The sequence below is a fragment of the Liolophura sinensis genome, chromosome 2 (genome assembly GCF_032854445.1).
Source record: "Liolophura sinensis isolate JHLJ2023 chromosome 2, CUHK_Ljap_v2, whole genome shotgun sequence".
NCBI lineage: Eukaryota > Metazoa > Mollusca > Polyplacophora > Chitonida > Chitonidae > Liolophura > Liolophura sinensis.
Window position 1 is genome coordinate 17,651,553 of NC_088296.1, and position 72,089 is coordinate 17,723,641.

General features: G+C 40.9%; 3 protein-coding genes across 5 annotated transcripts in view; 1 reads left to right on the forward strand and 2 right to left on the reverse strand.

The window, feature by feature from the left end:
- The window catches only part of LOC135462542 (organic cation transporter protein-like), a 10,928-nt gene extending 10,663 nt beyond the window's left edge, over window positions 1-265 (reverse strand). Inside the window, exon 1 of the mRNA XM_064739767.1 lies at window positions 47-265. Within this exon, the coding sequence (XP_064595837.1) occupies window positions 47-136 (90 nt within the window). The 5' untranslated portion in view covers window positions 137-265. The remainder of the gene's footprint in view (window positions 1-46) is intronic.
- A 17,640-nt stretch (window positions 266-17,905) lies between these two features.
- On the forward strand, window positions 17,906-19,281 carry LOC135462543 (uncharacterized). Its single transcript, XM_064739769.1, is given in 3 exon segments — window positions 17,906-18,308; window positions 18,600-18,684; window positions 18,687-19,281. Coding segments are annotated over 3 exon segments (348 nt in total). The 5' UTR covers window positions 17,906-18,143; the 3' UTR covers window positions 18,785-19,281.
- Window positions 19,282-21,939: 2,658 nt separating this feature from the next.
- Window positions 21,940-48,299, reverse strand: LOC135462869 (organic cation transporter protein-like). 3 transcript variants are annotated; one of them, XM_064740158.1, is made up of 11 exons: window positions 48,263-48,299; window positions 42,564-42,993; window positions 38,984-39,329; window positions 38,359-38,589; window positions 35,555-35,751; window positions 32,553-33,110; window positions 29,890-30,024; window positions 28,447-28,532; window positions 27,000-27,120; window positions 23,187-23,259; window positions 21,940-22,442 (listed from the first exon to the last, which is right to left on the reverse strand). In XM_064740158.1, exons 2-11 carry the CDS (start codon window positions 42,959-42,961, stop codon window positions 22,269-22,271), a joined length of 2,319 nt encoding a protein of 772 aa, XP_064596228.1. In that variant the 5' UTR covers window positions 42,962-42,993; window positions 48,263-48,299; the 3' UTR covers window positions 21,940-22,268. The 3 variants fall into 3 exon arrangements, with proteins under 3 accessions (XP_064596228.1, XP_064596230.1, XP_064596229.1); XM_064740160.1 differs by lacking the exons at window positions 42,564-42,993; window positions 48,263-48,299 and adding an exon at window positions 41,553-41,585; XM_064740159.1 differs by lacking the exons at window positions 21,940-22,442; window positions 23,187-23,259; window positions 27,000-27,120 and adding an exon at window positions 28,249-28,356.
- Between the last annotated feature and the right edge of the window lie 23,790 nt (window positions 48,300-72,089).

Here is a 72,089-nt window from a genome sequence, read left to right on the forward strand (position 1 = left end):
CGATTATTCATTAATTCATCGAGAGAGTTATGAGAGCAAGACGTACCTGAGTTAGGAATGTAGAAGTGAAAGTGTCTCCATACACCCATCCATATTGACACGGTTGAGTGGAGTTCACTTCTCCAGGGATCGGCATTCGACACTGATCTGTCTTTTGCTGCCGCCAGGGGGCGCTGTCATTCACAGAGCTGAGGTTGGTGACGAATGTCAGGTTTCCTGGAACAAAGCAGCGATGACCAGGATCTGCACCCAGGAAGATTGGACCAAACAATTGCCAAACTCCGCGTACAATAACCAAACTTATGAGGAAGAACACGAGCGCCTGATAACGTCCACTTCTTCCCAACAGGCAGAGAATGTCTTCAGCCTCCATCAGCGACTCTGTACCGTGACTGGGAAGATTGAAAAAGTGAGAATGTGATTTTTGCTTGTTTGAGGTTTATTTATTCGTTTATTTAACAGCTGGGGCCTCCGTGGCTCAGTTGGTTAGCGCTCTAGCGCAACGTAATGACCCAGGAGCCTTTCACCAATGCTGTCGCTGTGAGTTCAAGTCCAGCTCATGCTGGCTTCCTGACCGGCCGTACGTGGGAAGGTCTTCTAGCAACCTGCGGATGGTCGTGGGTTTCCCCCGGGGTCTGCCTTGTTTCCGCCCACCATAATGCTGGCCGCCATCGTATAAGTGAAACATTCTTGAGTACGGCGTAAAAGACCCATCAAATAAATAAATAACTGTTAATTGAGATCATGCTTCAGGCTTTGCCCATAATACATTGATACTTTTATAGGTAGATGGAACATGCAGAGACCTGTATTTCGACTTTCGGACAATTTATCAATATTAAAATTCAAATAAACAAAAACGGACCTCTTCCGCCTTGAGACATGACAAGGACTTTGCTGTATATGGGTTGTTTAAAGCTAGTTAATCATTAGTGTACCATTTAGTGAATGAGAAAGATCGTACCTGGTGAAGATCACTCTGATTTCTGCATATATTCGTATTCATCCGAAAACAGTGATAGGTCAGCCAAAAGGCGAGCACAATTTATAACCATCAAAATACCTATTTACATATTTGTTTTCACACACATGTTATAATTCAAGCAACTCCATGAACAGCCAAACATCCCATGAATGGCAACCCTTGTGTGTAGGGAAACTGAAAAAAGCTTTTTTTTTTAAACACGGAAACAGATAGAGATGGCTTTCTATCAATTAAGTCTTTGTGAGGAACAATAATACAGTGTGGAGAGAAATCCCAAGTAGGGATGACCTTACACGTAGCGTGTACCTGAGCGTCTAGTTCTTCAGTTAGACGCTCGGAGATTACAAGACTTCACGTACAATATACGCCTGAATTTTATGCAATTGCACAATAGTAATTCTTCCAGAGTGATTGTACTTCTTGCAATGCCGTCGTTAATAGAGTCGATACAATCTTTTTGATCCCAACGTATATATATGGCAGGTATACAGTATAAAATTGACCACAGCATAGAAAATACCTTTAGCGTTACATTATGTATAAAGCTAATGACTGTTCCCTATATAGAGCCTCGGTGTAACCAAGCAATGACTGCTCCCTCTTTTCTCCTGCATAATGGCTGACCTTCACAGCGTGAATCATGAATATCATATCTTATCGTCACATGTGGAGGATTTCACATGTTGACAGGTGATAAGAACTCTAAGACAATATTTAAATGATCTGTAAGTAAATAGGTGTCAAGATGACTTAACGTTTTATCTTGAAACTTTGCCAAAGAAAATAATGGCATGAACTGCCCTCTTTGGTGATATTACTATATATATATATATATATATATATATATATATATATATATGATGTATTTAGGTCAACGTTACAACAACAACAACAATGGAAAATGCTGTAGAGCAAGTTGTTCTACCTCACATCTCACTGCCTCATCTTCTTAATGTGCTACTTTCACTATGAGATAACACGAAAAAATGACTCCAGATATGAAAAAAAAAATCTCACTCAAACTTGATCAGCACACCGATTCGCTTCTCCACTTCATGTATAATGTCCTCTCCGGCCTTACGTGGGAAGGTCTGTCAGCAACCTGCGGATGGTCGTGGGTTTCCCCCGGGCTCTGCCCGGTTTTCTCCCACCATAATGCTGGCCGCCGTCGTATAAGTGAAATATTCTTGAGTATGGCGTAAACACCAATCAAATAAATAAATAAATAAATTCATGTACATTGAGATTCTCAAAATCAGTAAACACATATCCTCACCAAAAGACGGGCCCCACAATGGTTTGTAACATGCTAAGTGATAAGCGTCAAATACCATGGTGTAGAGACTATATAGGTCATATGTACACAGCAATGGAGAGAAGGGGGAGAGAGAAGAGAGGGTTTAAAACTAGTATTTCAGACAGCCGTGTACACTGCATAGCAGTGGATCTTGTGTACGCCACATGTGCGTCCCTTCAATATATCAGCCCTCTGCAATATATAGACAATGTGCGTTGAAAGTAGTATTTCAGACAGCCGTGTACACTGTACAGCAGTGGATGTTGTGTACGCCACATGTGCGTCCCTTCAATATATCAACCCTCTGCAATATATAGACAATGTGCGTTGAAAGTAGTATTTCAGACAGCCGTGTACACTGTACAGCAGTGGATGTTGTGTACGCTACATGTGCGTCCCTTCACTATATCAACCCTCCGTAATATATAGACAATGTGCGTTGAAAGTAGTATTTCAGACAGCCGTGTACACTGTACAGCAGTGGATGTTGTGTACGCCACATGTGCGTCCCTTCACTATATCTACCCTCCGTAATATATAGACAATGTGCGTTGAAAGTAATATTTCAGACAGCCGTGTACACTGTACAGCAGTGGATCTTGTGTACGCTACATGTGCGTCCCTTCAATATATCAACCCTCTGCAATATATAGACAATGAACGTTGAAAGTAGTATTTCAGACAGCCGTGTACACTGTACAGCAGTGGATCTTGTGTACGCTACATGTGCGTCCCTTCACTATATCAACCCTCCGTAAAATATAGACAACGTGCGTTGAAAGTAGTATTTCAGACAGCCGTGTACACTGTACAGCAATGGGTCTTGTATGCGCTACATGTGCGTCCCTTCAATATATCAACCCTCCGTAAAATATAGACAATGTGCGTTGAAAGTAGTATTTCAGACAGCCGTGTACACTGTACAGCAGTGGGTCTTGTGTGCGCTACATTTGCGTCCCTTCACTATATCAACCCTCCGTAATATATAGACATTGTGCGTTGAAAGTAGTATTTCAGACAACCGTGTACCCTGTACAGCAGTGGATCTTGTGTACGCTACATGTGCGTCCCTTCACTATATCAACACTCCGTAATATATAATGTGCGTTGAAAGTAGTATTTCAGACAGCCGTGTACACTGTACAGCAATGGGTCTTGTGTGTGCTACATGTGCGTCCCTTCAATATATCAACACTCCGTAAAATATAGACAATGTGCGTTGAAAGTAGTATTTCAGACAGCTGTGTACACTGTACAGCAGTGGATGTTGTGTACGCTACATGTGCTTCCCTCCACTATATCAACTCTCCGTAATATATAGACAATGAGCGTTGAAAGTAGTATTTCAGACAGCCGTGTACACTGTACAGCAGTGGATCTTGTGTACGCTACATGTGCGTCCTTTCACTATATCAACCCTCCGTAATATATAGACAATGAGCGTTGAAAGTAGTATTTCAGACAGCCGTGTACACTGTACAGCAGTGGATCTTGTGTACGCTACATGTGCGTCCCTTCAATATATCAACCCTCCGTAATATATAGGCAATGAGCGTTGAAAGTAGTAGTAGTGGACGTTATCTAGCAACCCATGGATGGTCGTGGGTTTCCTCCGAACTGGTTCCGGTTTCCTCCCACTATAATGCTGGTCGCGTCGTTTAAGTTGAAATATTCTTGAGTACGGCGTAAAACACCAATCAAATAAATAAATAAATAAATAAATAAATACATAAACGATCTGGAGACAACGAGACGAATATCGCGAAATACGCTGGATAATAATCCAGAAGGCTCGATTATGTCGATTAACTATTTTGGCCACGGTCAAAACCACTCAAAAACATCTTGCTAAACCATTACTTGTCATTTGCGCAATCCAAAGTTCGTTGCAATATGGTCTGCATAAGTCACTTGTGGGGATGTTTTTCCTTAACTTGCCACAGGTCAGTGGTTTTCGCCGCGCACTTCGATTTCGTTCATCCAGAAAACTGACCACCACCGTAGATGTTGAAATTTTGGGTATGTCGTTATGCAAAAATTAAATAAAAAAATAAATATTAAAGCGAACAATAAATCCAGTCTTTTAACTATGTATATGTTCCAATTTATATATTTTAAACTTTAAACCGGATCAAATCTGAACATGCTTAAATCGAAGCCCGTTGTTAAAATGTGACCAAGCCAGTTTTAAGCCAGTTCCGGGATTTGCCACTCACACGGTCACATTTAAGCCGGTTTAGAAATTACGTCCCCCTGACCTCCACGTACCCGGGGCATTTAATCCACTTACCCTTCACACGGCACAGATAAACCCGCTTAAGCTCTGAAACTGAATTAAACCACCGTCGCTAGCTGGGGTAAATAAACCGGATTAAATGCTCCCACTTTGCGTTCACACGGGCGACGTCAAACTAGTCCAAACTGACCCAGAACATCTCTATTATATGGAATACGGTCTGATAGAGGGGATGGATTCTGGTTCATTGCATTGGCTATATTTATAACCAGAGGAGCGTTGCTTAACCCATGAACATTTATGTATTACAGTGAGAAAAAAATCTACTGTGCTAGTTTTGTCTGAACGACGTTACAGCCAGTGTAACTGCTGGATAGGGTTAAATAACCCTATAGGGTTATTTATCTTTAATTTATTTGATGGTGATTCACGCTGTACTCAAGAATATTTTATTCGACGGTGACCAGCATTATGGTGGTAGAAAACCACCCGTTTGAAACACGCGACCATAAGCAGGTTGCTGTCACAGACCTCCTACGTTGCGGCCGGAGGGGAAGCCCATCATGAGCGACCACACTGGTTAGAAGCTCCTGGGTCATTGAACAGGCGCTGGCGTGCTAACCACCTCTGCGTGAAGACTCCAAACTACAACTTAATAGTGCACATTTCACTAGCCACTCATTGCTTGCAAGTAAATCTGGCGTAGACATTTAACAGTGCAGCTCTGTGGGACGTGCTTACACACAAACATTGCCCTATATACAAGCATTGACTTACCCTACACTCGTCGGTTCTCAATGTATGCTGTCCTGAACATACTCATATTGTCTGCATGTCGCTCGTAATGCCTGTCAATTTCTGCGTCTGTTCTGAATCTGTTTACAGGTTTCGTCTTGTAAACGTGCACTAGACCGAAACACCTCTGTGTGCATTACTCACACTGCCCACAAGCAATGTTTTAATGTTCCGGGTATCGCCAAGCAATACTCGTAGACAACCGCTATTTCCGTGTATGCCTCTGTGTGGGTTTACGTGAATAGTTCCGAGTATTGCCAAGTGAATCACAGACGATGCCTGTAAGTCATGCACATGAAGAAATCTTGGCACGTCTGCACAGAGAATAATATCTATATAATTTAGTTCTTTCAGAGAGTCGTCTGCATTCAGCTCTCTGTAAAATCAGTCATACTCGCTACCAAAATTGCCTTTAGTCAGTGGCTCGTAACACAAGCTGTACACGTGGATATGTTGGAAGTCTATCTTATTGCAAGAAAATGAAGCTAGAACACTTTCTCTAATTCATAATGTTAAAGTCCATAAGCTTGGCTTCGACGGCAAGAACCCATTGCCTCGGGTCACGTAACATTTGTTCAAAAACCAGTAGCATGCTGGATATTGGAAGGAGTTCAATATGTTATAACAGAGGGCGACATCAGTTACCCAAACTGCTATCGTCTTAAACTGTAAACCCTGTTCCTGACACAGCCATATTTAAAACTGTTTACACGTTTTAATGTGATATAACCTTAGTAAGTGAACGCTATTTTATCTCTTGTAGTATATGATCTCACGGCGGGATGGATTTAGAGATGGATGTTTGGAAATTAAAGCCATGTAGTCTATTAGCAGAGACAGTGGTGTAGACTGTGTTACTGCGTGGAGTTTGTTCTAACCTGTTGCTGGTTCAGCCATTGTAAAACAAATTACTCTCCACGCCCATTGTGCAGCATGCATCTTGCTTTTGAATAATTATGACGTCACCTGAGGCAACGGGCGTCGAAACTAAGCTGATGGAATTTAACGTTATGAACGAGAAAAAGTATTTTAGAACTACATTTTCCTTGTAACGATATGGACGTTGGAGATGTCAATACGTAGATCTTGGATTGTTACGTAACACTGGCTAAAGGTAATTTTAGTAGCAAGTATGACTGATTTTACAGACAGCTGTATATGGGCTGCTCTCTAAAAAAAAATTGACTACAAAGTAACATGCCTCTGATGCAGAATGACAAGTGTTACGGAATACAAGACTACAGCACAGAGAGTAAAACTGGAACACCGACGACTGTGTGATAACTGGCAAAATTGTCACGGTGAACAACGATCTCCTGTACGTCAGTTTACCTCAGCTGAGGTTTTATTTCTAACTGTTTGTGTAAATGTTTCAATGGCACCCCTTTGAAAATGGCTTATGCGGAATAGGTGAGTTTCGAGTTGGAACACTTGTGTCGTCAAAGGTAAAAACAGTCCAACTGTGTCTTGTCACCTTAAAAAGTTGTCAGGCAAAGATTACTCATTTACATTAATTTTCCGATCGCCTGTCTCACCCGGTTCCACAAGCTCAAATGACACCTCTTTCCTTTAGGAACTTCACAAGCTCCCAAACGTCCACCTTCTCAGTTTTCTCTATCGCTCGCCTAGTCTAGATTACTTTGTGTGAAACTTTTTGCAGACGCCCGTGTTATAGTACATGTAATCAAACTAGTTGCCTAACATTTTGACAGGTCACATGATACAGTTGGACTTTTTCTACCTCTATCGATAAAAGAGCTCGAACTCGAATATACCATATTACCTTAAAACGAAGGAATGTTAAATGTAATTTATTAGACATCACAGGTATTGAATTAGGTCGCAAGTCTGGACAACGATGTCATACAACTTTACTATATTATGGACGCACTCTCAACTAAGAACCGAGACGTGCAGTGTGGGTCATTGTTTGCATAAAGGGCTGTGTTTGTATATGTAAACATAGCCCAATGGAGCTAAGGGTATGAAGTCCCGGCCTTCTTCGGCCTGGGTCACACGAGACGTCGGTATGATCTTATGGCATATGTCCAGGCAGAGATCAGACCTTTAGTGGATTGTGTCCAGATTTACACGTAGTCTTCATGTTAGTACTTTGCCTAAGCATTAAAGTTGGATGCATTTTAAAACACATTACCGAAAGGGCTTCAGGGAAGGCACTGTTATACCATTGCCAAGTATCGCACTGTCGTGACGGCTCTGGTTTTACTCTCTATTAATAGCTTGCACTGTACCTTACTATGAGCTGTAAACTCATGCTGGCCTCCTCTCCGGCCGTACGTGGGAAGGTCCGCAACGTGAGGATGATCGTGGGTTCCCCCTGGGCTTTGCCCGGTTTCCTCCCACCATAATTCTGGCCGCCTTAGTATAAGTGAAATATTCTTGAGTACATCGTAAAACACCAATCAAATAAATAAATAAATAAAATAAATAAATAAAATGTAACATTTATTTACTATTTTTTCTTTCTGTCCACGTCACAACAAATGTAATTATATTTCCCAAGGTAGTTCAAATATATACGGTACCTACACGTATTATGCAATGACAACTACGTGTTTACTCTCGGCCTTCCGAATAGCCTATGTCTATATACATGTAATCGTGTACAACATAAATACATGCACGATTGGGACGTCGGCGTTAGGTGTATCGAGTTTTGCTATCTATCAGTTTTCAGTTCGGTTATTTATTTATTTATTTATTTATTTGATTGGTGTTTTACGCCATACTCAAGAATATTTCACTTATGCGACGGCGGCCAGCATTATGGTGGGGAAAATCCGAGCAGAGCCCGGGGGAAACCCACGACCATCCGCAGGTAACTGGCAGACTTTCCCCACTTACAGCCGAAGAGAAGCCAGTATGAGCTGGACTTGAACTCACAGCGACCGTATTGGTGAGAGACTCCTGGGTCATTACGCTGCGCTAGGCGCGCTAACCAACTCAGCCACGGAGGCACCTTCAGTTCAGTTCAGCTACACGTTTTAGCTGCCCGTTCCCCCATACTATCCAAATCTTTCAAGTTCAGCTGTATTCCTCTCGTATCTTTCAGCTGTAAAATGGCGAGAGCAGATACTGCTGTGTTTTGGTGGGCACAAAATCCTTCCTTCTGGTACTTTAATGTGCGCCTTTTCGAGGGCCAAGTTGTCTGGACATTTTCATTTATTTATTTATGTTATTTATTAAATTAATTTATTTGATCGGTGTTTCACGCGGCACATCAATAATATTTCTCTATACGACGGCAGTCAGCATAATGGTGGGAGGAAACCGTAAGGCCGGAGAGGAGGCCAGCTTGAGCTAGAATTGAACTAACAGCGACTGCATTAATAAGGGCTCCTAGGTCGTTGAGACGGACTGGATTGCTAATAGAGACCCCCGATCGAGTTGGTAGTCGCGCACTGAGAAATGCTGTATTAGGCCAAGTTCATCAGTATTTATGTGCTATTTTAAAGTTCTCACATTTTTCCTTCACAGGCTGCAAACGGAGCTGTACAGGATGAGCCCATTCCATGGAAGTTGGGGGGGGAGGGGGGGGGGGGGGTGCTTTTACAGTCGCGTTATACCGTGTTACACTGTTTGTCATACTTATTATTGGATTTGCTTTACCTACCTGGAGACAGTACCGCACGTCCTGAGACTTCCCGTTTCTTTCGCTGCAGTTTTTTCCGGACCGTCCTTTGCTGTGTCTCCAGTCATTTGTCCAACCCATGACGTCATGGGTTTCCTCAAACGCGGGGGAGTTGTGACGTCAGTCTTTTTGTTATTTTCATGGCCTTGTGATTCGGTCGTTTTCATATTGGACCGGCGATGTATAGGAATCTCGGAATGACACGCCAGTTCGGTTTTCGGCGCCGTCTGCTGCCGTGACAGCCCTGAAAGTCGCTTCGTTATCCATTGAAAGATGAGTTATCCATTTTCCCTTTAGCAGCTGTTGGTTCATAATCTCCAGTTATATGAAGCCACTTTTATATCAGGCCTACTAATATACAGGGTAAAATAACAGGCCTTTATGGGTAATGAACATATTTTGTATATTGTTAGACATGACGCTTGTTATGACATTTTTGGTGTGTCACATCCAGACGCCATGACGCTCAAAAAGGAACATTTTGTTTCATGACGTTCCAATCGCAGCTCAGTGGAATGGACGTCATAATACACGTATGGTAAATAGAGATTATCATCACACTGTGCTCATCTGCATCGTTGTACCTGCTCGAGTTCTCTGCGGTTGCATCGCCGTATCGACCGAGCCCAGAGAGCAGATGCGACGATGCAGATCTGCACAGTGTAATGATAATTTATTTATCATATGACACTTTGGGGGGCATAAAATCAGATATTTCTTCAGGACACTTTGCTTAGAGTATAGTTTCTGGCAGTGCACAGGCCGTCACGACGCTCACAAACTATTACGCGCACATGGATTTCGTTCTAAATATGGCATATTTCTCAATAGGTGACCAACACAGAAGACACGAACAGTGGGTAAAAAAAAAGAAAAAAAAAAGAAAAAAAAGAAAACGAAATAAACACAGAAAATAAAATAACACAAAGACTCGAAAAACCCTGGAAATATTACTTATATAACATCAAGTAAGTATAGCTGGGTTATCAAAACACATATGCTATCTGAATGCAAGAACTGTAACGTTTATATAAACATCATCTCAAACCTGACAAGTGGCATTTTGAAATTGAGTATAGCATCTGTAAAGTGCGCTAAAGAAATCAGGTCAGCCACCAATTTTAGAAGTGAAGAAGTGATTTAATTAATGTGGATGACTGAAAGTTCTTTAAATTTGCTGAAGTCTCGGTGAGTTCTTGAAAGAGTTTGTCAACAAAGTTAATGGGCAGCTGATCCGTGGCAGTGTAAGGCAGTGTTGTAGTGCCCCTCATCTATACATTTTTGTTTTTCTTAAATATACACATACGCTGAATGTATTATTATATTTAGTAGTCCGATTCCGCTAACTCTCTGTTGTGTAAGTTACGAATTTGCAACAATTGTCGGCGCACTCGCCGGACGTTGATTTCGGAAGGAACAACGTGGCTTTGCCATCTCTGTTTCCTTACTGGAAATATTACTGTTGCAGGTATGTTTATCATTGTACTATGTGCCAAATATGAGATTTAATGGTTCCCGAACGAAATGTAACGTGATTTTGGTTGTTTCATTGAGTAAACTGTAGTATTTTGACATAACAGAAGTTTCAGGCGATTAGCGATCGTTACCATGGTAGCGCCATTGTAAAAACTTTGTGTTGTCTAGATTTGATAAACTATCGCTTTTTGTTTGCTTATTATATTGAGAGTTGCTTTAAATAATGTTTCTTGATACTGGTAATTAACCACTGTGACATTGAGAGAACTAAATGGATAAGATTTATGTAGCTTTGGACTGTACACAAAATACCAAGTCACAGAGTATGAAAGCCCGTTATGTTCTTATTGTGTCACTACTTTGATTAAAATGTAAGTTTGAACTGTAATAAATATTTTCGGCACTCGCCGGACGTTGATTTCGGAAGGAACAACGTGGCTTTGCCATCTCTGTTTCTTTACTGGAAATATTGCTGTTGCAGGTATTTTCAGAGGATATATGGGATATATATCCATATATGATGTCCTGTACATCTAGTGGGCTTGTGTATGAGCTGCCTCATTCCCTCATATATTATATCCGTGTTACAGCAGAAATTGAGGTGGAACGTGCCATTTGAGAAGGATGCACCCTGGGAAATTCCAACAGTTGTACATGTTCTAGTGGCATCGTTTACATTGTGTGTTAAATTCTGTAAAACGAACAGATCATTCTGTACTTTAGAAAATGATGGGACAGCTGCATCAATTTCTGTGGATGTACTGGGTTGGGGAGGAAGAGTTGCGCTCGCAGCGGAAGGCTGTGTGACTGGTGCATTTGAAATGATGTGGCTCATCTTTTCCAGCATACCATGAGAAAAAAACAGCGTAATTTTCTATACTTGCAACATTTTTGTGGCCAGTGAGTTGCATAATAGTAGTGCGAGCTACGCCAGCATGAAGGAGACGGTTACATGTTGTTTTTGCGGGCACTGTGGTTTGTAAAACAGCCAGGTAATTTCGATCGTTTTGCCATGGTTAATTGATTTTATGGTGTGCTCTCCCATTGGTTGGCATTTGTACCATACATTACAGCAAGCTTTTCTTTTGTAATTGAGGTTGTCGGCTGTTCACATTTTTGGTGGCCTGTGGTCCTTGTAGACTTTGTACGCCTCTACCGGGCAGTCATACAGTTTGACATCGAGAGCTACCAGCGTGGCGGAATGTAATTTGACGCCAAAAATCACGAAGCAGACGACACAAAAAAATGACGAAAATATTTGATTATAACCTCTTTGCCCATGATGTTGGCATGTAGACAGTGTAGAAAAAAATTTATTAGTTTTTCTGGGTCTTATTTTTAGGGAGAATAAATCGCATGTTTGTGTAAGCAGGTCAGCACCGCATGGAAATCCCCGTCAAGGACCGCAGGGCTTCCCCAGGGAAAGGTCACTCGGTGCGAAAGTAGTTCCGCGCGGGCAAAATGTTCAGAGGATGGGGGCTCTGTATCAGGCGGGTAACACGCATAGGTATATGATAAATTAAGCTACACGACAGCTGGAACAGGCAAGCTTTTCGTCACTTTGCCGATCCTTCGTAAGCACGTGAACCAAGCTAAATGTTTGGTGTACGAAAGGTTTATTATAAGCTCATGATCACGTCACAAGAAAAAAAAACAGAGCTTACATGTGAATACCAAATTAGCCTTTGTACATTAGCACATCATCTACACTGTATACAAAAAGCTCAGTTAGATCTGATTTGATGTGTGCATTTGTCGTCACATTCAGTACATAAACTTATAAAAAACACTGCCAGTGACACTTGGCGTTGCATTTATTCGAAGATTAATCGTGCGCAATATATTTTTCTGCTGGACGCCTACATATCTGAGCTCGTTTCTAGTGGTAACTCCCATGGCAATGTCACTCACTATTTACACATGTGTGGCTTAATAAGTCACACATAATTCTTTTGAACACGCAATCTGAGCTGTTTGACCACATACAACCCAAAGATGAGGAATATTTCATTACAAACACAATGGTGAATTCCTAAAACTCCGAACCGCCTGTATTACGACGGTTCACTCATTTCTTCTTTTGTTTATTACGTCACATTTATCAGTGTACGTGCGCTCATAGAACATATGTGAAGTGCACACGCACTGCAACGTCACAGAAGAAAACAATGCGCTGTACAGTCATCTGGACTTTCTGTGTAGCTCGTCCTCGTGTCTCCCATTGCTGAAACAAGACAAACTGTAGGAATGACTGTATATATGCAGATAAGCCAGCGAAATCAGGAAGTGACTGTTACACAGCTGGCCTAATGAACATATTATCCGTGGACACATAGATCATTAACGAATCTAGGCGTTAAAACAGACATTCGTATACCAGCCGTCATTCAAAATGGGCGTTACGGGTCAATAATCTCAAGGCCAATTTTCAACTTTCAACATGAACAACAACAACGTTCAACATGAACCAAAACAGATCTAAGAAAGTATATAAAGTACACGTAGGACATTGGGACGGATTCATGCAGTGAAGCCGTCAACAGTTTTCTATGATGACACAAGGAATGTTCAAGGCAAATGATTAAATCAGTAATCAAATCCCGTGTCAGGCTGGTGTACAAATTGTCGATAATCACAAGCATCACATTTGTTCTGATGTTGCAACTCTGCATATAGCCACAGACCCCCATTAATTTTCCATAAGCGACAATGTTAACGTCTAGCGCTGAAGCTCAGTCCCAAACATTCCGTGGCCAATAAGCTTTTTGTGCATACCCGGCCCAGCTTGGGAGAAACAAGCCATAAAAATCTTGACATAGGTTGACCGTCAAAATCTGGACCTTTCCATGCCGGCAGCTGGGAGGCGTGCCTAGCAACGCCAAGGGGACGTCACTCGCAGCCTCATCACTACCTCACACCTTGTGTCCTCTCACCCAGAATTTCAAACTTTCATCAATAAAGCTCATACCTCCTCAAAGTTTTGACAGTACACCAAAAATGGACGCCTGGGAGTAAAAAAAAGACTCTACACCCTAAAATTTACAGAACTACAATCGTCCCTACCGAAAAACGAAAGTTGTAATGGGGGTCTGTGTCCATATGTTCAACGCGGCCATCTAATTACACAATTATGAAGCTGAATTCACAGAACTACAATCGTCCCTACCGAAAAACGGAGGTTGTAATGGGGGTCTGTGTCCATAGGTTCAACGCGGCCATCTAATTACACACAATTATGAATCTGAATGCCAGAGATCCTGGACACTCTGTCCGTATCTACTTAAGAGAGAATTGCCTACTATGAATAAAACTTAAGAAAATTAGAGTGAAGATGGTTGACGCAACAGCCTTGACAGAATAGGTATTGCTAGTGACCTTAATTGAAATCTTCATATAACAAAGAGGGTCTACCAAATGCTACAAGGCGACATTGTATGAGTGCAATATTCCGGCATTGTATTTACTTACAAGAGAATTCCAGCCTTCATAAAACTTAATAAACTTAGACGGCGAAATGACCTTGACAGACCAGGTTTTGCAGTGACAACTTGTAACGTTGAATGAAATCGTCACGTGACGTTATATGAGTACACTAATGAGATAATCCCTCAAACATATAATGACGGAATGCTTGAAACAAAGTTGACATTGTAGAATAGGCCTACCTCAGCATACCATGTAAATTATAAGGAGGCCCGCGAGATAACCGCTTTGTTGCTCCTTTGGTCTGCGTGAAAACTTAACATGAAAGTTATAGGTCAGACAACCGCAATATTTTAATGTAAAATGGAGTGTTCCTGTCATTTTTGTGTAAATGAAATCAAAACGCTGGAAGGCGATAACACGACTTCTGATTTGTAAAACGTCGCCTTCTGGTAACAGATTTGCGCATGACTAGAAGTTTTACATTAAGTGAACGAGAGCCTGAGCATCACAACAGTTTACAGAAAATGAACCGAAAACCAGAGAGAATCACGACATTTTACAGAAAATGAACCGAAAACCAGAGAGAATCACGGCATTTTACAGGAAATGAACCAAAAACCAGAGAGAATCACGACATTTTACATTAAGTGAACGAAAAGCTTGAGAATCACAACAGTTTACAGAAAATGAACCGAAAACCAGAGAGAATCACGACATTTTACAGGAAATGAACCGAAAACCAGAGAGAATCACATTTTACAGGAAATGAACCAAAAACCAGAGAAAATCACGGCATTTTATAGTAAATGAACCGAAAGCCAGAGAGAATCACGACATTTTACATTAAGTGAACGAAAAGCTTGAGAATCACATTTTACAGGAAATGAACCGAAAACCAGAGAGAATCACAACATTTTACAGGAAATGAACCGAAAACCAGAGAGAATCACGACATTTTACAGGAAATGAACCGAAAACCAGAGAGAATCACGACATTTTACATTAAGTGAACGAAAAGCTTGAGAATCACAACAGTTTACAGAAAATGAACCGAAAACCAGAGAGAATCACAACATTTTACAGGAAATGAACCGAAAACCAGAGAGAATCACGACATTTTACAGGAAATGAACCGAAAACCAGAGAGAATCACGACATTTTACATTAAATGAACCAAAAGCCAGGGAATCACATTTTAGGTTAAATGAACCAAAAACCAGAACGAATCATGTAATTTTAAATGCAAAAAAAAAAAAAAAGAAAAAAAAAAGTAAACTACAATACTGTCATTAAACGAAATTTTACATAATAGGAACCAAAATGCCAGAGGATCACGACATTTTAGCGAGACCGGTAGGGAAACATTTTAACGTAAGACATGTTGGGTCGTGTTGTTGAGTCAAGTATTTCGCCAGGAGACAGATAAGCCACATAACCTACAAAAAGGAAAAAAGCACATAGCAGGCGAAGCGATGGCAGAAGTGGGCTAAGAAAAATTAGGCATTGCGCCGTCTTTCTCGCTTTTTTAGAATTCCAGGTTATAAAATACGTAGAAATATTTTTTCAGTCAGCGCTGGAATGTCACGTCAGGGAGGAGGATGGAAGGGAAGTATTGCCTATGATCGCACAAATAATATCAATGTCGATGCAACTATCATATACACATTTCTTTCATTTGCTCTTTATTTTCAACGTTTTTTCTAAATCCCACAATTTCATACGATCTCAATAATTCTCAGCTGTGGCATCGATGGAAATCACTATAAATGGTGTATGCTGATATCAGTATGTAAAATGATAACTCCTGCATATGTTCATTTATACAATATATATGAATCATAAACCAAAATGCAGCTATGATTGAAATAAAGTATAAATAAAGCTGTGATTTGATGATATGCACGATATACGCCAAAAGAAGTGATCCCCAAAACAGTACGTGGTAAAAATCGCCATTAATCTAGTTATTATGCTTGCCTTCGACCATAACCTAATTCGTCGTATACGCACTTATAAGTGGACAACGGTATGTAGGCTGTTCAAATGTAGTTAAGTATGAGTATGTATGTCGTGGGCATGTATATACTTCCAAGGATTGTATACCTAATATATGTTATTATACGGCGTTTTTGTTTTTGTTTTACGTTATTTATTTATTTATTTTATTGGTGTTTTATCCCGTACTCAACAATATTTCTCTTATACGACGGCGCCCAGCATTATGGTGGGAGGAAACCGGGCAGAGCCCGGGGGAAACCCACAACTATCCGCAGGTTGCTGACAGACCTTCCCACGTACGGCTGGAGAGGAAGCCAGCATGAGCTGGACTTGAACTCACAGCGACCGCATTGGTGAGAGACTCCTGGATCATTACGCTGCGATAGCGCGCTAACCAACTGAGCCTCGGAGGCCCCTTGATTTTACGTTACACTTCCATTTATGTGTGTATACGAATGTGTGCATGTATATACAAAAACGTAAATATTTTTAGTTCAAGGCCGATTTCCTTCGGTGAGATTGACGCTTTAGCTGAATAAACCGGCGAGGTCAAGAAGTGAGTGTGATACACTTGTTACCATCGGTAGGCCCCCCACAGTATTATCATCACTGGACACACAGATTTTTAAAAAAAGAGCTGCAGGGACACCCACAACCATCCGCAGGTTACTCGCAGACATTTCAGCATATATTATGTATACGGCCGGAGAGGAAGCTTACACGAGCTATACCAACAGCCACCGCATTAGTGAGAGGCCCAAGGGGTATATACCAAATTGTGGTCCCAAATACCCACCATATTTTCACATACCCTTTTTCTCCTGAAAGAAAAATATATAAAAGACCATATTTGCAAATAAGATTTAAGGCTCTTTCTACTGATCATGGCATCATTTTTATGTTTTCTTTTCCTTTAAATGACATACCAGTATGCGATCTTGGAGAGGTTAATTTCAGCAGAGTTTGCTCAGAACTATCAATATAAACACAAAGTTACGAAATCATGAAGCATGTTTAAAAGTTTCTCTGATTTCTTAAACAGTTTTCTCTTATTATCCCCAATACTTAAATTAGTTTTTTTTTGTTTTAATTCAGCACAAGGCAAAATGAGAAATTTTGCTCAAGAGGAATTCTAGTATCCTTAAGAGTAATCGGTTTCAGCTGAACGTACACTTCAATTTTGACGTTCTTTCATAAAGCGGTTTGTCTTCAATTCCGCGCACGTCTCTTCAATGAATACATTAGTCAGTTCCTATGGAAACCAGGAATTGCATCCAATTAATCGCAGTTTAAATAGGGATCTGTAAGTCATTCAGAACTAAACAGAGACCGAATTCCGAGTTGCAAACTTAACCTGATGTGGTTTAGCTTCTGTTACTTGGACACCGTTTAAATTACCACAATTTTAGGGTCAGTTGCCATGAAAACCAGAAATTTCAGAAAAAGAACAATTTAAATATGAATATAGTTCAACATCAACAGAAGCTGTAGACCAAATTTGAAGTTGCTATCTGCTTTTGTTGGGCTTCTGTTGCCTGCACGCCCGTTCAGATTAACAGATTTTATAGTCAGTTGCAGCTGACTAATTATTAATTTCATCCAAATAAGTTCATCTTAATTAAGAAAGTATTGTTTCATTTACTAAACATATAGATCAGATTTGAAGTTCCTGTCTACTTTGGTTTGATTTCCATTGCCCACTCATCCTGGTTTCCTCTCCTGTCGCACGTGAGAAGCCATGCTAGTAACCTGCCGATGGTCGTGGGTTTCCCCATGGCTCTGCACGGTTTCTTCCCACTATGATACTGGCCGCCGTAGTATAGGCAAAATATTCGTAACTACCGTTTATAGTGCCAGAAAATGTTGTGAAATTGGCTCTAGGGTCACGTCGTTCCAATATCCAAATCACCACACAAGCGACGTCGACAGCTTGTCGCCACCAATGTCCCCAAAGCAATGAGAACAGGCGAATCCAGTGCTGGTTTTGAACCCGTGCCACGTTTGTTTCAGTGATTGTTAGACAGGCACATTTTAACCACTGGATCACGGCCCGCTCCGGCTGTACATACTCATGTACTTTCGGCGACGACACTTTGCCCACAACTGTCCAACCTGGATCGCATTTTGTCGTCTCCGTGTGCATAATAAAAAAACAAAGAACAGACCATTATATCCGTCTGATTTATTATTTATCCCCTCTATAAAAAATAAACGTGTACAGATCTGTCCTTGATATGTTAAAAGAAAAGCAAACCGAGTATTTATATTACACAGGCCTATGCCAAGTAGGCTGTATGGAGTATATGGAGGCTGTAACAGACCGACCTACCATACATGTATATCTATGGCGTATGACAGACGGACACTTGGGCCTACCATACATGTACATCTATGGCGCAAGATAGACAGACACTTGGGCCTGCCATACATGTACATCTATGGCGTATGACAGACGGACACTTGGGCCTACCATACATGTACATCTATGGCGTATGACAGACGGACACTTGGGCCTGCCATACATGTACATCTATGGCGTATGACAGACGGACACCTGGGCCTACCATACATGTACATCTATGACGTAAGATAGACGGACACTTGGGCCTGCCATACATGTACATCTATGGCGTATGACAGACGGACACTTGGGCCTACCATACATGTACATCTATGGCGTATGATAGACGGACACTTGGGCCTACCATACATGTACATCTATGACGTAAGATAGACGGACACTTGGGCCTGCCATACATGTACATCTATGGCGTATGACAGACGGACACTTGGGCCTACCATACATGTACATCTATGGCGTATGACAGACGGACACTTGGGCCTACCATACATGTACATCTATGGCGTATGACAGACGGACACTTGGGCCCACCATACATGTACATCTATGGCGTATGACAGACGGACACCTGGGCCTACCATACATGTACATCTATGACGTAAGATAGACGGACACTTGGGCCTGCCATACATGTACATCTATGGCGTATGACAGACGGACACTTGGGCCTACCATACATGTACATCTATGGCGTATGATAGACGGACACTTGGGCCTGCCATACATGTACATTTATGGCGTACAGCAGATGAACACTTAAGCCTACCATACATGTACATCTATGGCGTACGACAGGCAGACACTTGGGCCTACCATACATGTACATCTGTGGCGTATGACAGACAGACACTTGGGCCTACCATACATGCACATCTGTGGCGTGTGACACACGGACACTTGGGCCTGCCATACATGCACATCTGTGGCGTACGACAGATGGACACTTGGGCCTGCCATACATGTACATCTATGGCGTACGACAGACGGACACTTGGGCCTACCATACATGTACATCTATGGCGTACGACAGACGGACACTTGGGCCTACCATACATGTACATCTATGGCGTACCACAGACGGACACTTGGGCCTACCATACATGTACATCTGTGACGTATGACAGATGGACACTTGGGCCTACCATACATGTACATCTATGGCGTACAACAGATAGGTATTTTGGCCTACCATCTAGCATCTATCGTGTATAATACCATATATATATATATATATATATATATATATATATATATATATATATATATATATATATATACCATATGTACCATATATATTGATATACATATATTCACAGGTCAATGCCATGTAACCAAACACATAATTTACTGACCACGAGACACTTCGCATCACACGATCGTAAACAAACCAGCTGTTTGCTAAGAGATCATATCTAAAGAAAACATATTTACTACCGGTATGATAATTGAGAAATGTTAGTCCAGATCTGCTATTTGCATGGATTACCCAGCAACCTGTGGATGGTCGTGGTTTTCCCCCGGGCTCTGCCCGGTTTCCTCCCACCACAATGCTGGCTGCTGTCGCATAGGTGAAATATTCTTGAGTACGGCGTAAAACATCAATCAAGTAAATAAATAAATACATGGATTTCCCAACATCTCTTCAACTCTTATTTTATAGTGGCATCGAGATGTCTACATCTGACACTTTTCTGACATGCAGGAAGGACTGATCGCTGAAACTTTTACGAGGTATGAACAACTTCCGCACATGTAGGAGTACTGTTGTCCTTGTGGTTGGCGTATTACAGCACGCAGGATACAAGCTGCATTTGATGTTAGGAGAACTTCAACATGTACAAGAATTGTTGCATTTCATATAAACAGACTTGTTACATTTTACAGAGTAGTTACCGTTAACAGACTAGTTACATTTAACAGAGTAGTTACATTTAACAGACTAGTTACAGTTAACAGAATAGTTCTGTATGGTATATAAAAAAAAGACATCCGACACGGAGGAAACATGTTGTATTGCCTATTTGGAAAATCCAAATCCATTAAAAAAAACTTGATATATTTCATATATGGAGAATCGAGACCTACAGAAAAATTAATAAATTTCATATTTAGAAAACCAAGACCTACAGAAAAATTGATGTATTTCACATTTGGAGAATCAAGACATGTTGGAAATTTGGAATCTAGCACACTGCAGATAGATACATAATACTGATAACCATGAATTTTTTTTTTTCAATTTCTAGAAATTACTTTTCTCAGGAATAGTACATTTTAACTGTGCTAAGCACTACATTGTATTTGCCTTCAAAACACATCTCAAAAACAATTTTCCAATGTGAACCAGGTTTCTATGGTTACCAAACTGGACACTGGAAACTTGCTTTAATACAATAAAAACTAGTTCTGTAATAAAAATAATAACAACTTGGAAAAGTTTAAACATTCTGCACATTCAACATATTCTGCACATGTTGTGTTTTAAGTTAAACACAACATGTGCAGAATATGTTAAGAAAGATGCACATATGCATTATATATGAGCATTGTACCAAACTCTTTTGGATTTCAATGCAAATTGTAATATACAGTTCACAAAAGAAAACCCGACAAAAAAAAATTAAGACAAATGTGACTTGAATTCTTTCAGATCTGAACGCTGTACACACAAACAATTCATCAGATGTTTTCATGACTGTTTGGCATAAACTACGTAAGTATTTTAACCTAAAGATTGTAAAACACTGTTTTTTTGGTCTGAAATTTGCGTTGTTCCACTAGAATATCATCCTGCTTTTCTATCACACCACAGATCACTTTTCTACCATAAATAGAACTCATAAAAAATGAGAAATCAGCCAGTGCACGTAATGAATGGGAAATGTAAAATTATAGCTTAAATTATACCCGAACAAGCTAAAATGAAAGTAGAATACTTAGGACTTTGTATGATCCTATCAAAACCGGATATTTTAAATCTGGCAAATTTCCATGGGAAATTCTTCATTGGAATACGCATTCAAATTATGAAATTAACACCGTGGGAAAAAAACAGCCCATTCCTCATCAAGCAAAATTTTCAATGAGGTTAATCAATTTGACAAAAAGACAGTGCCTTATATCACACTCAACCAAAACAACCGACACAATTCCTCTCTCTCTCTCACTCTCTCTTGTAAACTGTAGTTTCTTCCTGCCATCAAAACCATATAACTGACACCATACGTTATTTCTTTAGTTATTTACCTGCTTGATTGGTGTTTTACGGAACACTCAAGAATATTTCACTTATACGATGGCGGCCAGCATTATGGTGGGATGAAAAAGAGACAAGGCCCGTGGGAAACCCACGACAATCCGCAGGTTGCTGCCAGACCTTGGCAGCACAAGCACTGCTGTCAGGGATTACCACCAAGGTGCCACGATCAGTGAGAGCAAAGGAAGCTTCCAAAATAACTTTGTTGTTCTGTGGAATTTGACACAGTCAAATGTCAGAGATCAAAGCTCACCACTAATGTTTGCCAATATGGAATGCTATATAATAAATGATCCTAAACTATCATAAAATAACAAAAACAAAAACAAAACATACATGAAGAGTACATGTAGTACTAATGAATGGCCTCTGTGTAAGAGCAAAAAAGCAAAAAGTATCTCTGCTACCAGCAGAAAAAACAACCCGAACAACAACAACAACAACCCCCCCCCCCCCCAAACAAACTGAACAACAACAACAAAGAATGCCCCTGACATTCTATATGGCAAAAGTTTAACCTTACTATTGTAGCTAAAATATAACTTATTGCAAAAATACATTCAGAAAATCAATAACGTGGGGAGGGGGGTTGGGTTTCCCATTTTTCAATTCCCATTGATGTCAGTTAAAGTAGGCAACGGTATATGGATAGCGATACCTTAACCCATGTCAGCTGATCGTGCAAGAGATCTTTACTGCATAGAAACATCACGCTGATGCTGCATTACGGATATCAACATGCACAAAGGGAGGTTACTCTCCAACCAATCCAGAAGGAAGTCTGCTCAGAGTTGTTCCCCTTGATCTATCCGTCCGGCTTTCCTATCCCAGCCTTCGACTTCCTCAATGGTTTCAGGAAGGGGTTTACGATGCGTCTCTGGTAAGACTAGGCACAACACCCCACCTATTATTGTCAGCACCCCGAACACTGTAAGTGGAAGTCGGGGGATGGTCTTTGCCTGGAAATAAAGAAAACTGAAATTCACAGTTTTTCGTTCTGAGTCTCAACAGGCTATATGGTCACATGGATGACTGGTAAGTATTACGGAGGAAGGAAACCGTGCAGAGCCTGGTGGAAAACTGACAGGCTTTTACGTGTACAACCAAAGGAAGGCACATGGACTTGAACCCACAATGACCGCACTGGTGAGAGACTCTCCGGGTTTTGTTCATGGGTAGCATGGTGACCCCTCGGACCACGACCCGCAGTTACATTTCATGAGAAAACTCTCTACATCAACTGCAAGAGGGTAATGGTAAGTGCAGCTTTGGCCTGCATCGCCATTACGATGGAAATTGGATCATGTTATCTTGTAAAAAATGGCAAATTCACAACTTATGTTATGCTGTATAAAAATTCACCAATGTTTTTCAATCAGGTCCTTAATTCAGCGAATGACCTATGTTACAAGACAGGGCGTCAAAAAATATTCTTTATTTATTTCTTTATTTCATTGGGGTTTTTCGTTGTACTCAAGAATATTTCCCACGTGAGATCAGAAAGGAAGCTAGCATTAGTGACAAGCTCAGTTGTCAATGACTTGTGATGGCATGCTAACCACTAGGCCACTGGCCCCAAACACGCCGACTAACCAGCCATCTATTTGGCACACAGACTGAGTGGTTAGAATTGAAATTTCGACCTGCAAGACACGTGGGTCAACATACTGTACAGTATACATGGGAAATATTACGCAACTTACGCTGGAGGCAATGAATGGGGCTGCCACAGCACCAGCAGTTTCAAAGGCTGAAGCAATGCCTATGCCAAGGTTCCTGTAAACAAGAGGAAGTAAATGGATGTAGCAGGAAAGAAAAAAAATTACTGTACACATGCAAATTAAAGGTATTCATAAACCTGTACAGGTACTTTCCATCACATATATTTATAACACAGAGAATTACAGGCCAGGGGATCCAAACCAAGGCGCGAAGGATGAAGACCAAATAGAGCATATTAAAAGAACCAAACACAGAGACCAGATGAAACCAGACATGCACGTAGGCTGGGGAAACCAAAGAGAAGCTGGAGACATCCTCGCAACCTGAATGGTTGTACAGTGCTAGCCAGAGTTGTGTATCCCTTTAAAACCTCTATCGTGGTATAGGGCTACACAGAGCTGGATATAACCTCATACACTCCATCATTATACAGAGCTAGTATATCCCTACATACCCTGGCTATCCCTACATACCCTCTATCATTATACAGAGCTAGTATATCCCTACATACCCTGGCTATCCCTACATACCCTCTATCATTATACAGAGCTAGTATATCCCTACATACCCTGGCTATCCCTACATACCCTCTATCATTATACAGAGCTAGTATATCCCTACATACCCTGGCTATCCCTACATACACTCCATCATTATACAGAGCTAGTATATCCCTACATACCCTCTATCATTATACAGAGCTAGTCACAGCTGGATATCACCTCACAGGCTCTATCATTATAACACAGCTAGTCACAGATGGATATCACCTCATAGCCTCTGTCATTATACAGAGCTAGTCACAGCTGGATATCACCTCATAGCCTCTATCATGATACAGAGCTAATCACAGCTTGATATCCCTGCTTATCCTCCATCATTATACAGAGCTAGTCACAGCTGGATAGCGCCGCACACCCTCTATCATTATACAGAGCTAGTCACGGCTGGATATCAACCCTTACCCTCTATCATTATAAACAGGGCTAGTCACAGCTGGATATCACCGCATACCTTCTATCATTATACAGAGCTAGCCACAGCTGGATATCACCACACACCCTCTATCATTATACAGAGCTTGTCACAGCTGGATATCACCACACACCCTCTATCATTACACAGGGCTAGCCACAGATGGATATCCCTGCATACCCTCTATCATTATACAGAGCTAGTTACAGCTGGATATCACCACACACCCTCCATCATTACACAGGATTAGACACAGCTGGATATCCCTGCATACCCTCTATCATTATACAGAGCTAGCCACAGTTGGATATCACCGCATACCCTCTATCATTATACACAGGGCTAGTCACAGCTGGATATCACCGCATACCTTCTATTGTTATACAGAGCTAGCCACAGCTGGATATCACCACACACCCTCTATCATTACACAGAGCTAGTCACAGCTGGATATCACTGCATACCTTCTATCATTATACAGAGCTAGCCACAGCTGGATATCACCATACACCCTCTATCATTGCACAGAGCTAGTCACAGATGGATATCACTGCATACCTTCTATCACTATACAGAACTAGCCACAGCTTGATATCACCTTATAGCCTCTATCATTACACAGGACTAGACACAGCTGGATATCCCTGCATACCTTCTATTGTTATACAGAGCTAGTTACAGCTGGATATCACCACACACCCTCTAACATTACACAGGATTAGACACAGCTGGATATCCCTGCATACCCTCTATCATTATACAGAGCTAGCCACAGTTGGATATCACCGCATACCCTCTATCATTATACACAGGGCTAGTCACAGCTGGATATCACTGCATACCTTCTATCGTTATACAGAGCTAGCCACAGCTGGATATCACCACACACCCTCTATCATTACACAGAGCTAGTCACAGCTGGATATCACTGCATACCTTCTATCACTATACAGAACTAGCCACAGCTTGATATCACCTTATAGCCTCTATCATTACACAGGACTAGACACAGCTGGATATCCCTGCATACACTCTATCATTATACAGAGCTAGCCACAGCTGGATATCCCTGCAAACCCTCTATCATTACACAGGACTAGACACAGCTGGATATCCCTGCATACCCTCTATCATTATACAGAGCTAGCCACAGCTGGACATCACCTTATAGCCTCTATCATTACACAGGACTAGACACAGCTGGATATCCCTGCATACCCTCTATCATTATACAGAGCTAGTCACAGCTGGATATCACCACACACCCTCCATCATTACACAGGATTAGACACAGCTGGATATCCCTGCATACCCTCTATCATTATACAGAGCTAGCCACAGTTGGATATCACCGCATACCCTCTATCATTATACACAGGGCTAGTCACAGCTGGATATCACCGCATACCTTCTATTGTTATACAGAGCTAGCCACAGCTGGATATCACCACACACCCTCTATCATTACACAGAGCTAGTCACAGCTGGATATCACTGCATACCTTCTATCATTATACAGAGCTAGCCACAGCTGGATATCACCATACACCCTCTATCATTACACAGAGCTAGTCACAGATGGATATCACTGCACACCTTCTATCACTATACAGAACTAGCCACAGCTTGATATCACCTTATAGCCTCTATCATTACACAGGACTAGACACAGCTGGATATCCCTGCATACCTTCTATTGTTATACAGAGCTAGTTACAGCTGGATATCACCACACACCCTCTATCATTACACAGGATTAGACACAGCTGGATATCCCTGCATACCCTCTATCATTATACAGAGCTAGCCACAGTTGGATATCACCGCATACCCTCTATCATTATACACAGGGCTAGTCACAGCTGGATATCACCGCATACCTTCTATCGTTATACAGAGCTAGCCACAGCTGGATATCACCACACACCCTCTATCATTACACAGAGCTAGTCACAGCTGGATATCACTGCATACCTTCTATCACTATACAGAACTAGCCACAGCTTGATATCACCTTATAGCCTCTATCATTACACAGGACTAGACACAGCTGGATATCCCTGCATACACTCTATCATTATACAGAGCTAGCCACAGCTGGACATCACCTTATAGCCTCTATCATTACACAGGACTAGACACAGCTGGATATCCCTGCATACCCTCTATCATTATACAGAGCTAGCCACAGCTGGACATCACCTTATAGCCTCTATCATTACACAGGACTAGACACAGCTGGATATCCCTGCATACCCTCTATCATTATACAGAGCTAGTCACAGCTGGATATCCCCACAAACCCTCTATTGTTACACAGGGCTAGTCACAGCTGGATATCACTGCATACCCTCTATCGTGATACGGGGCTAGCCACAGCTGGATATCCCTGCAAACCCTCTATTGTTACACAGGGCTAGTCACAGCTGGATATCACTGCATACCCTCTATCATTATACAGAGCTAGCCACAGCTGGATATCACCTCATAGCCTCTATCATGGTAGAGTTCTGCAAGGCTAGCCACAGCTGGATATACCTCTGCCATCAAGGTTGTCAAGACTACAGGTGAGAAGTGATATAAAGTGGCACACACCTGACTACAGTGGGAAAGATCTCTACACACAATAGGTACACTATCATCTTGCGATCCCAAAACCTACTTATCAAGACTACAGGTGAGAAGTGATATAAAGTGGCACACACCTGACTACAGTGGGTAAGATCTCTACACACAATCAGTACACTACCATCCTGAGATCCCAAAACCTACTTATCAAGACTACAGGTGAGAAGTACATGTAATTTGGAGGAGCTCACCTGACCACAGTGGGAAAGATCTCCAGGCAAAACAGGTAGACGGTCACATAAGATCCTGTGATGCCAAATTTGCTGATCATTGCCAATGTTGTTTTTAACCAGGTAAGATCCGCACCTGAATCTGTAAATCATAGATTTATAGAATGATAGATTTCCAGTTGTACAGGTGGGTATATATATAATTCTTCTTCTTTTAGTCCATATAATTGTATATGTACATGTATGTGTATCACAAATGTCAATAGTTTCTCTTTATTTATATATATATATATATATATATATATATATCTATATATATATATTTATATATATATATATATATATATATATATATGTATATATTTATGTTTATAAAATCATTGATCAACTTTGACCTGGTAAGACCAGACAAGGTGCGGGTTCAAACCGGGCTTTAGACAGCAAATCTGTTGATACCCCTACTCTAACTGCTTGTGGGCGTACAATGTAAGTGATAATAAGCGATGGGTGAGGGCCGTGTGAATGTTTGTGTGGCTTAACCACCAGTATGATGTGCACATGTGCAAGTCGCATGTGGGAAAGTTCATCAGTAACTTGCCAAAGGTTTGTGGTTTGGGTTGGACACTGGTTTCCTGCACTCATGAAAATGACCACCTTTGGTTAAGTCAAAGATTCTTGATTATGGCAGTGAAGAACAATCAAATACTACTAACTAACAAACTAAATGTAACTAACTGGATAACTGACTAAATAAATAAATAATACTGTGTACCTGTGGAGGTGGGTATGAAAATAGCTATAACACTGTTTACCTGTGGCGGTGGGTATGAAAATAGCTATAACACTGTTTACCTGTGGCGGTGGGTATGAAAATAGCTATAACACTGTTTACCTGTGGCGGTGGGTATGAAAATAGCTATAACACTGTTTACCTGTGGCGGTGGGTATGAAAATAGCTATAACACTGTTTACCTGTGGCGGTGGGTATGAAAATAGCTATAACACTGTTTACCTGTTGAGGTGGGTATGAAAATAGCTATAACACTGTTTACCTGTGGCGGTGGGTATGAAAATAGCTATAACACTGTTTACCTGTGGCGGTGGGTATGAAAATAGCTATAACACTGTTTACCTGTGGAGGTGGGTGTGAAAATAGCTAAAACACTGTTTACCTGAGGAGGTGGGTATGAAAATAGCTATAACACTGTTTACCTGTGGCGGTGGGTATGAAAATAGCTAAAACACTGTTTACCTGAGGAGGTGGGTATGAAAATAGCTATAACACTGTTTACCTATGGAGGTGGGTATTAAAATAGCCAAAACACAGTTTTACCCGTTGACTTGGGTATGAAAATAGCTACTGTATAACACTGTTTACCTGTTGAGGTGGGTATGAAAATAGCTACTGTATAACACTGTTTACCTGTGGCGGTGGGTATGAAAATAGCTACTGTATAACACTGTTTACCTGTTGAGGTGGGTATGAAAATGGCAATAATACTGGCACAGCCGCAGACCAACATAAACACGCAGAGTGGGCGTCGTCTTCCGAGGCTGTAAATAATCCACAAATCTTGATGATCTCCGAGAAATGACTGTCAGTAATCTCCAGGAATCAAAATATAGCATCACTGAATAGACCACTTAAAATTATGCATAAAGAGTTTAGCAACTCTGACGTCACAGGAAGTTTTTCCAATTCTCATCACGACACAGTATGTTGGAATACCTCTTTTTACCCATAAGTAAAAGATTACTGAAATAATGCTCCCAAAAATTCCTTCCTTCTGGTGAACACCAGGAAAAAAATCTGATGTGATGTCAGAGTTCCTAAATGTTGTCGGTATTGCTCATGTATCCACCTACTATTCAAATACGTGAATGCTTTTCAACACTCTTTAAAAAAATCGGAAAATATTTTTATGCACAGTTCTCATGTTGTCTTCATATTTTAGACTCTTTTTTTTTTTGCCACAACACAAAATATTCAACCAAGATCTTGACTGATAACTAGTGCCAAGGAGGTTAGGTTTGGAGTCTGTTTGACTGTCCGTCTGTCTGACTGTCCGTCTGACTGTCCATCTGTCTGACTGTCCATCTGTCAACTGTCCATCTGTCTGACTGTTCGTCTGTCTGACTGTTCGTCTGTCTGACTGTCTGCCTGCCTGCCTGACTGTCCGTCTGAAACTATACAGATTAAGTTATGAAGCGACGTGGACAAAAGTTTGTTAACAATCTACTCTTGGACTAAAGATAGAGCCATTAAATTTTAGAATTTTTGTGGCCACTGAAAATAGAACAGGGTACTCTCCCCTTGTCTGTTGTGCAGGAATTTGTACATTCACCTTTGTAAGAGGTGTGTGCCCCCAAGAGCACTTACTAACTGACTGACCCCTTAAACATCGGAGGCAGTGCAGAATTTTTCCCTTAACCTGTGACTAAACCAATACTTTGAATCTCTGAACAATATGTGTGCAGAAACTACCCCGGCTTTACTCAAAGGAATAGGGTGGCTGCATACTTTTAATTTTCGTTATGTGGTGAAACAGTGAAGCAGCACCAGGCTCTATTCTTACGTCACAACTTGGCTGCAGAGAAATGTCTAGAATGTTACGATGTATTCGTTTCTACTGTAACATTATTTTGTCTTTTTCATGTGAAGTCATTATGATTAAGTTTGAAAAGTAACGTTTTCAGAGTCAGGCTGCCAGCAGTTTACCGAAACATGGTGGGAGGAAACCGGGCAGAACCCGGGAGGAAAACCAAGACCATCCACAGGTTGCTTGCAGACCTTCCCACTTATGGATGGAAAGGAAGTCAGCATGAGTTGGACTTGAACTCACAGTGACCGCATTGGTGAGAGGCTCCTGCTCAAAAATTACAGTGCTTTAATAGTACAGTTTCCCCTCACCATTCAACAGTCCCCATACAAATGAGATAGGCGGGGATTTCCACAAGTCCACTGATGAACAGGTTGAGAAAGATGTCCCCATGTAGTGTGGGCACTGAAAAGCTGATCCCAAAGTAACTCAAACTATTGACAAGCCTGAAAATAGAAACAGAATGAAACGTCTATATCTCTTTTCATATGTTGAGGAATCCCAACAGACACGACAGAATCTTTATCTTTACTCCAGTTGTCAATTTTTACGCCTCTGAATGCACTCTTCAATCTTCCAAAAAAAGTGACCAGTATTGCTGGATGTACTTTGAAAATATAAATCTGTAAGACTTTTGAAGACTAAAATGTGTGGTTCAGGTAGGGTCATATATGAAAAAAATTATAGAATAACCTATCCCGATCAGATATCAATCCCTTAATCAGACCAAAGATGGGTCATGTTTGTGGTCGAATTTGTACAGGATATAGGGTAGTCAGATCCAGGAAATCATAAGCAATCCATGTGGTTGTAATCTTTAATTTAAATTTATTTGATTGGTGTTTTGCGCCAAACTCAAGAATATTTCACTTATACGACAGCTGCCAGGATTGTGATCGGAGGAAACCGGGCAGAGCCCGGTGGAAACCCACAAATGTCCACAGGTTGCTGGCAAATCTTTAATTTAAAAGTTAGGATTTTAAAAGGAATGGAATTTGACGGTTGGGAATTTTGAAGGGGTCTGTATGGTAGATTTTCTAGTCACCTACCTTGTGATGTCACCCCATAAACTTGTCTACCTTGTACTGCTCTGTACACAACCTTGTTCAGTTGACTCAAATACATGGTATCAAATTGACTAAAACCACAATGGAGTTATTAGTCAAATGAAACCTTTGATATTTATATGTATTTAAGTCTTGACCCTGGACACAATTAATTTCATTACCTAGTTGAAATGAATTCGAAGTTCCAATACTCTGCTACTGGCACACTTTGAACAGGCTAACTGTTACCTGTACTAGTCAATCTGAGTATCTTACTATATGTAGCACTGCACACAGTCTTTGTGCAGGCTACTAGCACACTTTTTGCAAGCTACTAGCACACTTTGAACCAGCTACTAGCACACTTTGAAATATCTATGAGCACACTTAGTGCAGGAGGGGTAGCACTAGACTTTGTGCAGGCTACTAACACACTTGGAAATCACTACTAGCCCATTTTAAAATAGCTACTAGCACACTTTAAGCATACTTGTAGCACAATCAGACAGCTGCTTGCACACCCTGAGCAGGCTTCCACCACTGCAACCAGATAGCCTGTATCTGCCGCGGGTGTGGTGTAATGGATGTGGTTTGCTGATACAGTGGTAAGTATCCAACGGTAAAGATACTGTGACAAGGGTAGTTACAGGACATGATGCTGACATGATGGTAATTACTATACACAGAAGGCTTCAATGACGCAACATCCCCCTTGTGTTATTGTACATGTAAGCAAAATCTCAGCACTACTTTTGAGGAACAACCTTAAACACTTACCTGAGCAGTGATTCCAACACACAAGGACTACTTTTTGAGAAATAACCTTAAACACTTACCTCAGCAATTATTCCAACACACAAGGACTACATTTTGAGAAACAACCTTAAACACTTACCTGAGCAGTGATTCCAACACACAAGGACTACTTTTTGAGAAATAACCTTAAACACTTATCTGAGCAGTTATTCCAACACACAAGGACTACTTTTTGAGAAACAACCTTAAACACTTACCTGAGCAGTGATTCCAACACACAAGGACTACTTTTTGAGAAATAACCTTAAACACTTACCTAAGCAGTTATTCCAACACACAAGGACTACTTTTTTGAGAAACAACCTTAAACCCTTATCTCAGCAATGATTACAACACACAAGGACTACTTTTTGAGAAATAACCTTAAGCGCTTACCTCCACACTGATTCCAACACACAAGGACTACTTTTTGAGAAATAACCTTAAACACTTACCTCCACACTGATTCCAACATACAAGGACTACTTTTTGAGAAACAACCTTAAACACTTATCTCAGCAGTGATTACAACACACAAGGACTACTTTTTGAGAAATAACCTTAAACACTTACCTCCACACTGATTCCAACATACAAGGACTACTTTTTGAGAAACAACCTTAAACACTTACCTCAGCAGTGATACCAACACATGAGGGATTAAGTTTGCAATTTCCTCACTTACAATAATTAACAGTATTACTGTGCTTTACATGATGCTTTGGGTATCACTAAATTTTTTGTATTTATGTATTTATTTATTTATTTGACTGGTGTTTTATTTTATTCTTTGATTGGTTTTACACCGCACTCAAGAATATTTTACCTGTACAACACCGTCATTATGGTGGGAGGAAACCCACAACCATATGTAGGTTGCTTCCAAACCTTGCCCACGTATGGTCGGAGAGGAAGCCAGCATGAGTTGGACTTGAACTCATAGCGACCACATTGGTGAGTGGTTCCTGGGGCACTACACTGCGCTAGCACGCTAACCAACTGAGCCACGGAAGTCCTGACTAGTGTTTTACATTGCACTCACAAATAACTGACTTTATATGACGACGGTCAGCATTATGGTGGGAAGATAAACACTGTATCTGTAAGAAAGCTAAAAAATTCAGCATCTTTACCATAAATAGAAGGTAATAAGAGAATATATCCTTATGCGTGGCGTCCGGAATAAGTCTATCACCGTGTAGGAGCGTGGGGGTCTCACATCCGGAGTAAGCACACCCCCTGGAGGGGTTGCTACAACATCAGGATCTGACACGGTGTGATAGTTAGTCAAAACTGGAGCACCTGAGTTGTTTCTGTCAGTCCAAGCTCCATTTGTTAACCCTTTACCACCAAACCCTCTCTGATCAGTCCAAGCTCCATTTGTTAACCCTTTACCACTCTCTTCAGATTCTGAGTGGTTGTGAAATTTGGAAGGTTTCACAGTCTGTGTATTATCAGAGTCCACATCTGGAACTACAGTCTTTAAAGGGCCATTCTGGTTTTTCTCAGTGTTTGTTTTGACTTTCTTTTGATCGCCTTTGATCAGTTTCATGGAACTGTGGAAAGAGGACAGATTCATAATCTCAGGTGGCAGAGTTACTCTGTTCAGCCTCGCCGCTTTCCTGATGACGACTTCGGCTTCCTTATACCTCTGCTTTGCCATCAGCCAAGGTAAAGATTCTGGTAAAATCCTGCAACAGAAGGAAAGAGGTTAATGAGTGAGTGAGTGAATGAGTGCTTGAGGTTTAACGTCGTACTTAACAATTTTTCAGTCATATGATGACGAAGGAATCCTTTAGAGTGCATGTAATGTGCCTCCTTATTGCAGGACGGATTTCCACCAGTCTTTTATCTAGTGCTTCTTCGCCAAAAATACTTACCGAAGTAAGCTGCCCCATCCGAGCCATTATGCTGATACTAGTCAACCAGTCATTGCACTATACCCTTCATGCTGAATGCCAAGTGAAGAAGTTACAACTTCCTCATTTAAGGTTTTAGTTCTGACTTGACCCAGGATTGACACTGGATCTACCGCTCCTGAAGCGGACGCTCGACCAACTGTGCTATCGAGGCCGATGGGAGGTTAATAAGGCATGTCTAGTCAATGCCATTATAATACAGAAAAGTTCAAGAAAAATATTCCTAGTTTGCATTTCATAGTCTTGGCCTGGTTGTTTGAAACTGTTTGGAGACCTTATACCAGATTTAACTTGTCTTTCAATTTTGTACTTAACCCCCAAAAAATTTCATAACAGCATATTAAATATGAACTAAGCCTTCTGCTGTTTTAATGCTTTAATGCTTTAAATTTTGGCCAACTGTATTGGCTGCTGAAGTTGGCTAAAATATTAATCATAATATCTGACTTAATACCAGTATTAACAAATACACTTTTGCACAACTTGGTTCTAATTTGTCACATTTTGTATCATAGTTGACAACATTTGGAGATGAACATTTTTATTAACAGGTGTTGAGAATTTGCTAAAACATCAACGATCCATCACAACAGGCATGCATGCATATTTAAATTCTTTACCCTGGTCACTATTACAAAATTATTTATTTATTTATTTGATTGGTGTTTTACACCGTACTCAAGAATATTTCACTTGTACTACGGCGGCCAGCATTATAGTGGGGGGAAAACGGGCAGAGACCGGGGGAAACCCACGACCATCCGCAGGTTGCTGTAAGACCTTCCCACGTATGGCCAGAGAGGAAGCCAGCATGAACTGGACTTGAACTCACAGCAACCGCATTGTTGAGAGACTCCTGGGTCATTACGCTGCGCTAGCGCGCTAACCGCCTGAGCCACAGAGGCCCCCTACTATTATAAAATATTAACCTTAGGACATGAAATTACTTGTGAAAAATAATATCAATTCACCTGCATAGTTCAACGCAGTATCCAGCAGTAAACACTTAAAACTAACATTGAAAATCAAATGATTTATTTATTTGATTTATTTGATGTGCCAGTTTTATTCCGCACTCATGAATATTTGACTTATACAACGGCGTCCAGCATTATGGTGGATGGAAACAGGGCAGATCCCTGGGGAAACCCACAACCATCCGCAGGTTGCTGATAGACCTTCCCACGTACGGCCGGAGAGAAAATCAAATGAGTTCGCTACAATGATGACCCAGATACTTATCACAACACAACTAAGTTATCACAACACAAGTTATCACAACATGTTATCACAACACAAGTTATCACAACATGTTATCACAACACAAGTTATCACAACACAGAATTGTCTCTGTCATCATACAAACTACATTCCAAGCATTATGATTATTACAGAGACGGAAGAGGATGGGCAGTGGCTCAAGTCCTTACCTTTCTGTCTCTAAGACACACGGCATGATTTCAAACCCAGCACTGGGCAGGGAATTCTGAATTCATGGGGCTTTAATTGAGAAATTTAAGACCTTTGAGGTCTTACATATAAGGTGGCCATCCACTAATATGGGCTGTATGTGTGTGCATCAAATGTGGGAACTTTTGTCTATAACTGAATGTGCATCAAATGTGGGAACGTTTGTCTATAACTCTGTGTGAATCAAATGTGTGAATGTTTGTCTATAACTGTGTGTGAATCAAATGTGGGAATATTTGTCTATAACTGACTGTGGATCAAATATGGGAACGTTTGTCTATAACTAAGTGGGAATCAAATGTGGGAATATCTGTCTGTAACTGAGTGTGAATCAAATATGGAAATATTTGTCTCTAACCGTGTGTGAATCAAATGTGCGAATGTTTGTAACAGTGTGTGCATCAAATGTGGGAATGTTTGTCTGTAACTGTGTGTGCATCAAATGTGGGAATGTTTGTCTATAACTGTGTGTGAATCAAATGTGAGAATATTTTTCTATAACCATGTGTGAATCAAATTTGTGAATGTTTGTCTATAAATGTGAGTGCATCAAATGTGGGAAAGTTTGTTTATAACTTGCCAAAGGTTTGTGGTTTACTCCGGTTTTCCTCCACTCATAAAACTGACTTAATTCAAGCAACAATTTTGAGTATGGCATCAAATTAATAAATTAATTCAATAAATATATAAATCAATGAATAAAATAAATAAAAAAATGTAAAGAGAGGAAAAAGAAATTAGCTTACCAGTAATACACCAAGGTAAGAAAGTTAGGGATGGATATGGCCAGCTCCAGATGTGTCCAGTCACGGATTAGGTATCCTAGCAACGCCAGAACCATAATTCCGAAAGCCCAAAACAGGAAGAGAGCGATGTAAGGCATCGTGCGGCTGGAAGAGGGAAAAGCCTCTGGGACCATTACATAAGCGACTAATCCAATAGTCTGAAAAATACAAATTTGAAAATTGCCCTTTATTTGAAATACATGTACCTGATGAGACTCTAGCAACACTGAAATGAAGATGGTAAATTATGTTGGAAAAGGGAGATAACTGGAGCTGTGCTCCATTCATTCTAAAATAGAAATGTACCTCCTGCCTCCGTATGGATTACATCTCTAACAGACTTGGGCACCATACTTTTTACAACAGTGACGTTGAAAGCGAGGTTCGTGCATTACGCCACCTGATCTGAGATGGCTACTTTAACCTTATGTAAACAACTGCACACGATGGTGAACATATCGAACTGTTGAGCAGTGCGCTATTTACTGTTGCTTGTGGGTATTATTAACATCTGTGCCCACGCTCGAGCTAAACCATGGCATTTCAAATATATTTCCACACTTATCACTTGATTTTGCGTAACGGAATTCACAGGGGACAAAACAACAGTTCTCGCGAGTTCATAAGCTGATATACAAGACTTTTACCATACCCAGTCGATAAGAATGCACTGACCTCTCTTTTCTCACATCGTGCACAAAGTGCGGTGACCTGCTTTGCCTTTAACTCTACAGAAAAGCCGGGGCTTACCTTGGCATACGCCATTACTTCTTTGAACTCTTATCATGACGTCTTTTGTGGGCGCCGCCATGTTGAATAAATTAATATTCATCTCCTAATACATGAGTAAATAGTTCATATTTATCCTGGATATTTTTTGATGAATTCAGATGCAGGTAGTTGCTTGATTCTATACCATAGATAAAGAATTAGGCTAAAGGAATCTGAAAAGATATTAAATATCTGATACTCCTCTATCAACAATTATCCCCAAATTTGGGGGGGGTGGGTGGGGAATCACTGCGCTGATGGCGCCCATCTATACACGGGCCTTGTCTCCGTACCACAGGATCACGTAGAAGGGCGTGTGATCTTGAACATACTCCACTGTGAACCACTGGAGGCAAGGGGTGACATTTTTTGAATGAGGGCCAATATAACTTGATGTTTAACCCTATGAATTAGTAAAAAAAAAAAAGAAAAACCCCAAAAACACAATAATGTTACAGTCACAGGAAGCCATATACATATAAACCAGGGTTATTACATAGCTCAAAGCTTTCTAGACAGTTTAACGGTGACATAACTTAGGCAAAAAGGAATTAACCACATTTCTTTACGTACAGTGACAATTTATTTATTTGATTGGTTTTTTTTTATGCAGTACTCAAGAATAGTTCACTTATACAACGGCGGCCAGCATTATGGTGGGAGGAAACAGGGCAGAGCCCCACGACCTTCTGCAGGTTGCTGGCTGACTTTTCCACTTACGGCCAGACAGGAACATACAAAAACAATAAGTTTTCCACAAGAAATATGATATAAAACATGTGACAAGATAAGGTGGGGTATATATTTAGATCATATGCTAACTTAGACAATAATCAATGTGTTAACTCCCACTGACTTAGGACATCAACAGATTGTGTCAGATTAACATTTGATCAAAGATATATTTTTATGATAAATTAGGCACAATTTCAAAAGTTTTTGGAGGAAACTTGACCTAATAAAAAGTAATATATTCTTTTAAGCCTTTTTACTTTTTTAAAATATTTATATATTTTATGATTCAAAGCTTCCTGCAGTTGTGATATTATACAACTAAATTATGTGGATTTACAATAAATATATATATTATTGTATTATTATTATCATCATTATTATCATCATTATTATATAATTTATCTGTATAAATTACCTGGAAATTTAATTGAAGACTTTATTAAATCATAAATAAGGATTCTTTGTAAAAATATTCATCTGTAGCACCAACAGAATAAATTCTCCAGAACAAAAAAAAGCTGATGTTATAACAAGTACATAAACCTTCAACCTTTAATTTTCTTTTCTACCAAAAAATTCCACATTTGGGTCATTTCTTAGTGAATTCTGACTATGCAGCATGCTTGTGGGGTTAATCCCTTTGCACTGTTTTAGTCTTATTTTTATGCTTATTTTTATGTGATGACATGGCAGCATTCTGAGTCATTCTAGACTGCTAACACCTAATAAATTCAATAAATATCACTGCATTTTTTTTAGCTTATTCTACTTAAGCCATGGTGATAGCGGGTGTGAAATTTGCTACTATTTAAGCAGTTACATAAAACCCTACCCAAAGTAAATTTATTAGAGGTTTCACTTCAGCGGTTATGTGTAACCATATGTCAACATCGCACTGTTATCACTGCTCTGGTTTAACTCTCCTGGCTGTCTAAGGTTTTTTACCCTAATTCACAGGTTCAAATCCAACTCTGGCTTATTCAGTTGTAGATTTAAGTCTGGGGGTTTGTCATGTACCTGGCAAGAAGTAGTGGTTTCTCCAGAAGGCTAAGTGAAATTTTCCATCCACTGATTTATTTAGTTATTGAATTGTTGTTTTATGCCGTACTTAAGAATATTTCATTTATGTGACGGCGGCCAGCATTATGGTGGGAGGAAACCGGGCAGAGCCCGGGGGAAACCCACGACCATCCACAGGTTGCTGGTAGATCCTTTGAAACATTTCTGGATATAATATAAAATGTCAATAATGTCAATACCTGATTTAGCGCTCCCAGAAAAAACCTGATCACCATAAACACAATGTAGTTATTCACAAACGCAGCTCCGACACCGAGGGCACCTTGTATCCATAATGCTCCCAGGAGGATCTTCTTCCGGCCAAATTTGTCAGCAAGTGGGCTGATGAACAAGGAACCAATGATCATGCCGGCCATGAAGAGAGACGAACTAAGATCTACGAGGTACACCCGGTCACAGACAAAATCCCACTGGAAAGCGGAAATGAAATGATGGATTGGTTGACAGAGTGCAAATGTGAGCAAAAGAGTGAGTGATTGGTTTAATGAATGTCTTATCCTTGAATAAGTGATACATTAAGTGATTTAGCTTAGAGCAGAGCTCCCTAAGTTTTCTTGCTTAAGTGAAGGCATTTTATTTACACAACATCATCCCTATACTTAAGTAGTGTTTGATTACGAAATTTTCGAAAAAACAATTGACGCTGGACTCAACCAACCTAAAGCAATTTACTGAACTTGGCAACTGCTGTGCCGAGCCCTCTTTTAAGCTTTAACAAACAAACTTTTTACAACAAAACTGAATGTATAATTGCTTGAGCTGATTGATTGGTTGTTTTTTTCTTGAATTAAGAGCAAGACACACCTGAGTTAGGAACGTAGAAGAGAAAGTGTCTCCATACACCCATCCATACTGACACGGTTGAGTGGAGTTCACTTCTCCCGGGACTGGCATGCGACACTGATCTGCCTCCTGCTGCCTCCAGGGGGCGCTGTCGTTTACGAGGCTGAGGTTTGTGGCAAATGTCATGTTTTCCGGGATGTAACAGTGATGACCCGGATCTGCACCCAGGAAGATTGGGCCAAACAAGTGCCAAACTCCGCGCATACAGACCATACTGACAAGGAAGAACACAAGTGCCTGATAATTTCCACATTTTCCCAGCAGGCAAAGAATGTCCTCAGCCTCCATCGGTGAATCTGCAGCAGGGCTGGAAAAGATAGAGACAAACAGAAAGAGTGAGTGAGTGAGTGCTTGGGGTTTAACGTCATGCTCAACAATTTTTCAGTCATATGACGACGAAGGAATCATTAGGGTGCATGTACGTGTAATGTGCCTCCTTGTTGCAGGACGGATTTCCACCGCTCTTTTATTTAGTGCTGCTTCACCGAGACGACTTACCGAAAGCAAGTAAGCCGCCCCGCCCGACCCATTATACTTATATCGTTGCACTATCCCCTTCATGCTGAACACCAAGCGAGGAAGTTACAACTTCCTCTTTTAAAGTCTTAGGTGTGACTCGATCAAGGATTGATCCTGGATCTACCGGTCCCGAAGCGGATGCTCTACCAACTGTGCTATCCGGGCCGGTCAAACAGAAAGAGAGAACAGGATTTTAGTGTGCTCAATAAAGAAGAAAATTTGTTTGATCCAGTGCATGTTTCAAAGGTTTCAAAGAAAGTCACTACACTGCAAGTCACTAACGCTGTCACAAGCAGAAATGGTTTACATACAACCAGGTCAAGATCAGTATACTGATTTATTTATTTATGTGATTGGTTTTTTTTCATATGCTGTACTCAAAAATATTTCACATATGCCACAGCAGCCAGCTATGATGGGAGGAACCCATTCTCCATGACCATCTGCAGGTTGCTGCCAGACGTTCCCACGTACAGCCAGAGAGGAAGCCAGCATGAGCTTGATTTGAAGTGAAGGCGCTCGCATTGGTGAGAGGTGACTGGGTCATAGCAGCATGTCGAGGACAGGACACTGAGAGAAGGAGTGCAGGGAAAGTCAATGTTTACAGGTATGTTTCTACATACATGCAAACATAGCCTCAAACAGCTGTTGCAGAGTAATGACCCAGGACCTCTCACCAACGCGGCCGCTGTGAGTTCAAGTCCATCTCATGCTGGCTTCCTCTCTGGTCGTATGTGGGAAGGTCTGTCAGCAACCTGCGGATGGTCCAGGGTTTCCCCTGGGTTTCTTCCCACCATAATGGTTCCCCATCTGTCCTACCAATATGTTAATTACACTGGCTGCAGGGGTGAGTGCGTCTGACACATATATCAGTCTGAGATTAACCCTTGAATTAACCCTCGGGCTTGAATAACACGCATATAATCTCATTGCCATAACCACACTAGTCCTGCAACACAACGCCCTTCGAGCCTCAGATAGCCATGGATCAGCCTCCTTTAGCCATGTCAGCCCAGAAGGATAACTGTAAAATTTCGGAAAACAGTTGATCACTATCCTGCATCGCCTATCCAGCCACTCCTTTACAATGCTTAGGGTCCAAGGGCATCTGACTGTTAAAATCCCCAGATGTTTATCATTCCAAAGGTAAATATCCATCCATATTTATTAAATTTATTATTTATTTATTTGATTGGTGTTTTACGCCGTACTCAAGAATATTTTACTTATACGATGGCGGCCAGCATTATGGTGGGTGGAAACCTGGCAAAGCCTGGGGGAAACCCACAACCATCCGCAGGTTGCTAACAGACCTTCCCACAAACGGCCGGAGAGGAAGCCAGCATGAGCTGGACATGAACTCACAGCGACCGCATTGGTGAGAGACTCCTGGATCACTATGTTGCGCTAGCACGCTAACGGACTGTGCCATGGAAGGCCCCATATTTATCAAAGTCTTCCCCTTTGTTGACTTCTCATTTACGAAATGGTCGTCATCTACACGTAGAACGACACAAGGTGGTTACAAAACTCCTTACCACCAAAATTGGGTCAGTGTGTTAAGAAATTTACTTATCCTGAATAAAATACCCAAAGTCAATCATTCTTGGAGACAGTGTTTTTTTCTTTTTTTTTTTTTGCACGTGACATGTGGGCCTAACATTTTTTTAAGTGAGAGAGCGATAATATTCAAGGACATTACCGGTATCTACAGGTCATGCCGGTGCATATTGATTTCTGAGCACGAACATGTATGGCATCGTTGATGTTAGCACATGGATTAAACTGTACCTTCTTACGCTTCACATGCACCAGGATATGACTCTGTGACGAGACAGAACTGCTAAACAGCGAGGCATTGTTTATAACTCAATGTTACGGTACCGGCACTAGCATGTGACAGTCTGTAACCAACAGACCAAACACATGTACGTACATTCATTCGAACTTACAAAAAAACGAACAAAAGTCGGAGAAGAGTTACAGACTTCAGGACAGCGAACTGACTTACTGTCGTGTTATCTCATCTTTGCCGAATAACTGGAAAGGATCTGCGGTGTCTCGCATGTTACATCAGTCGTGAAGGGCACATGTTCAATTCTCGCATCATTTTTTTGTTTTATTACCGAACAATGTGGAAGAGCTATCTACCAAGGGAGGTAACGCTCAGACAACTATCGATCGTTCGCTTCTTAAATTTCCAAAATATCGCACCTTAGGGGAGATATTGTCCGTAAGATTATATTTTTAATTAACATACAAAGAGATTTGTATCAGAAATACTTAATAAACGGCGTTAACGCGTAGGTGTGTCAAACGCATTAACGCGATTTATTAAGTATGTCTGATACAAATCTCTTTGTACTGTAATTAAAATTTATGGATTTTAAATTTTCGATTTGGCTGGCCGGCATGCAGTTAAGCCAACACATGCATATATTGTTAACATTAATTAACACAAATCTCTTGTGTTTGGAAATTATTTAAGCAAATGACAGATTTAGGTGTTATTGTAATTTTGAGATGCCAGATCGAGTGAAAAAAGCAATAACTTGCTGCAGTACAAGGAGTAGTTTTGACCGACCCATAGTTGCAAGATATAATAAATAAATAATAGATAGGTGCATAAATACTGTTATTTCATATAAATATAGTACCTAAAAGTCTAATCAATAATGACGATTGTACACTTTCTAAATGACATCTACCGGTCAGAAACGTTGAGCTAAGAAAGGTGTAAGTGTGAAGATCGAGTGATTCAATGTATATTCGCCGTAGAGTACCAGATATTTTGTCGACAAAATGGTCTAGACGGTTTTCATGCACTGGGGGCAATGATTTAAGCTGATGACTGAGAGGTCGCTGGCTCGAAACTCAGTGTGGTCTATTCTCCGCTATAACTTTGAGAAAGTAAATAACGATCATAGCTTTACTTATAAAAAAACAACAAACACTCTATTACATACATGTACATTTATCTACTAATCTGATACATAAATATTTGCTTTTTTTCCCCACCTACCTGGATACATTACTGCCTGTCATGGAGTATTTCCCTTCTGTCGGATTCGTTGGACTGCTCTTTGCTTCTTTTCCATTCACTTGTATGACATGTGACGTCATCGATTCATCATTCGACGGAAAGGCCATGGCGTCATTGGTTTTCGTATTGACCCATCCGTCTAGAGCCACTTTTGAATGTGACACTTGCTTCTCGACTTCCGCTTCGGTTTCGTCTACAGCTGTTAGAACTCTGTTGGTTTCATCAGCCGTTGTGGGAGTGGTTTCGTCAGTCGTTGTGGGAGTGGTTTCTTCAGTCGTTGTGGGAGTGGTTTCCTCAGTCGCTGTGGGAGTGGTTTCGTCAGCAGTTGTGGGAATTATTTGGTCTCCACCAACCCTTGTGTAAGACGGGTTATCCATTTCTAGCAGTTTTCAGTATATGCTGGAATATCCTACAATAGCATATATACACTACATCAAGGATACTGCAGCAAAATCTAAACGTATATACAATAACCACACGATTGATTGATTGGTTAACCGATTGATTGACTGATTTAACAAATGACGGATACATTCACCAGAACTATTCCAATCTATATATGATGTTGTGTTAAGGAAAATCTAAGAACGCACCTGCAGTATTCACACAGAGTTCATTCTGGTTCTGCCTAAAATCATTAATACTATACTTAAGAATAGGCTGGGCCTCCGTGGCTCAGTCGGTTAAAGCGCTAGCGCAGCGTAATGACCCAGGAGTCTCTCACCAATGCGGTCGCTGTGAGTTCAAGTCCAGCTCATGCTGGCTTCCTCTCCGGCCGTACGTGAGAAGGTCTGCTGCAACCTGCGGATGGTCGTGGGTTTCCCCCGGGCTCTGCCCGGTTTCCACCCACCATAATGCTGGCCGCCATCGTATAAGTGAAATATTCTTGAGTACGGCGTAAAACACCAATCAAAAAAAAAAAAAACTTAAGAATAGGCTAATATGCCACCTTTTTTGTATGGTAGCTTTCTTTGAGACCATTATAGGGGTCAATTTGATTTAATTGTTTGTTACCGCCGAGAAAGATTTTTTCATGATGGTAGTCTGTTTTATTGGAGGAGAAATTAAACCGGGGTGGCCAAGTGTAAACCATTAACTTTCCTACATCTTACGAACAGACATTCTCATCATATTCTGGGACGTCAGAAGTTTTTAATGACCATTCTATGAAGGCGTATATGCACTGACTAATATGCTAATGATTAAATTTTAAAATTAAAATTAAATTAAATTTTAAAATTAAATTAAATTTTAAAATTAAATTAAATTTTAAAATTAAATTATTTTTTTAAATTAAAAATCAGTTTCGATCTAATTTGTGTTCTTATACCCCGTGCTCAGAAATATATTTTACGTAGAAAATAGCAGTCAGGGCTTACCAGTGGAGGAAACCGGGCTGAGTGCGACCGGATAAAACCACCGTAAACAGTTAAATACAACATCTTGTCAGTTTGCCTCACTGACTGTTCACTGTAAATGTCTGAATAATAGCAACCTCCTCCCGTTCTTAATATATACATATAGCATGGTAGGGTCCTGTATACGTAAACATAGCAGCAAAAATAAAACGAATTAAGAGCCAGTAAAAGTGTCACTTAAAAACTATTCCCTTAACTATTTTTATTTAGAAATTTACAATTTTGCTCTGCCAAAGAAATTATTTAAAATAGGTTAAAATACGGTGGAGTTTTCGACCACGTCATTTTTTTCACTGTATTGGTCAAGTGAATATTTTGAATGTATTTAATATTCTTAATTAACATTTAATGGATTTGTAGGTTTCCTAAATAATGTAAAAAAAAAAAAAGGGAAACATGTGGTTTTTAAAAACCCACCTTAGAAAATAACTCAATTTGTAACGTTTCAAAGGAAGAAAAATATTTAAAAAAAAATTGAAATCATTTCTAGACACATTTCTCTATTATATATCCCTAGAGGCAAACGGTAAGTGTGATGGTCTGGCAGTATCCTGTGGATGGTCGTTGGTTTTCCCCCGGACTCTGCCCGGTTTCCTCCTACCATAATGCTGGCCGTCGTCGTATAAGTGAAATATTCTTGAGTACAGCGTAAAACACAAATAAACAAATAAATAAACAAATAAATAAATAAATAGATGCAAACGTAATTTTGTAGCTCATATACATGTATCAGCATGCTCAAATAAAATGTAGCCTATTCATTTACAGCAGGCTATTCATCTACAGTAGTCTATTCATTTACAGTAGACTACTAATCTACAGTAGCCTACTTATCTACAGTAACCTGCTCATCTACAGTAACCTATTCATCTACAGGTTCCCTATTCATCTACAACAGCCTACTCATCCACAGTAGCCTACTCATCTACAAGGCCTCAGTGGTAAGTAGACTTAGCACGGCGCAATCACGCGTTAGCCTCTTATCAATGCTGGCTTCCTCTCTGGTTGTGCGATCGAAAGTAACTCGCGATTTTCTCCCACCGTTATGCCGGCCACCGTCGTATAAGAAAAGTATACTTGAGTACAGGGTAAAACATCAATCAAAAGAACAAATACATAAGTATTTATCTACCTGCATGTTTATACGTAATAGTATCCATGGTAACGGGCTATGTGGTGTCAAGATATAATTTAGGTATGTACATGGGTGTACCAGGTGTTTAACAGATTTTTGCCCCGTGTGAAAAGAAACAAGCATTCTGGAAATACTCCGGTTGGAGCCATCAGAACAGCAGCTATGCCCAAGTTCATAAGAGAACAAAAATAGCCGTATCTTTAGACACAACAGCCAGGCGAATAATAATAAATGGCACAAGACAGCAATCCCCAGGGGTTCTTAGAGGCCCAGGTAGCGTGTCAGCAAAGAGCAATGAACCAGGAGCCTCTCACAAGGGCGATCGCTGTGAGTTCAAGTCCAGCTTACACTGGGTTCCTTTCCGATAGTACGTGTGTGCAATCGGCGGTTAGTCGTGGCTGTTTGTAAACTGGGGATCCTGTGTACATGTATGTGTACCTCTGTATAATACGACATTGTGATAATAAATATGACCCATATACGCATTTCAATGGACATCTTTTCAGGGTAAGAGCTCGAACATTTTGGTTACGTGTTAAATGAACACATAACCTTTACACATGGTTATGAATGGCTTTGCCCATTTCTTTCAGCCGCAGTCACTCGATGCGATTTGTCGAGTGTCACGTATAAATTACAGTGTAGGAATATTTGTACGTCACGCGTGATAAAAGTTTGTTGCGCTTTCATCACCATAGTCTGTTAGCCTACTCTCATAACCTTGTGCTACGTAAAAGCACATTTACGACAAAGGATCCCCTGGGGTCCAGCTGTTTTACAAGTTCACGAAGCAATAATTACCTGTACACATAATGATCATGACTGGGCTACGCTTTCGCCATGACCGTCGTCTGTGGCCCGGCTCTCTAAAAAGCTCACGACGCGCTGCGTTCACTTAACGTTCATAATGAGGCTACGCTTTCGTCATGACCGTCGTCAGTGGCCCGACTCTCTAACAAGCTCACGACGCGATGCGTTCACTTAATGTTCATAATGAGGCTACGCTTTCGCCATGACCGTCGTCTGTGGCCCGGCTCTCTAACAAGATCACGACGCGATGCGTTCACTTAATGATCATAATGAGGATACGCTTTCGCCATGACCGTCGTCAGTGGCCCGGCTCTCTAACAAGATCACGACGCGATGCGTTCACTTGATGATCATAATGAGGCTACGCTTTCGCCATGACCGTCGTCAGTGGCCCGGCTCTCTAACAAGATCACGACGCGATGCGTTCACTTGATGATCATAATGAGGCTACGCATTCGTCATGTCCATCGTCAGTGGCCCGGCTCTCTAACAAGATCACGACGCGATGCGTTCACTTAATGATCATAATGAGGCTACGCCTTCGTCAATGACCGTCGTCAGTGGCCCGGCTCTCTAACAAGCTCACGACGCGATGCGTTCACTTAATGATCATAATGAGGCTACGCTTTCGCCATGACCGTCGTCTGTGGCCCGGCTCTCTAACAAGATCACGACGCGATGCGTTCACTTAATGATCATAATGAGGCTACGCTTTCGCCATGACCGTCGTCAGTGGCCCGGCTCTATAACAAGATCACGACGCGATGCGTTCACTTAATGATCATAATGAGGCTACGCTTTCGCCATGACCGTCGTCAGTGGCCCGGCTCTCTAACAAGATCACGACGCGATGCGTTCACTTAATGATCATAATGAGGCTACGCTTTCGCCATGATCGTCGTCAGTGGCCCGGCTCTCTAACAAGATCACGACGCGATGCGTTCACTTAATGATCATAATGAGGCTACGCTTTCGCCATGACCATCGTCAGTGGCCCGGCTCTATAACAAGCTCAAGATGCGATGCGTGCACTTAATGATCATAATGAGGCTACGCCTTCGCCATGACCGTCGTCAGTGGCCCGGCTCTCTAACAAGATCACGACGCGATGCGTTCACTTAATGATCATAATGAGGCTACGCTTTCGCCATGACCGTCGTCAGTGGCCCGGCTCTCTAACAAGCTCACGACGCGATGCGTTCACTTAATGATCATAATGAGGCTACGCTTTCGCCATGACCATCGTCAGTGGCCCGGCTCTCTAACAAGATCACGACGCGATGCGTGCACTTAATGATCATAATGAGGCTACGCTTTCGCCATGACCGTCGTCAGTGGCCCGGCTCTCTAACAAGCTCAAGACGCGATGCGTTCACTTAATGATCATAATGAAGCTACGCTTTCGCCATGACCGTCGTCAGTGGCCCGGCTCTCTAACAAGCTCACGACGCGATGCGTTCACTTACTGATCATGAGGCTACGCTTTCGCCATGCCTGACTCTTTTGCAGTGTAACAAAACATTACGTAAACGTAATGACCATTATACAGTAGAGTATACTTTACTATATGTAGCCTGGAGTCCAGCTGTTTTACAAGCTCAGAAAGCGTTACGTACACGTAGTGATCACGATGAAGTTATGCTTTCGCCTAGCCTTATGAATTAGACGTTGTATGCTAACGAAACAATGTCTAGCAAAGGTCCATTCACAAAACCATTGATATTTTCCTATCTGCTTCTTGAACCTCCGTAACGTTGCCTACCAGACAAATTCTCAATCGGCACTCGATTGTACTTTTACTGGCTGACAATCGGCTTCTGTTATGCTCAAATCGGTCAGCTTAAGACGGAAAGGAAGGGAAAAGTTTGACAGCCGTGTTAAATGGCCCCCTTTTTTTAAGCATACATGCATGTCAGTCTTTTACTTGCTTTCATTTATTTATTTATTTATTTATTGATTGGTGTTTTGCGCCGTACTCTAGAAAGAACATTTCACTTATACAACGGCGACCAGCATTATGGTGGGAGGAAACTGGGCAGAGCCCCGGGGGAAACCCATGACCAGTTTGCTGATAGACCATCTCTTTCCCTTTAAACAAAGCCTGAGTATCTTTTCTACGACGACGCTACGTTACATACACTGGGTATCTATCTTACTGTTACGCAGTTCACACCTGACAAACACAACGCCTAAAACTTCAAATTCCACCGCAAATGCGGTAGTAACATGACATGCTGCGTGTAACTTAGTCTAAAATAGGTATTTATAACAGGACAAAAGTTAAAAATCTCCATTAACAGCGGTCTTGTGCTTACCTGTACACTCTGTACACTCGTTCTGGGTGCAAAGATGGACGACAGTGGTGTATGTGGGTCGCTTGAGGACCGAATCCGGTTGAAAATATAAACAGATAAGAAGTGCTCATGCATAAGGTACAAAAGACGCATGTGAGAGCATGGAGATCTATGGGGTATGCACTAAGCCAACTTAACCACAGGCCAATAAAGAAGGAAATAGGACATCCCCCCCCCCCCCAGCTCTATAAAGAAGGAAATACTCCTCCCCCCCCCTTCGATGAAAGACACGTTATTGACGCAGATTACCTCCATGTAGAGGGAAAGAAATCGTAGAACGAAATATAGTCACCTTAGATGTCTTGAGCCGACTAGATCCTGGGAGAAGTATTAATGCCGCCTGTCCACGAGTTAACTTACCCTGTTCTCTTCTGGGGAAGCTATGCATGTGCATTGTTTACAGATCTGTGTTTTGGATGAAGTTGTTTGGGTTATATATATATATATATATATATATATATATATATATATATATATATATATATATATATATATATATATATAATGCAGAGGTTTCTTTACTTTACACTTTTTGAGGTCTGGAAAATTACTTGAGACGCTGAGCACAATGCAGTCGTGGAATGTGCAGTTCTGTGCAAATAAGCCAGACCTTCCCTAATAATTCAAGACCCGTTATCCTTCCAGATGGTTTTGGTGCGTAATGCCGATCTGTATTAGTTTGAGAGTAATTCTGCAAAAAAAAAAAAAAAAAAAAAAAAACTGAACTGGATGCATATTGTTAACCACTTTTCGTTGCGACAATCAGCTCTGTAGAAGTTGTTCTGTGTGTCATGCTACCGGTCGGTGAGTGATTAGACCAGTCGTCCTTCCAGACGGTCGGTGAGTGATTAGACCCGTTGTCCTTCCGGACGGTCGGTGAGTGATTAGACCCGCTGTCCCTTCCAGATGGTCGGTGAGTGATTTGTCGGTGAATTGGTGACTTCCTAGTTTTAACTTGGATAACTCGGTCAAAAGCTCGACTTGCTGATCAGCTCGACTGTAGATGCGGCAACTCTACACGATAAAATATGTGTTTAGACCCTAAACACAAAGCTCCACACAAGCTTGCTTTTATTTTTTAAGAACATGGTTTGCTAAACATATAGTGATAGAAGGTATATAGGCTGAAATGTAGAGGCATTAAAGATGTGGAGGGAACACAATATTTTTGGTTTTTTAATCCTAAACATGTTTACCCCAAGACACATAGTATACTAAAAATGTTTGATACCTATGCACAAAGCAATAGCAAACCTCCACAAATTACCTGCTTCCACTTCATTAACATGTCATCATCTAAGCAAGTATAGTCGCCATATGACTGAAAAATGCTGAGTACGACGTTAAACCTCAAGCACTCATTCTAAGCATGTATAGAAAAGGACATGTTTAGTTTGTTGTGCTGGGGAATTAAATGTCTTCATTCCCACCAGTCTTTAAGGGAGGCCTGTAAATATATGCAACATTTAGCCATTCATTATAAAGCATTGAAATAATGTTGAAAAAGACAATAAACCGTAACCAACAAACAGATCTCTCACAAGACCTGCAACCGTTCTACCTGAATAGTACACTACTATCGTATTACAAGCAATCAGAGGACTGTTTTGCTGTAAGTTACTGTTTTCATATAAAAGCGTGATAATTACTGCATCGAGAACTTAAAAATAGACCCAAAGGTATAATGTATTGCAGCTTTAATACTGGGAAAGTAATAAATAAACATTTCCATGGAATCATGTTACTATGGAAACAACGATAATGAAGAGGGACACATGTATACTCTGTGCACCCGAACACTTAATTTATTTGACTGGTGTTTTACGCCGTATTTAAGAATATTTCACTTATACGACGGCGGAACTCATAGTCATTGTCAAGGATAACGTTATTTGCAGGTAATAAAACAGTGAAGCTGTAAGCTTGTCATGATATTATGATAACGAACCGACTTTCTGTCTGCAAAGGTTACCACCTTCACAAATCCAACGCCACGTTCGCTTCCCTGCAGTATGTAAGGCCATTGCTTGAACTGAGCACTACTGGTACATGTAGTTCAACTTATATACAGGTGAACAACATGACATGTGAGTGAGGATTTGAGTAGGTGAAATGACCTATATTTATTTTTTTATTTGATTGGTGTTTTACGCCGTTCTCAAGAATATTTCACTTATACGACGGCGGCCAGCATTATGGAGGGTGGAAACCGGGTACAGCCAGAGGGAAACCCACGACCATCCGCAGGTTGCTGACAGACCTTCCCACTTACGGCAGGAGAGGAAGCCAGCATGAGCTGGACTTGAACTCACAGCGACCGCATTGGTGAGAGGCTCCTGGGTCATTACGCTGCGCTAGCGCGATAAACGACTGAGCCACGGAGGCCCCTACTCTTTTCAAGGAGGAAGTGCAGTCATAATGGCATGCAAATGTACAACCGCAAAATAAGATGGAAAACGCTAAATAAACTAATAAATAAGTATATAATGATACATGGATATATCACATATAAATAAAAATAATATAAAAATCAATAATATACTGAATGCATCTGCGATACACAGTAATACCGCCTACCAGATTTACCTCCCCTGCATGGGATAATACATGTAGATACCAGCATTCGTGTAATGTTACATGTAACTTGGAAATGGCACCAAATTAATGTATGTTAATATGAAAAACAAACAGCATGAATGAGTTGCACACAGTCTGATTTTAGGTATATTGCTGTTGACAATGAATGTCAGTATTTTGCTATCCAGTACACATAAATACACAGGGGCATTAGAGACCGACATGTATCCCTCCGGTAAGCTAGTGATCCAGTACACGCTGCAATGGACATTCACTAGTATGTTGTTAGATTCTAGCTACGATTTCGCTTCGATTCCCAAAAGTATCTGTTCTGTGTTAGTATTTTTTTACAAATCAAGTAAAACACACCTCATGTTAAGATGTTAAATTCAAGCAGTACCTGCAAAGTTAGGAGATGGAGTCAGCACCATAACTACGCTAGGAATAAAGCCCTAACTGGGGTACACTGACAGAGGTTTTTTCACCGATTTTTCAGATATCACACTGTCGTCACTGCTCATGTTCTACTCTCTATGCTGTACGTCAATCACACACTGTCGTCCCTGCTCATGTTCTACTCTCTATGCTGTACGTCAATCACACACTGTCGTTGCTGCTCTGGTTTTACTCTCTATGCTGTACGTCTATCACACTGTCGTTGCTGCTCTGGTTTTACTCTCTATGCTGCACGTCTATCACACTGTCGTTGCTGCTCCGGTTTTACTCTCTATGCTGCACGTCTATCACACTGTCGTTGCTGCTCTGGTTTTACTCTCTATGCTGTACGTCTATCACACTGTCGTCCCTGCTCATGTTCTACTCTCTATGCTGTACGTCAATCACACACTGTCGTCCCTGCTCATGTTCTACTCTCTATGCTGTACGTCAATCACACACTGTCGTCCCTGCTCATGTTCTACTCTCTATGCTGTACGTCTATCACACTGTCGTTGCTGCTCTGGTTTTACTCTCTATGCTGCACGTCTATCACACTGTCGTTGCTGCTCTGGTTTTACTCTCTATGCTGTACGTCTATCACACTGTCGTTGCTGCTCTGGTTTTACTCTCTATGCTGCACGTCTATCACACTGTCGTTGCTGCTCTGGTTTTACTCTCTATGCTGCACGTCTATCACACTGTCGTTGCTGCTCCGGTTTTACTCTCTATGCTGTACGTCTATCACACTGTCGTCGCTGCTCTGGTTTTACTCTATATCCTTTACGTCTATCACGCTGCCGTCGCTGCTCTGGTTTTACTCTCTACGCTGCACGTCTATCACACTGTCGTTGCTGCTCTGGTTTTACTCTCTCTAATTATATCATATCACATACACATGCGAGTCATCAAGCTAACATTGTATGTGGCTGTAGTAATGTTATTTCGAAGCGAAGTAAAATATATCAGAATTTTGGTTGATTTGAACAGAACTGTAAACTGTTTGTCAAGGGCCTTTTTACTCACTCTTCTTGAGGTCAACATGATTCTTGGTGACAACTGCCAGGTTCGTACTAGTAGCTCCAACACTGGCGCATGGTAACACTATCGCTGGGTACGTGTAGGCCTGAATTTTCCATATGTCATAGAGAAAAATTCAAGCTGCAGGCGGTGGTATGGTACCACGCGAAAAGATTACGGGTATATACAAATTGTTTCAATGAAATATGACAGATTTACCACGTGAACAATACAATGGAAAATCACATGAAAAGAAAATCCTCACTTAACCCGGGACTCATATCAGACGTAAGCCTACAACTAGCCTACAACACACCTGCCACTTGCATCCACAATACTCGCCACAACAACCACGCACGTATATGATGATGCACAACACAACACGAATTGTGCAGGAGACACAAACTCAAGCAATTTTATTAGAAAAGATAAAAACAATCTGTACATTCAAGTACCGCCAGTACAGAGACATTTCTCGACATCTTCTCTTCCTAACATCAGCAGACGACCAGCCTTATTTTCAATAAGATCACGTGTACTCTGGCGAGCATGCGCAAATAGAACGTGAAGGGGCGTACACATGTTTAGACTAAAGACGTTCGGTTAGCAACTGAACTAAATGATAGCGTCATTAAAATCGTCATACAGACATGTTTAGCTGTTACGTGTGTTCTTAAAAATGTGCTGACTTTCCGTGAAGCAATTCTACATGTTTAACTCGCTAAGTGCTTAGCTCTCATCTTTGTGCTTAGCTCGGATATGGTAATACAAATGCCCCATGGCCAATAAAGGACGATTACGTGTTTACACTTTTTGCGTAAAGGATTTTGCATGAATGTATAAATAGGTATATAGGCCAGTCCATGTATGTATTGTTATATACAATGCACATGCTTATTTACTTGACACGTCTGGATATGTAGGGCATTCGTACTTGAAGTGTCTCTTGAGCGAGATCACATGTTCTCGAGTACACGCTCAACTCTGTGTATATGCCAGACCTTCTCTCTCAAGGCTCATTTGTAATACTTACACAAACTTGAGGTCGTTTCATGTCAAAGTTAGTACTGGTTGCTGTCTCGCTTAACTTAGCGCTTAGTACTGAGGGGCTTAAAGTAAAGAAACTTGCGTGGTTGGCTTAAAACCCTATATTTTAACAAAGGGTAGTTTGTTCAGATTTTAACGTAAAATTTTGAAATCTTCCCTTTTAACGTGGACTGCTTGACCAACTGATGAAATTCTATCTCTTACCATCTCTTAATCTGTCAAATTTTGAAATCCTATCTCTTAACATGGGTTAGCTGGTTGCGTGTGGAAATCGTATCTCTTAACATTGGTTAGCGGGTTGCATGTGGAAATCCTATCTCTTAACAAGGGTTAGCTGGTTGCATGTGGAAATCCTATCTTTTGTGCTGGGCTAATTTGTCAAATTCATGAAGTCTTATCTTTTAACGTGAACTGGTTGGTCAGGTTTTTGAAATCCTGTCTTTTAACGTGGGCTTGTTGGCTTGGAGTCAATATAATGTGACTGGGTTGGGTGATACTTCAGTGGCGACAGCGCTTTAGCGGCATGAACTGGCCTTCCTACACGAAAACCAAGTATATTTACATCTAATGACTTGTGTTCTAACGGTTAGTCAGATTGCAGACTGTCTTTTAACGTTATTGCCCTATCGGTAAAAGTTTTAACAAACTGTATGATAACGTGGGCTGGATGAGCAGATTTTGAAATCCTATCTTTTAACGTGGACTGGTCACTCAGGATTTTAAAATCTTCTCTTTTAAGATGGGCTGGTTAGCTAGATTTTTTGAAATCCTATCTTTAAATGGGGGCTGGTTAGCTAGGTTTTTGAAATCCTATCTTTTAACGTGGGCTGGTTAGCTAGATTTTTGAATTCCTGCCTTTTACCGTGGGATAATTGGTCAAATTTTGAAATCCTGTCTTTTTTAACATGAGCTGGTTGGTCAAACTTTGAATCTTATCCTTTACCGAGGCTGACTGGTGAAAGTTTGATATGCTTTCTTTGTTCTTTCCTTTTACATTTCATACCTTGATTACTGTACACGTTCAGTAGTAATCTATAACCTGATGACACAGTAGTTCTATATGCAATTTCAGGTCTGTTCTTACTTTCCTGTCTGACTGATCAGACGCTCCAGCCCTGTCTTGCACACTGGGTTAAAACACCACAACTGGCAGTAAACTGTAACCATGGACATATCTGTAGTTTAGGTTTACCGTTACGTTGTAAATGATAATGAAGAAGAAGAAGAAGAAAGAGAAGAAGAAAATATTTATTTGATTTATTTATTTATTTGATTAGTGTTTACGCTGTGCTCAAGAATATCACTCGTACAACGGCGGCCGGCATTATGGTGGGAGGAAACCGGGCACAGCCCGGGGGAAACCCACGACCATCCGCATGCTGCTAACAGACCTTCCCACGTACAAGAAGAAAGTAAAAACGCTGTAACTACTTACCATCAGTTCTTCGCACACATATCACGGAAATAATGTTCAGTTTAAAAAAGATAAATTTGTTCAAAAAGCAGATTTATATTTTTTTAATAAATAATATTACGCAATAAAACTCAACACACAACCGCTGTGAAATTTACGCAAATTTACCTCCGCCGGTAACGCCGTCAAATGATCTAGGCTGCTTATGCATGCCCAAGTTAAGTGAGCACGTAGGAAATTTCGTCAGCAACCTATCATAAGTTGTGCGGCTTCGTCCTTAAACTTGGACGTGTGCGTTTTTCATGCCGACATTTAGCTGAGGCAGCATGTGTTGTGCTACCTGAGTGGGGGATATCTGGACGCCATCTTGTCACACGACGAGATGTCTAGCAAGACAGTTCTGGTACAATGTAGTCTTGGCTACAAGCCAGCAGCTTGTATACCCTTATGTCTTAACAAAAGACACATTATCTGCAATAAGTTACAGGTGGGAAGGATTGTTAGTAACCTGACAAAGTTCGTTGATTTATTCGGTTTCTTCAACCCATGTATCTGACGGCTATTGTTTTTTGGCTGGAAACTTTTTGAGTATGGCGTTAGGCTACAACAAAATATAAATAACTAAAGACACCAAGTAACGACATACTGAAGTTTTATTCACAAGTCGATCTTGTAATTCAAAGCCTTGCTTGACCCAGCAAGGTAAAGATTTATTTGATTCATTTTTTTGACTGGTGTTTTACGCCGTATTCAAGAACATTTCACTTATAGAACTACAGCCAGCATTATGGTAGGATAAAACTGAGAACAGCTCGATTGAAACCCACGACCATCTACATGTCACTGCCAGACCTTCTCCTGTTCTCTCGTACGGCCGGAGAGGAAACCAGTAAAAGCTGGACTTGAAGGCAGGGATCGCATTGGTGAAATGCTCCTAGGCCAGGCGCTGCCTGACTTCTGAATCAACAGCTTGTGTTACCCAGCGAATGTATCAACACCGTCCCTCAGTGATTAAACAATCACTGGGTGTGTCCCAGAGATTCAACGAACACTGTGTGTCTCAACGAGTGAGCCAACAACTTGTGAGTCTTGGCAATTGAAGCAACACATTGTGTGTCTTGGCAATTGAAGCAACACCTTGTGAGTCTTGGCAATTAAACCAGCGCCTTGTGTGTCTCAGCGATTAAACTAACTCTTTGGTTGTACCAGCGATTCAACCAGTACCTTGTAGCTGCGATTGAACCAACACATTGTGTGGCTCATCAATTGAACCAACACCCTGTGTATACCAGCGATTAAACCAAATCTTTGGTTGTACCAGCGATTCAACCAGTACAATGTAGCAGCGATTGAACCAACACCTTATGTGTCTTAACGATTGAAACATCTGTGTCCCAGCGATTGGACCAACATTTTGTGTGTCTCCGTGATTGGACCAACATTTTGTGTGTCTCAGCCATTGGTCCAGCATTTTGTGTGCTTCAGTGATTGAACCAGCAATTTGTGTGTATCAGAGATTTGACCAGCATTTTGTGTGTCCCAGCCATTGGTCCAGCATTTTGTGTGTATCAGCGATTGGACCAGCATTTTGTGTGTCTCAGCGATTGGACCAGCATTTTGTGTGTCCTAGCAATTGGACCAGCATTTTGTGTGACCCAGCGATTGGACCAACATTTTGTGTGTCTAGGTGATTGGACCAGCATTTTGTGAGTCTCAGCGATTGGACCAACATTTTGTGTATACCAGCGATTTGTCCAGAATTTTGTGTGTCTCAGCGATAGGACCAGCATTTTGTGTGTCCCAGCCATTGGTCCAGCATTTTGTGTGTCCCAGTAATAGAACCAGCATTTTGTGTGTCTCAGTGACTGAGACAACATTTTGTGTGTCAGTGAAATGATTGACAAGTGATTTTTAGCGACTCACAGACAAGCATTTTTAATCACTCTGCCATGCGCTGCCGCCTTAAAGAAATAAGAAATATCATGGATATACATGCATCCAGCTCTCGTCCAACGTTCTGTGTGCCCCTTCCAACTCCCTGCTCGGTGTGTTTATGTTGTTTTCTATATTTGGACTTTACGACTGCATTTAGGTAGAGCTCTAAAGTAAATACGCTAGTATTAATTGTAACTGGCTAACTTCCTGTCCCCTGATTCACCCTGAATGGCATCAGGTTCCTGTAAAGCCTGCGCATATGACAGCATCTCACATTGTCGACATTAGATGTGCAGGTGTATTACAACCGTATTCCTAGAGTCAAAATATGTCCAACATATTCTTTCTAAAAGCGTTAATCTTTAACTTCGTCATCACTTCATCGAATGTTCCAGGTGAATAAAATAGTTTGATTGTCTTCCTGGCTTTTTTTTGCAGAAATGCGAAAATGGCTTCCATCTTTTATTGTCCAGTGTAAATCAATGTACCGTTTCCATATCTGTGGATATAAATAGTAATAAGTATTTCAAGCAAGGAATAACGTGTACCATGTAATATTGTTGATAACAAAGAAGATACTGGCTTATACCCAGGGAACTCTTACATTTGCCCGCTCTTAAAGTTCATGGGGCTTTAGTGACAATAAGCGGCCTACATCATCTGTATTGCTGTTTGCGTAGTCTAACGTTCGTTGAAGGCCATTTGCCTTCTACCAACCAACACCAATGTTTGATGGTTTACGTCGGACACTCAGGTTTCTTCCTCCCAATAAACTGACCGCCCTTGAAAATGTGAAAAGTTCTTGATAATGGCGTTAGGCAACAATCAAGTAAAGGAATAGATAAACACTAACCTCTCAAACAGTACGACCTCTGTGAGGTTTAGTTCAGCTCATGCTGCTCAACGGATTCTCTCTTGTGATTTTCCCCCCTCTTGACGATGTGTGTTTCGGCAATGCTTTTGCTATCTTCTCCCTACGCCGCACTCAAGAATACTTGACTTATACCACGGCGGCCAGCATTGTGGTGGGAGGAAACCCATGACCATCCGCAGGTTGCTTCATTCTATTTCACATTTATCTATTTGCCGGCCTGCTTGTTACGCTTCATCTTGTAAAAGTTCTTCAATTTTTATGAAACATGGTGCGTGTTCCTGTGCGTGAGGGATCTGTTGTGATATATATTATCTAATCTGATTATGATATAGTTCATATTTATTTATTTAATTATTCAATTATTAGATTGCTTTTTGACGCCTTGCCCAAGAATAACTTACTTACTCGATGAAGCCGGACAGTGCCCCCTACGACAGTTAGCAGGTTGCTGCATGTTTATCATGAATGACAGTTCTATTCGCCGTTAATGGTGTCCCTTGTGTAAATTTACATATTAAAAAGATATGACCATTCAATGACCTCTTTGTTTTATATTCAACTTCAACAGAAATTTTCTTTAGACTTATTTAAGTAATATCTCACTGATGGACACACAGAAGTCGAACCACTATTATCAACAAAGCGTTACGAACAATGAGAGGTGGGTTGGCTATTCCTTGCCCACGGCCGGGTTTGAACCCACACCCTACTCGAGCGACTACAAATCTGCACAATCGACAATGACCACAAGTGTATGTGTGTTGGACGAACTGTGTATCACTTTAACTGCTTTAGTTGTTATGGATACGTTAAAGAAATTATTCAGTTTGTGAAATGCAGCGAAATTTTCACAATGAACCGACAGTTTTATGGGGGACTATTCTTATTCCTACCACCGACATGCTTGGACATTTTTTTTTTATTTCTGGTACAAAAGAAACATGTGGAAGTACATTTTTCGCCATGCGTAATATACTGTGAAGCACTGGCACACAAGTAGTTTTTACAGTGTTGTTACTGAAATGCACGCGGCTTTAACCACTTTACCTGTTAGTTGCTTGTGACGTTGTGGCCTGTCTGTGCAAAGGGAGATAACTAATGTTCAGTGACATGTGACCTGGTAAATTCAGTAAATCAAGCACATTGCAGAAGCAGCAGCTCTTCGTGTTTTATTATTCATTTTGAACTGAATACTGTCCAAGCGAAGTACCAAAGTCTACAGACGGTCGGTGGTTGGTAACGGTGAATGTCAGCAGTGGCCGATATAGATATGAAGGACTCGATACAGCATTTATAAAGAAGGTACAGAGCTACTGGTATTGTGTACCTATTTATCGCAGCTTATGGATCGACACCACTGTAATAAAAGACCAAATCCCCCGCATTGACGTGTTTCTTGTTGATATCTACAATACCAGCGTTCGTTGCGCGTGCGCATGCACCGAATAACAGCTGTAGTACAGGGAAGTGACTTGGGTAATCGGGAGACGCCACCACCACTGGACATTACACATAACTACACCCACATAACTACATCCACATAACTACATCCACATAACTACCATGGTGACCCAATGCCCACAGCACTGGTCACCATGAAAGTCCAGTGCACGTGACGTTACATATATAAATCATTTACACGCAGTTATGAAAGAATGCTTTACAACGGATATCATATTTCTATATAAAAAGAAAGACATAACGAGAAATTGTTTGTTCCACATTCTGACTATCCCCCAGGGGAGAGTTGTTCAAAAATGTGTTATAACTTAAACGAAGCTGAGATGTTAATACAAGGGACTGGTTTCATGAAGCTAACTTGGCTAAGTTTGCCCTTAACTACCACCACAGCGTATGTTGTAGAGATATAAAGTGCTATCCGCAGTTCAACGGTTTATATTTTGTACTGTATCTGGGAAAGAGTGGTTTGATCTCAACGGTCTGTGGTAGATTTTGTCTGTTCATAAACCGTATGTTTGGAGTGGGTGACAACGAGAAGGGGGTGCTGCTTTTGGCAGATCACGTGATGAAGTTCATTAGGCACTTGCCAAATAGTGACTTCCACTAAAAAAACCTTTTTTTAGTTTTAATTGCAAGTTTTTTGGAATGGCGTATACATCACTGTTGTCCCGCATTCAAATGCATTAGCCCAGTCCGACAGATGTTTCAGTAAACGCTCAACACAAGGCCTCAATCGATCCATGCAAGTGTATTACAATTCCTAGGACCCACCTCTTCTGAACGTATCCTCTCCTGTTTGACTGCTTCAACTGCGGCTTTAAGTCATAATGTTTCCCAGGTAATAGGCGAAGGGCGGCGTTTCACATCAATTCCCTCTACACGTAAACCCGACAAAGTCAAAGTAGGGTATACGGTACTTACATGTAAAAGTCAGGAAGGATTGAGTTCGTGGTCAACATGTCCGGGTGGTGGAGATCAGCAGTCTGATGTGACGTAATGGTGTCACGTTGAGAAGGATTTCTAGCTTTTGACCTCATAACTCAAAAGTGCGTAGGGCCATCTTGGTGATACGTATATAAGAAGAGATAACTAAATGATGTATCGTAATGAGATAACTAAATGATGTATCGTAATGAGATAACTAAATGATGTATCGTAATGAGATAACTAAATGAAATGAGATAACTAAATGATGTATCGTAATGAGATAACTAAATGATGTATCGTAATGAGATAACTAAATAATGTATCGTAATGAGATAACTAAATGATGTATCGTAATGAGATAACTAAATGATGTATCGTCATGAATAATCTTTCTCTGTTATATCTCAGAGACAATTTTGAGTCCTGGCTCAAGACCAAACTATCGATAACGGTATCTAGATATGTCTCCGTTAAACAACGTATTACTCAGTTATGTAGTCCAATGAGAAACGTGGATTCGTGTAATTTCTGTGTTACCTTACCAATGAGCTGGTGCTGACTTCTTTTCGCTCTCTCCATTGCCTCTTGCCAGCATACAAATAACGATTTGGCAATTATGTCCAGCTTAAGTGGTTAAACAATGCATTTTCTTGAATTCAGTTGATAATATTTTGCCACACAAGTTTTTTTCCCCTGAATTAATCATAATGCCTTTCCGGAGACCACGTGTATAAATAGTTTAATGTGAAGATGTTAACTTAAAAGCATGTGACAAACCGGTTTATTACACACACATTTTAAGATCATTTCCGTCATTATTGTTAAAATAGAATTAGTTCTCTGGCTAAATATAAGGGGATTCGGTGGATCACCAGTCACACTTCCGGAACCACAATGGCGCTGAAAATGGACAGCATAATCGTCGTTTTCTTACCCTGATAATTATCTCTGGGTGAGTTAATTTTCCTTAATATTATCTTTTGCACTTTAACACTCGAATATCGTCCCTGTCAGTGACCTCGTAAATCACTACAACAACAACAACAACACTTGAATGTTCTTCCACTTCAACCGACATTCAATGCTACCGCATTTCCAAGGAGAAAAGCAAACTCTGACAGAAAAGAGAATGTCCTTGAAAGAACAGTGTTCCGATCTTTAAAAATTTGTCCCCAAACAAAATATACATTAATTTAATGGTGCCGTTTTCAAAAGGCATTTACCATAAAAACCTAACTGAGGTCTAGATCGATCGGATTTCAATCGGTTATTTGTGACCATTTGCAAATTTTGACCCTGTCGCCGCCGGTCTGATTTTCTCTCTGTGCTGCTGTCTTTTTACATTTTTTTGAACAGATTTTGATTCACTTTTGCACAAATGTACCATGTTTTATCCTGTTGTATCAGAAATCAATCAGTCCGTTGCTGTGAACGCGCGGGCTTCGCTGAGGTGTAAATGTCTTTACACTGCGCTTGACTTTGAATCCCATGACCTTTCACAGTACATCATTTTTGGTTCACTCTGACGTTCTAACACGTTCCGACGTGTAAATGTCCTCAATGCCAATCTGCATATGCACTCAGTGACTTCTCGCCGTTCATTATTGCTCGGTTGATGCCTTTCCAACATATGTCGGCGCGTGAGTATCATTACATGTCTACCATATGCACTTCGACTCGATGACATTTTTACCAAAGGATAGCTTAAAAGCGCGACAAACTAAGACCTGAATAGTTTGAGCAGTTTATACAAGTAACTTTTATAACGTCCAGCAAAAAGCCTTAAAAAGCCCGGCAAAGGAACAATAACTGTTATTCTGCATCCTATAAATATTTTAGATCAGGGAGCACAAAATGTCGTTCTCAGACAATATTGTGGGTAATACATGCTACCAATGCCCAACGTTTTCTGTCACTTTGTAAAGACAGTTTATAAAGGTTCGTTCTCCACTTTCTTATCTTGTAGTGGGGAGATTATAGCTTACACATCGGCAGATTTGAAAATAAAAATGCTGTTAGAATGAAAAACATCAGAAATGTTAAATGTATCGCAAACCCAGACGATTCCGTGGAACGATACACTATCTTTAGCGTTCGTCTGGAAACTCAGTGGATTCAAAATATTTTTTTCTCAAAGCAACAGAATCTTGATCTAGGCTTTTGATTTTGCTTTTCTTAAAAAAGACCTGTGATATTGAGGTAATACTTTGAATAATTTAAACATTAAAAATCCAGCAAAAACAAAATACAAAAGCAAAAAAAAAAAAACAACAACAAAAACAAACCCACCAAAAACCCTCAGCTCTTTGATAAGAATTACGTCACCAGGGGAAAGGCAGCGATCGAAATCACCTGATGGTTTTAATGGCAAGGATGTAGGCGTGCAAGTCTTTAACGGAGCTTTCTCACATGATATTACGCTCCATTACCCTGAAACTTGAAAAGCTTGTCTTCCTGGAACTGACTATAACTACGCGATTAGAAATGATCTTTGTGCCATGATTGTCGACATCTGAAACACATATGTTTTGTGGAATACAATATCGAATATGTAATCTCAGTCGCCATCTAAGTCTTGATGCGCCAAAAAGCTCTTCAAAACTTTGTGTACTATTAATTGATGAATATTTTTTTTATAAAAAGGTTTCTAATTTTTCTTTTTTCTTTTCACGCTAGTGCAGTGTAATGACTTAGGAGCGGTCGCTGTGAGCTCAAGTCTAGCTCATGCTGGCGTCCTCTCCGACCGTCCGTGGGAAGGTCTGGCAGCAACCTACGGATGGTCGTGTGTTTCCTCCAGGCTGTGCCTCGTTTCCTCCCACCATAATGCTGGCCGCCGTCGTATAAGTGAAATATTCTTGAGTACAGCGTAAAACACGAATCAAAGAAATAACTAAATACATGCTGAACTATCACACCGAAGTGTTTGGCTTATAAAGGCGAGTGAACGAAGAGTTCGTGTGTATGTCAGTTCAAGTGGGTGCCACGTTTATATACAAATACATAGTGGGGGGCTCTATATCTGTATGAGTTTGAGTGGATAAGCCTATTGCCATCAAGTCTGCACACGTCGTGTGTTATAGCGCTTCACTGACAAGCGTTGTATAACCCATGTGAGTTTGTGTGAACACTGGTTGACCTAATCTTGTTGCCATCACGTTTCCAAAAACATCTGATGCGAGCATATGTAACTGGATACATTTGGATGAGATGAAAACAGTTACCGAGCTGGCAAAGGCATATAAAATGCTACCACTTTCTTATACAGGTTTAGAAAAAATGATCAGCTACACATGCAATGCAAGATGGACGTAGGTATTGAGAACCGCAAAACTTTTAACTTTTATTGGTTAATAAGACTTTTGACGTTCTTGTGTAAATTTTCGGTCCGTTTGGAGAGATAATTATGAAAATCAGTTTTCCCCTACTTGCTTACATGGATTATAGTAAGTATGTCCGAAAAACAGGGAAAGATCCCCACACCATAATGCTGGCCGCCGCCGTATAAGTGTAATATTCTTGAGTACGGCGAAAAACACAAATCAAATAACTAAATAAATCAATCATTTGAACTGTGTGGCACGAACAGATAATTTTGTTACACGATACATACTTTTTACCGTTTGTATGAGAACGCAGTGTGCTTTTACAATGGTTAACATTTTTGGGCTGTTTCAGGTCCATCGAGAAGCTTGAATTTCCCATTAATCGAGTCTATGTAAATTTCGGGAAAACCATGCATCAACGGAGTATAGGTATTCTACAGGAGGAAATTGCGGTCACTTTCTGGCTGACCATTACGTGTTGTCGTATGAATGCGACTATATGCAGAAACTATTAAGGATCAGTCCTCACCAAGTCCGATCTTTTTCGTTCACTAAATGGTTTAATGATGATGCTTTTAACAATCCATATATAGAAAAGTCTGTGAAGCCCTTTCTGATCGACTTATATCTGTTCTCGAATAAAAGTAGAAACTATTAAAGAGCAATCTTCACCAGGTCAGATCTTTTCCACTCAATAAACGATATATTGATGATCTGCTAGTTTTAAATAATCCACATACAGCAAAGGCTGCGAAAAAAATATATATCCACCTTTCGTGAATTTAAGGGAAACAAGGCTCTGAAGGTGGTACATCTCATCTGGACCCACATTTGTACAAAGACCAAAGTTGGTTTCTTTTCTTGATAAGAAGGGGATAGTTTCAATTTTGATACAATAAATTCTCCGTACTTAGACAGCGATATACCGAAAGGCGTGTACTTATCTTGCCTTATGGCATTTGTTTGATCCTGTGTGTTATGAGAAGATTTGAACCAGGTTATTCCATCAAACGCCGTCACTCTAAATTTTGTACGATTTACAGTTAGCATACCTCTCTTGTAAGCAAAATGCTGACTTTACTCATAACATTCCCACAACATTCTTAGCGTGTTTCCAGCGTCACTGAACGTCCCTGACTGCTTCATTTTGCATACTTAATTCCAGATTTCGTTCTTTACTTGTGTATACTTTCTTAGTTTATCGGGGGTTTGCATTAGACGCTGTTTTGGGAATTGACCCTGCAGTTAGTACCTGGCACTTCCATATTGGTTGACAGGTGCTTACTTATGTCTATTGCGTTGCAAAGGGGGGCCTCCGTGGCTCAGTTAGTTAGCGCGCTGGAGCAGCGTAATGGCCCAGGGGTCTCTCACCAATGCGGTCGTCTTGAGTTCAAGCCCAGTTCATGCTGGCTTCCTCTCCGGCCGTAAATGGGATTATATTTGGCCAGCAAGAGAGCCAGAGAAAGAACATTCAGAGTCCAGTAAAGCGTTAATCAACCGACTAACACAAAATCATACCATGGCTATGTGCAGAACACAGTTATCGGAAAGATGTTGCCAGTTTTTGATGCTAAGGGAGCATTTTGATATGCTTTTGGAGCTTCATTATCTATAAGCCTGTGAAACACCTACGTCCTTGTGGCTGCGTGGGTAAACACCTATGTCTACATGTACGTCCTTGTAGATAAGCGATCACAAAGGATGTCTTTTCCAATGTTGTCTTCGTCTGAGGCTGAAACATTTTTTGGGGTTTAATCTGACGCCAAAATATACCACTGTCTAACAGACTAAACCCTCGTCCAAGCGTAGAGTATAGTATACGCTGTTGATTTATTTTCGAAAACAAGTGAACGTACATTTCACTTGGTTATTGTCATTGAATACTTAGGATGATGTATTTTGGCCTTGGAAATTTCGAGACGGAAAACATGGTTGAGCTCACATATCGGATTACGCATTTTCGACTGAAAGAGAGGCACCTTCTGCACTCCGCCGCTTTTGTTCAAAGATTCTCAATCAAAAATCTGTTACATCCGAAGGGTTAAAAATATCGCATGCGAATCTGTAGCGATCGTCTGAGAGCTGGGTGGATTCAAAGCGATTTAAATCGAAGCTACAATAAAATAGTAGTTTTGATTTTCTATAAGATTGCCTGGAATATTTGCAAAGTGCGGAAGTGTCCAGGTAACCCAGTTCCTTTTTCAAACGTGTGAAAGCTTTCATATCAAGCAGGTTTCCAAGCGTAGGGCTAGGAGTATAAAAAGAAAATGTTGTTTTGAGAGTTCTTGTCTAAAACGTGCTGCCAACATCTGAAGTTAAAATACAGCGTGTTCGCGCCCTGTTAAGGTTCATTAGCCTGGAACTTTTGAAACACTGGCTACTTCTAGAAATAATCCACGTGACAAGATTATCGTCATTCGAAGCACAATATTTTTAGGGTAAAAAGAGGAATACGTAATGATGAAGATTCCGTACTAATTTCGTGTTTGAAAAACTTTCTTCCTTTTTTGGTGGTTTGTGGTAAACGTGATTTTGGGAATTGGCCTTGCGATTATTGACCCGGAACATCCATACTAGTTGACGGGTGGTACAGGAGTGTATGTTTCGACGCATGGATTCAATAGCTGTGAAAGCTATGAGAATGGAGTTAGGAACTGTATTTTAAAGAGTAAGATATCCCGACGTGTAAATGTCCTCACTCCTCACCTGTGTCTGTACCCCATGACTTCTCTCTGTACATCATCATTGATTTGATGTGACCCTCTGACATATCCTGACGTGTAAGAGTCCTTACTCCCCACTTGTGTCTGTACCCCATGAATTCTCTGGGTACAATATGAGTGGTTTGCCGTGAATCTCTAAGATATCCCGACATGTAAATGTCCTCTCTCCAAGTCTAGGGTATATTCTCTGGCTTTCTCTGTTTGTGGAGCTCTGTTGACAATTAGCGCCCAAGGACGTTCCTTTGGTCGTTTGCAAGGCCAAATGTTCGCTATAGTCCATTTTTTTCTCACATGTGGAAAAGTTTGTTAGTAATTTGTCAAAGGTTGGTTAAGGAATTTTGTTTCAGCATGTTTTATTCCTAAAGTCTACCTTCGTACGTGACCGAGTCAATTAGCACGCAATGACTCAGGAGTCTCTCACCAATGCGATCGCTGTGAGTTCAAGTCCAGCTCATGCTGACTTCCCCTACGGCCGTACGTGGGAAGGTCTGCAACATGCGGGTGGTGGAGAGTATTCTCCGGGCTCTGCCCGCTTTCCACCCATCATAATGCTGGCTCCCGTCATATGTGAACTGTTCTTGAGTACGCCGGAAAACATCAAATAAATAAATAAATAAATATATATATATATATAAATAAACAAATAAATATAGTCTACCCTTATTGTGTAATTTTAGGCCTAACTCTCACTTGACCATCAGGGTCAGGGACTCGACTGCAGCACTACGTTGTATCCGTCTTCACGTCATGTACCTAGTAACGTCCTTGGGAGCCATTTGGAAAATATTCAAGTAATATTATAGGCTTAGCATGAAAGTAGAGGTAGACAAATACTATAGATAAGGACTGAAATACAGGTTATCATGATTTAATTGTATGTTTATTTGATGCTTAACGACATTTTGAAACATTATTTACAGACACTATGTCCGTCAGTTGTGTGGGTGAAGGAAACCAGTATATCGGTAAAAACCACATACTTTTGGCAAGTGGCTGAAGAAGTCTCCTCAGATCTGCCGTACATGTGTGTACACCACACTGGTGGTTATAAACAGTCTTCAAAGACCGTTTAAATCCGTTTGAATCGCCACGGGCTTTTCTAATCACACATTGTCACCATCTCTCCACAGGCAGGGATAGCAAAGGAATCTACAAATCCCTTGCCCACGACCGGATTCGAACAGTCACCATGTCTCCTCGGGAAGTAATAGCAAGCGACACCTTCTGTGTATCTTTGCTCACCCCATACAGCTTTCCAGATCTTACTGGACATCTTCTGTTGATCACTGCTCACCACATACAGCTCTCCAGGCCTTATTAGACAACTTTTACATCTCTACAGATCTTACTAGACATCTTCTGTTGTGGTCTGCCCTCGACATACAGCTCTCTCGAGCTTACTGGACATCTTCTGTTGACCTCTGCTCACCACATACATTGTGCCAAAGGGGTAATTGTATATCCTGATCAGTCAAACACCGCTTGTAAACACTTAGAGATCAACAGGCTTTGGGCTATCCACAATCGTTATCTGCCCAAGACCGCTCATAAATACCGAGAAATTTCCAATCCCCAGGTTTTGTAACGTTCACTGGCAGAAAATACTGGTACATAATGTATTACAAATACTGTTGACAATGTGGTCGATAATCCCCCTCTGACTATTGCCCAGAGCATGCGCATAAAGCTGTACGGCCATTACGTAGTAGTACCATACATGTATGTAAGTCTACATCGATTTTCTGTAGGCAGTCGTTTTGATTTTAAGATCAAGATGGATCAATTTTCAGAAATGGCTTTCCCATATACGTCGTTTTAATTGCTTATTACTGTTGTAAATAAGTATGATCACCTGGCAGGTGTATGCATAGAGGAAGTGCATTGTAACTATTCGACTGAAACGAATAAACGCCTGGAAGAATTCATTGGGTCATTTCTCACACATGAGCTTATTGCAGCCAATGGGAGCTTCACACAACTGAGCAACTCATCGCTATGCCATAAAAAAGTTGTCAGAGCTTCGGAAGCCTTTATCATTACTAACCAGATTGTACAGCCTATTGACAAACTTTCGAAGCAGAATCCTTATACTAATTAGTCATATAGACTTGACAGCCTTAACAAGCGTAAATTTTGCGGCAAGCTCGTAATTAGTCCTTGTTTTAAGGTGTGTATTTTAGTATGGATTGGAGTTAAAAAAGATTTTAAAGGAAGGAATCAATTTGCCATAGATTATCGTAAATAACTGACTCTGAAAAGTTTGCAAGAGCATTTAATGTTGTGAAATGAAGTGTTAACTCATATTTAATATACATTTTAACGTAATGTATTCTGTTTCGCAGAAAATTCCTTTATCTTAACTATCAATTCCATGTCAGGTGTTCGTTTGATGCGGCAATTTTGAGATGATGACTCTAAGCGCTGTTTGTTTAGAAAAGCGTAGTTAATATTTGATGTTCAGGGAGCTTTTGTATGTACTTTTGGGCTTTATTAGCCATTAACCCTTGACAAACTTATGCCTCTGTGGTATCCATGTGAAATGGTCAGAAACTGTGTTCTTTCAAAATTACCGTCATTTGAAGCTGAGACGTTTGTAGCGGTCCGTGACGGGTATCGTAACCACAGGGGTAACCAATGGTAAACCACACACCCATTTAGGCCATGTCCGATAAGTCCTTTTTAAACAATGGCTGCGGTCCAAAACTGGAGTCAAATTTGGCTCTTGCCTGTCAGCTCGCCCGCACACGCAATATCTCATGTGTATTCCACAAGGTAAAGACACACAAGCTCATCTCAGAATCACTGCTAAAGCCTGCACCACAGGGTGTTGAAAAAGTTGTTGTTCTCAGATCTTGCATGTGCGTTTAACCTGAAAATGGAATCCTTTTTTTGAAATGGTTTGCTGTGTTGTGAATACTGGGCACGTGTGCCATTAATGAATAGAATATACTGGAGATGTTGCGTGTGCGGGCGAGGTTAGAAGTAAGAGCCAAAGTTGACATCAGTTTTCGGCCGCAGACATTGTTTAGAAAGAATTTATCGGACATGGCGTGAATCGGTGTATGGTTTACCATTTGTTGTCTTTGTGACTGCGATACCAGCCAGCCCTGAACAAAGAGGAGGGTTGAAGTAGCCATCTGGGAGCGAAGTGTGGGTCATTTACTGTGTTGGCATAAGGTTTTTACTAGTTTTTTTTTGTAAAAATATACATTAAAACGTAATGCATTCTTCTTCGCTGAGTTTCCTTTAACTTGAATATTTATCCCATGTAAAGTGTGTGATGAGGCAATTCAAGACCACAACGTGGGCGTTTACTTTGATGTCTTAAAACGCTGTTTGTTTACATGCCATTTAACTGTGCTAGAAGATCAAAAGGAAAAGTTGGGAACGTGCAGATGTGATTAAGACGACTGAGTTTTGCTTAAAAGATAATCTGTCAAATTTCCTCGAAACTCCGTTATCTTAAATCTTAGTTTTGGTATAAACTTTGTATATCAAATGGTAATGCATCAAATTAAGTTCAAATCTACAAGACCTTTGTTTAAGTGATTTCCACAAGCCATTTTACGGTTTGTTACATCCACATTAAAAGTGTTAGAAGATGAAACAAAACGGCTGGAATGTGTAGGTGTTTGACAGGTGTATGGATTTTGTTTTAAAAGAGGAATTCACACCGGGTAAGTCGTCATTTCCGTCAGCACATGTGGAGGACTCGTAGAGACATGACTTCCAGCTGAAGACAGATTCTTTGGCGCGTAAAGGTAAAGCTTGTTAAAATTATTGTATTGTTGTTACAATTTACTGATCATTATATTTTTTTATGCATTTATTTATTTGGTGTTTTACGCAGTACTCAGGACTATTTCACGTTTATTTCACTTTCACTCATGCAATAACCTGCGGATGGTCGTGGTTTCCCCCCGGGCTCTGTCCAGTCTCCTGCCACTATAATACTGGCTGCCGTCGTATAAGTGAAATATTCTTAAGTACGACGTAAAACAGCAGCCAGATAAACAAATAAATAAATAAATAAAACATCTGTATCCTGCTGGCCGCCTTGTTAAATGCTGTTTCTTTTCAAAGTGTCGTCAAATGAAGCTCTCCTCAAGTTATCGGGGCCGTCGTACTTTCTCACATCCACACTGCGTGGTCAGCAATCAAAAAATTTCTGTGGCATGGCGATCAGCGTGCTTTGTTTGATATATTACATTTGATTACTGATGTATTTTGGAGAGGAATAGACATATATCTGGCCTAAATAGGATTCTTGTGAGGTTTAAAGAATAATGAAGCAGTTGGTTTCGTAATAAAGATTGCCTTGCAACAAGCTCATATAACGGTTTCAGCGACGACTGGATTGCAGGCCAGAGATGTTGTGTCAAATTTTCAACTATATCTTTTCCCGTTAGGGCAAATGATTGAGACTCGGCTACTGATGGTATTTTTTTCTTCTACTCAGAGATCAGGACAATTAGTTTTCATTGAGTTTTCCTGCAGGAAACATGACGTTCACATTGTTTGAAGTTGTTCATTAAATCCACTTCTCCGTCAAAAAATCTCCATCCTACAGGATTCTGTGACACGTGACAGGCAGACGATAGGCTTGAGCAGTGTATACTCAGTCGCCCACAGTATAACGCTGACAGGAACAGGCTCAAAGAACTGTGTCTAGTTTTGGAACAGGGGAACTTTCACAGTATAGACATCTTCTGATGATCTCTGCTCACCAGATACAGCTCCATAGATCTTACTGGACATTTTTTGTTGACCACTGCTCACCACATACAGCTCTCCAAATCTTACTGACATCTCCTCTTTATCTTTGCTCACTACCTGAGACCATACTGGACATCTTGTGTTGACGTCTGCTTGACATACAGCTCTCCAAATCTTACTGGATATCTTCTGTTGACCTTTGCTCACCACATACACCTCTCCAGATCTTAATGGACATCTTCTGTTGACCTCTGCTCACCACATACACCTCTCCAAATCTTAATGGACATTTTCTATTGAACTCTGCTCACCACATACTGCTCTCCAAATCTTACTGGACATCTTCTGATGATCTCTGCCCACCACATTCAGCCCTGCAGATCTTAATGGACATCTTCTGATGACCTCTGCTCACCACATTCAGCCCTGCAGTTCTTACAGGACACCTTCTGTTGACCTATGCTCACCACATACTGCTCTCCAGATCTTACTGGACATCTTCTGATGACCTCTGCTCACCAGATTCAGCCCTGTAGATCTTACAGGACACCTTCTGTTGACCTATGCTCACCACATACTGCTCTCCAGATCTTACTGGACATCTTCTGATGACCTCTGCTCACCACATTCAGCTCTGTAGATCTTACAGGACACCTTCTGTTGACCTATGCTCACCACATACTGCTCTCCAGATCTTACTGGACATCTTCTGATGACCTCTGCTCACCAGATTCAGCCCTGTAGATCTTACAGGACACCTTCTGTTGACCTATGCTCACCACATACTGCTCTCCAAATCTTACAAGACACCTTCTGTTGACCTATGCTCACCACATACTGCTCTCCAGATCTTACTGGACATCTTCTGTTGAAAACTGCTTACCACATACAGCTCCCCACACCCTATTTGACATCTTCTGATGACCTCTGTTTACCACATACAGTTCTCCAGATCTTACTGTACATCTTCTCTTGACCTCTGTTCACAACATACAGCTCTCTACGTCTTACTGGACGTCTTCTGCTGAACTCTGGTCACTACATACTGCTCTCCACTGGACACCTTCTGTTGAACACTACTCACCATATACAGTTTCACAGATCTTACTGGACACCTTCTGTTGAACACTGCTCACCACACACAGCTTCACAGATCTTACTGGACACCTTCTGTTTAACACTGCTTACCACATACAGCTCCACAGATCTTACTGGACATCTTCTGTTGACCTCTGTTCACCAATCGCAGCTCCACAGATCTTACTGGACATCATTTGTTGACCTCTGATCACCACATACAGCTTCACAGATCTTACTGGACATCGTTTGTTGACTT

Excerpts from the sequence above, each read along its gene's own strand:
- LOC135462869 (XM_064740158.1), bottom strand. The coding sequence starts at position 42,961 with ATGGATAACCCGTCTTACACAAGGGTTGGTGGAGACCAAATAATTCCC. Across the intron at positions 30,025-32,552 it reads CTTATTACCTTCTATTTATG|GCTTGTCAATAGTTTGAGTT; the intron begins GTAAAGATGCTG and ends TTCTATTTTCAG. Across the intron at positions 28,533-29,889 it reads TGTATGGGGACTGTTGAATG|CCTCGGAAGACGACGCCCAC; the intron begins GTGAGGGGAAAC and ends GATTATTTACAG.